This window comes from Anopheles coustani, chromosome 2 (assembly GCF_943734705.1).
Source record: "Anopheles coustani chromosome 2, idAnoCousDA_361_x.2, whole genome shotgun sequence".
In the NCBI taxonomy this organism is placed as follows: domain Eukaryota; kingdom Metazoa; phylum Arthropoda; class Insecta; order Diptera; family Culicidae; genus Anopheles; species Anopheles coustani.
In genome coordinates this window covers 81,030,214-81,094,884 of record NC_071289.1, presented here as the reverse complement: position 1 = coordinate 81,094,884, position 64,671 = coordinate 81,030,214, and the positions used below count along the sequence as shown (strand labels likewise).

The 64,671-nt window shown below is 44.5% G+C and overlaps 2 protein-coding genes across 4 annotated transcripts; both read left to right on the top strand.

Moving 5' to 3' along the window:
- The first annotated feature begins 19,025 nt into the window (after positions 1–19,025).
- Positions 19,026–21,514, top strand: LOC131265151 (lymphokine-activated killer T-cell-originated protein kinase homolog). The gene is made up of 4 exons (XM_058267412.1): positions 19,026–19,168; positions 19,912–20,365; positions 20,438–20,880; positions 21,256–21,514. The coding sequence occupies exons 1-4, from the start codon at positions 19,026–19,028 to the stop codon at positions 21,512–21,514; spliced, it is 1,299 nt and encodes a 432-aa protein (XP_058123395.1).
- A 3,042-nt stretch (positions 21,515–24,556) lies between these two features.
- Positions 24,557–31,354, top strand: LOC131267157 (gastrula zinc finger protein XlCGF49.1-like). 3 transcript variants are annotated; one of them, XM_058269941.1, is made up of 6 exons: positions 24,557–24,874; positions 25,083–25,480; positions 25,647–25,758; positions 29,510–29,593; positions 29,710–29,889; positions 30,020–31,354. In XM_058269941.1, exons 2-6 carry the CDS (start codon positions 25,283–25,285, stop codon positions 30,109–30,111), a joined length of 666 nt encoding a protein of 221 aa, XP_058125924.1. In that variant the 5' UTR covers positions 24,557–24,874; positions 25,083–25,282; the 3' UTR covers positions 30,112–31,354. The 3 variants fall into 3 exon arrangements, with proteins under 3 accessions (XP_058125924.1, XP_058125922.1, XP_058125923.1); XM_058269939.1 differs by having other exon boundaries at positions 25,083–25,496; positions 25,579–25,758; XM_058269940.1 differs by having other exon boundaries at positions 24,557–24,958; positions 25,083–25,496; positions 25,579–25,758.
- Positions 31,355–64,671: the final 33,317 nt, after the last annotated feature.

Here is a 64,671-nt window from a genome sequence, read left to right as displayed (position 1 = left end):
TCGTGTTTCGCTTAATTCAAACAAAACGAGTTATGGAAAAAATAAAATAAAAAAAAGGAATCACAAGAGTTCAAAATCCGGAGTGACAAATTTGGCTGAATCAGATGAGAAGTTATTGCAATATGCAAGCAGGATCTTTGAAAAAATACCATTTTGCACATAGTTTTGTTAACATGAATACCATTGCCTCAATTTGACGAATTTTTTTCAAACTTTCTATAAGCTATTTAAAAATGTATCTAAAAAGTATCAATTGAGAATCTCCTGATGCATGATGTATTAATGCAACATACGCTTTGATCTAAATCAAATATATTATCAGTATATTTTGGCGGTAAATCAGTATATTTTGCATGTTTTTTTGTTTAGATTTTCGAATTACTCAAAAACATTTACAATTGTCAACATGTTCTACTGAACTCGGTGTACCGAGTAATAAAGTTTTTTTTTTGTAACTCTATCAATAAAATATTGTACTGATTTAGAAAAAAAAACATTGGACCTCGTGCTTGTATGCATTTGGTTCATTTAAAAAAGGAAATCAAAAAGTGTTGTCATACTAATGCACAAGATCCTATTAGACATCCTCTTTCTTCGTTATCGTTTTTGTTACACTAAAGATAAATAAAAATTTCTTGTCGAAAGTCAATCCAACAGTTTGAGCTCACTTGAAACTGATTTGCGCACGCCATCCTTATGGTTACAAAAATCAACTTCACGATCTTATTCAGATGTTGATAGTTTGTGGAAGACAATAAAACATAAAATAATTTTTACCTTGTCTTACACTGCATTACACATTTTTGAAAGTGTAAAGTGGATTAATTACCCTCCGGTGTGGCAAGCAAAATTAAGGACCTCCGTTACCCAGAGAAAAGCCCGAATAAAATTGTCTCATCGTTTAACAAGCCCTCTAATTTGGATATCACTTCGCATACCATCTGCGGCTTCAAACACGCTCGGAACGTTGTCGAGAGTTAAAGAAAAGTGTTTGATTCGACCGAAAAAGGTTCAGACTTATGGATAGTCGCTGCCATCGCTTTAAGCACACACCTCAAGCATATGCTCGTTAAACACACCGGATCCTGATGCCGCGCCGATGTGTCCATGAAACGATCAGTGCGCCCGACTTCTCCGGTTTCTTTTTTACATTCGGCCGAACCACCAAACACACCGAAATTCAAATCATGTTTAATGAGCCTGCCTGGCTGCATTCTGAAAACTGCGTCCGAACCTATCGATTAACACTTCACGCCGTTGCCAGCGTTGGGCCTTCGTCTTCTGTACGTGTAACACCCTTCATTATGCGGGGTAAAAAATCAAATATTTTCTCATCATCAACCCGACCCAGACGGTCAGAACGCCAGGCGCATCCATCATCGTCCTCTTGTCGGGATGGTGGTGCAATGGTGATGGAAAACCATCCACAAACCTTTTTCCTGCAGGGCTCACACAGAGCAGCGGATGGGGGAAAAAGCTCATCCCGAGCGCCGTGTATGATTGTTTATTCAAATCATTATCAAAATTATTGGGTTTAGAGGGCGCGCAAGGTGCGAGACCCATCGCCTGATGAGGTGTTTGCTTTCGCACGCCAGGGACGCGTCGTCCTTCCAGGGTCGGTCAAATCACTGAAGGTTTGAAGATTTCCGTGAGGGTGAAACGAACTGTTTCCCTTAGTTTGGAAAATAAATGAACCTTTTCCGAAGGTGTCCAGTGAAGAACTACCTCAGATTTTGAACGCATTTATATCAAGTTGAGCTGGCCACCCCTACAAGAGGTGAATTTTAGTAAACAATTTTCGACAACATATAACATTGAAAAGGGGAAACCACATTTAACCACAATGCATGCTGAAATATACCCTTCCCTCTTATCTCAATCGCCCCAGGATCGTAATCTCGGTGTAAAAAGCTTGCTGCTTATTATGTGTTTATTTGAAACCATTCCAAAAATCAGCTCACCACGCATACGGTCACGACGAGCCCTCGCATGGGTTATTTGTGGCTAACGAAGGGCTTCTGCCGGCAAATGAAGGGGGAAAAAAAATAAAGATCCCGGGATGCCCGTTTTCCTTGGAAGACCGACTCCGGCCACTGGGTCCCGATAATTTGATTAAAAAGCAAAAGTGAGAATCTTCGCACGTCGTGGTGCGCTTCGGTGGCCACACGATTAGGGCCGGGAGTTTGGCCCCAAGGGCCAAAGCGTGTGCACCTTGATGTGGTTTTTGCCATGAGGCCGCCTGGTTGCGAGACCTTCCCGTTCGCTGGGGGTACAACATAATCAACACTAGTTGCAGCCACCGATCGCCACTTTGGTGTGGTTTTGTGGTGGAAGTCACGGAAGGTACGCAGAACTCTCCGACACGCACCGTTCGGGCTTGTCATTTTCATAATCATAAAGTACATGGTGGCAAAATTCCTCATTAAAGTCTTTGATCGCCGAACGTCCGTGTGGAGCGGTAGACTCCACGTTCCAGACGATCATTTTCTGAGGTGTTTTTACTTCCTTTCGATGAACCGGGGCCGAATAAATGGAATGGCCGAATATGGCGGTTAGAAGTCCACGATAAGGCCGGTGACTGATAAATTTAAATGCACTCTCAATCGCACCATCAATCCGTTGCCGCCACCTTCCAAACTTTTGGGCGTGTGTGTGTTTGTTGCCGTGGTCCAAAGTTTAGACGTTTGACCAAATAAATGACACCGCTGGCAGGGACAGGTGCGAACGCGTCCGTTTTCGAAAACTCCGCACAACAAATCTTCCGATACGGCAAGGCGTTTGGCGGGCAATAAAAGCTTACGACCACGTGTAAATCACTGGAAACGGAAAATGGCATTGCAATCGTGGCCGGAAAGGCTGCATTCCGCACCAATTAGATGTAATTGTTATCGATTTTTCTCACTTTCCGTCGCAAGAAGGACTGCTCTTCGGGGTCCGTAGGATAATTTGTTAGATTATGTGTGTTCGATACGCGATTGGCGCGGCGTTTGTTTGCGTATTTTAATTAGCCACCTTTTCCCACAACCTCGGGGAACACATTTGTTCTTGCCGAGCTCGCCACGTTCCTAAGTGTGTGCCAATCAAACACCTTTTTACTAAGTGAGACTTTTGACCTTTTCCGAATTCCGGCGGTGAGTGTTAAACGATAAAAAGAGTAAAATAAACAGGAAGGATATCGGCGGACGGAATGAGACTGCGAAAATCTGTTTTTAATAACCCAAAACCGGGGCTGTGTTGGCCTGTTCGGTCGGTGGGTTTGGCTTCGATACATTCTTCGCTGTCCTGTCTGTCTGCTCGTGAACATTGATGTCCTGCAAAACGGGCGTACGTTAAAGCGAATGATGCTGACATGCATCGGTCGCGTTAGAGACAGAACGAACACGGGAACATCTATCGTCCGTTGAATGGTAATTGGAAACGGGTTAAAATCTTTTTTTGTGATGCATTTTTTGTAGACGAAAATCTTCAAGAGGAGGCGAAACACTCCTGGAAGATGAATGAATTTAGATGGGTTTGTTTTTGCCAGCGTTCTGGAATGTAAGAGGTCATAAAAATGAATTGAAAGTTGGATTGCAAATTTGGTTATTTAATTTTAATATCTAACCAATTTGTGCTGACGGTTTGTATTGCAGAATGGTTCCTTAACCGAATGAACTTTATTAGCAGATGCACTGCTTATATATAGTATTATCGTTGCCATAGTAATCGTGAATTACTTATTCCTATGTCTACTATAACACTCCTCCCTAATTCACGATTCCTATACTATTACAAAACCTAGCCTGGTTCATCCGTTGCAAAGGCTTAGTGAATCCATCGGCCAGTTGTAATTTACTCGATACATATTCGAGTTTCACCACTTGATTTTCTAAGCTTTCATTCACAAAATGGTAGCGTATGCTTATATGCTTCGTCCGAGGGTTATACGATCCGTTTTTAGCGATGATGATTGCAGACTGATTGTCGCAATAAATCAGAACTGTTCCTACATCGCTGAATTCCGAACAAAGGTTTTTCCACCATATTGCCTCTTGAATGCTTCGAGAGAGAGCCATGTATTCTGCTTCGCAAGATGAAAGAGCTACTGTTGGTTGCTTCTTTACGCCCCATGCTATTGCTGCACCTTGCAACATAAACACGTATCCACTCATTGATCTGCGACTGTCAGGATCTCCTCCCCAATCAGCATCGGTATATCCTGCCAATTCTCCGCTTTCATCCTTTCTGTACTGCAATTTCCTGCTCGCTGTACCTTTCAGATATCTTATTATATTCTTCACAGCCTCCCAATGTTGTCTTCCGGGATTTGAAGAAAATTGGCTAACAGTATTCACAGCAAAGGCAATATCAGGTCGAGTTATTTGCGCTACAAAGGATAAACATCCAATTGCTTCTTTAAACGGTACACTTCTCATTTCCTCAACTTCAGCGTCATTCTTTGGTGACATTGACTTTTCCAATTTAAGATCAGGATTCATGGGAGTTGTTGCAGGTTTTGCGTCGACCATTCTAAATCGCCTAACAATCTCTTCGATATATAACTGTTGATCTAGTGATAATATTCCTGCACTTCGATCTCTCTTGATTCGAATGCCAAGACAATGTGATGCTGTGCCTAAATCCTTCATTTTGAATTTCTGCATTAGAAATTGTTTTAGTCTTTTCTTCAAAGGATTATCATTCGTGAAAATTAACAGATCGTCAACATATATTGTTACGAACAGCATTTTATCTTCATTCATCTTCCAATATAAACAAGTATCAACTTTCGATCGTTGTAGGCCAAATTCTAGCAGTACTTCATTCAACTTTGCATTCCATACCCGGCTCGATTGCTTCAAACCGTATAACGCTTTCTTCAGTTTACATACTTTTCCATTTGGAATTGCAAACCCCTCGGGTTGCTCCATGAAAATTTGCTCATCACCTAGTTCTCCATGCAAAAATGCGGTAACCACATCCATCTGGTCCACATCCATATCAAACTTCGTAGCAAGTGCCATCAGGTATCGGACAGTTGAATATCGCACTACAGGAGCATACACTTCTTCATAGTCGATTCCCGGTTTCTGCGAACATCCTTTAACAACTAGTCTCGCCTTGTACCGGTCCACATTTCCATCAGATCCTCGCTTGATGGAGAAAACCCACTTGTTTCGAATGGTTTTTCGACCCTTTGGTAAATCGGTGATCATCCACGTCTGGTTCTCATTCAGGGATACCATCTCCTGCTTCATTGCCTCGATCCATTTTTCACGATCAGGTCTCCTCATAGCTTCATCGTAACTCTGCGGAATATCTTCTTCCGGTGGATGGTTTGAAATGGTGTTGTAACTTACAAACTCATTGTATCTATTTGGACAATTACGCTGGCGATTACTTCGTCTCAAAACTGGCTGAGTTTCTTCGCTTTGTCCTGTAGCATGCGGTGTTCCGGTCTGTTTCGGTTGTAGCAATCTATAAAGGCCTTTTTCTTCTTTCCCAGATACAATAACTTTTCCATTTGTATCTATAACCTTACATTTGTCTGCTGTAAAAATCACAGTGTGCCCTTTTTTACATATTGCACTCACAGACAATAGATTCGTAACCAAATTAGGTACCTTCAGAACTTCATATACGTTAGCGTTATTCTCTTCTAATTTTACTGTACCTCGTGCTATAGCCATCATGCTGCCATTATTCGCTGTCCATATCGCTTGCTGCAACGTTGTCTCATCACTAAAATGTTGATTCGGTTTTGCCATGTGACAAGTTGCTCCGGAATCAAAATACCAAGATTCACTGTTTGCATCGCCACTAGCAAACGAACTCCATAGTGAACTTGATTTTCCTTTTTCTCCAGACATTGGACACTTGGCTGCAAAATGTCCAGGCTTTTTACAATTATAGCACGTCTTTTCGCTCCTTTTCTTATACTGCGCCTTTGGTTTATACTCTCTTCTTATGTACAATGCTTCGTTATTCATGCTGCCATCAAGATTCCTATCACACTTCACGTCCTGCAGAATTTTTGCCTTTACCGCATCCGACGTAAGTTTCGCTCCTGATGCTTCCAGCCCCATGATCATTGGTTCGTAATGATCCGGTAATCCCATTAAAAGCAATGCTACCATCCAGGAATCGTCTACTTGAAATCCGATCGCAGCAAGCTTGTGGCTAGTCGACATCAGCTCGTTAACATACTCTTCTACGCTCATGCTAGAGGTTAACCTTATGTTCGTCAACTTCCGAAGCAAGCCGATCTTCCTGGTCAATCCGGTGTCTTGAAATGCTGCGGCCAATTTCTTCCATGCTGAAGCTGCATCCGTTGCGTCCTGAACCAGACTGTAGTTGTAACTCTCCAGACTCAGACAGATTGTTGCCAATGCACGCAATTTTGTCTCTTTGTCCACTACTTCGCCTTCATCAGGTTCCACGGCACTCCAAGTTCCTTCGCGGATCAAGATCATCCGCATTGCAAACGCCCATGTTGAGTAATTTTCACGTCCACGTAACCTTTCTACCATGGGAAGATTGATTCCGTTGAGCCGTCCTACGCCAGCCGTCGGCAATCCTGCTCCTCTTCCCTCCGTAGCGTTTTGTTCAACGGAACTTCCAGTACTCATTTTCGACTTTTGCTTTTACTCTTCTGGGCCCATAACCTATTGCAGAATGGTTCCTTAACCGAATGAACTTTATTAGCAGATGCACTGCTTATATATAGTATTATCGTTGCCATAGTAATCGTGAATTACTTATTCCTATGTCTACTATAACAGTTTGTTCACTCAATTTACCGGACATATTTTGCTTAGTTTGAGTTGTTTTGATATTCATTTCACCTGATAAAGAAACAGTAAATTAAAAGCGTTTGAATGAGCCATTTTCCATATCAAATAAAAGCCGTTACCATAAGACGATGATTGAAAACGAATTTTGATAGTTTAAGTAAAAGATTACTCTTGTTTTACGGTCGATGAAGGATGGCCCATGGTCTAAATTTCTATTTCTTATTTTCACTTTTGGCGCTTGTTGCATCGACAGCTGAGCCGACTTTAAAACAAATGCACCTTTGGCCGCCTTAAGTACAGCCTGGGCCTTTGAGCTGTGTGTTTGCACAAAAAAATCCCCAACGTCATTAATCAACGAGCTGAGAAAATAAACAAACTTTTTGCCTCCTAAATCACAGACCACAGGTTCGGCCCTCTGAAAAGGCCCGTTTCCCGACAGGAAATGAAGGAGGCTCCAGGAACAGGTAGGTGCGATTAGCTGCGAAATGGTCAATACGCAGCATTACCGAGCTCGACTCCACTCGACTGAAGGGGCGGAAGGAAGTGAGGGCGGGTTCATCAGGGACCCATGGGCCGCCAATTTCCAGGATGCAGCTTTAAACAGCACTTTTATTTACCGACCTAATTTATGATCTTTGCACACACACATATCCTCCGCGCGGCAACACTCTGGCGCTCCGGAGCTCTTAAGCAAACAGCTTTAATCGAGGCGCCCGGCACTTCCAGACGGTGTTTGAGTTAGAAAAATTGCGCTGAAGCCAGCAATCCGATGCTGAGGGAAGCGAGCGGCCAGTGGTGAACTTGTTTGTTTTTGTACGTGTCTAGATGCTGTGAGGATGCAGTTTTTCATCAGATGATTTGTAATCGAGACGCTGGTAGGGTAGAAATGAAAGATAGGCACGCAAATTTAATCACCAACTCTGTTTATTCGGTAGGATTTGTATCGATACCAACCGATCGATAATTAATTTTTAGGATTTTTGAATGTCTGTTGCAGGTTTCGAATGAGCTTGACTTTTAACTGTTTCGTAGAAATTTCATTTAAATTTCGAGTTAACGTTGTACGTTATTTTTTAGTTTAATGACAATATTCGATTTGTGTACTTAAAGTACTGTAAATCAATTTTTCTCAAAGCTAGCCAAAAAACTTAACGATTTGGTAAAAATTATAATGTGGTTTTGAACAAATCATATCAAAAAAGCACGTTCACTAAAGTTGAATGGAATTGTGGTTTTCGTTTTATTGAACTCGTTTAATTACTAAATCGGTAATTTATCTCGTCACCGAAACAAAACAATCGAAAAAACAGGTATGTCAAAAAACAGAAGTTTTAGACTGATCATGGTAAAAAAGGATAATAATTGATTGAATTGAAGAGATAAGATAAAACAACATCCTTTTCTCCAAAAGCCAAAAACCTTAAAGATTTGCTAAAAATAATAATGTTGTGTGGAACAAATCATAACAAAGAAGCACGTTCAGTGAATGAAATTGTGGTTTTATTGAATTCGTTTCTTTACTAGGTCGGTAATTTATCTTGTCATCGAATCAAAACAATCGAAAAAGGACAAATATGGCCAAAAAACAAAGTGTTGGACTGATCATGATAAAAAAAGAATAATAATTGAACAAGAGATAAGAAAAAAACAACTTCCTTTCCTTACTTTTCCAAACCATCGTGTGCTGGTGCTCAAACACATGAATCGGCTTCTAACACCTCATCCCGAAAACAACCAGCTTTGCGTAGAAATTGCTACCCACCAAAATTCACACCTAATTCATTTGCGAACGCAAAGTTTACATACTGGTTAATGCACTCTCGCCCCTGTACTTAGCCCACACACTAGCATGTTTGCGTGATACCGATAATCGATCGGTGGAAAATTGAATAAGAAAAAATAACAAAACGAAGCTAAATCTACGAGCCGACCCCACAATTTCGATCCCGAAGATATGATTTTCATGTCTCGCTGATCCTTGACATGGAAGCAAGCATTTGTTTAAGGCAGCGAAGCCACGCGGATAATCGTAAGGCCGGAATTGAACCCTGAAACGGTCAAAAAAAAAAACAACGCCCATGTAATACAAGTTGCTCTTATTGCTAGCCACGACAAGTGCAGGCCTTTCGGTAATCCACACTCTTTGTGGGTTTGGGGTTCCCAGCGTTTTTGTAAATTCGCGAACATCGAAGACGTATCATTACCCCGGCACGGCGCAGTTCGGCTAATTGTGCTTTTTGGCGAGCAGCAACTGACACGCCGAGGTCCGGCACGTCTCCTTCGTGGCGTGGATTGTACGCCTGCTTTTATTCGGTAGCTTTAGAAACCTTGTAAAATACTTGCAAGATGCAGATCCTTGAATGGAAGACCCACCCGTGGTTCGTTTTCCAAAGGGAGGCCAGTGCGCGGGACGTCCGACGGGTGATGGGAAAATTGCGCACGCCAATCGCGATGGCCATTACTGCACATGTGGCCGATAGGGCTCACGTTGGTTCCGAGCCACGGCATAATTAGGCATCGCACAACGGTGGAAAGTGGCGGCTTTCGGTAGCCCCAAAAAACCGGATGAGAATTCATGGAGCGAGTTTAAATGTGTGCAAAAAGCAATAACAGATCACTGGGAGGAAACATCCAAAGCAAGGATCATCCAAAGTGGGATACAAACCGCTCGAGACGGTAACAACAGGCTGTGCTTCCGCGTTACGATCACGAGCGTTGCGTGGAGTGGTTTTTGTAGTGGGAAAAGTCCTCACTTGAAAAGTGCGCCATCGGGCAGCAGGGTACTTCTTTCGTTGCCCTCAAACCCCAACTGTCCGTTCGTTCCTTCTCTTCCGCCTTGGCTAACGCGAAAATAACGCGAAAAACTCTTTGTGCCCGATGGCCGACGAGCCATTTAGGTTTGCAATTACGGTAGCTGAAGAGCAATAATTTTACTTTTCCAAAGGGCCACCTTCTCCGATGTCCGGGACCGTCTGTTATTTGTTTCTGTCAATGGCATGCTTTAAAAAAACACACACACACCATATACAAGAGTATTTTAACGAGATGGTGCAAAATTCTAACCAAGTTTCAAACAAAAAGTTCAATTCACATTATTCAAACCCTCCCTCAATTTTCCACGTCCTTCGGCGGGGAACAAAAACAAAAACAAATAAACCAACATCTCAAAGAACACAATGGCGTTCCACGATCATCGGCGCGCGGGTTATTAATTTCGGTTGCGCTGCGAGTTGCGGGCGCCGCGCTTTTGCACCATTTACGCGATGCTTATGAATTCAAATATGAAAATTACACGCCTCCGGCCTCGGTCGGTGTGCACGACAAGTGTCCGGCCGGTTTCGGCACACAAATGCAAATAATGGCCGACACCATAGGGAAACAGGGCACCCGGAGGGCACGCTCGGGTGATTCCTTCGGCAGGTTCGGCAGTCATTTCAAACACTCTAATACCTCTTCCACCACAGGAGGAGGTGTGGTAGTGGTGTCTGGTCGGTGACTTTGTTTGTTTTGGTCCGAACCAATTTTGCATCGAAATTATAGGTTTCGCGGGACGACACACTTGCTGCTGGTGTTGCACCACGTTGAGGTTGCATTAGATGCACCGAGAGCCCGCGGTGCAACGTGGAAAGGGCCAAGCCGGGGACGCCGAGGAAGGGCGGCAGTTTCCGGGCACACGAAACCTGACAAAATTCGCGCTTGGTGAAGTGATTTAATGTGTTCCAGGAGGTTGGCAGCTTTCGATCTCTTTTTGGAATGTCGCTGGTCACCAAAAAAAAAAACGAGATGAGATGCATCGATGCACCGGCCATCGATCGCAAGCGTTTGTGTGTGTGTGTGTACGTTTCAAGTGTGACACGGTGTCTCGCTTGGCGAAGTTCAGTTTTCTGATAACTGGAGGCCTCCCTAAATTATAGCCTCACGCTGCTTCGCGGGACAAACACAAAAAAAGACACCGAGCTGAAAAAAATCGCATATTTACCGCAAACGCTTCCACGCGTGGTGATTATTTGGTGGTTATTTATTTTTGTGTAATAATTGCATTCCATCAACAACGTGCGCACATGTAATTTTCGACGGTAACATTTTCGAGCGAGTGGTGGCAGTTTTCAAATTTTTGGACTACGCAAACAATGTGCTCGACATAAAGAAGTCCTGCCGGTTTTTTCTTTAGTTACAAACGAGGATTTTTCTGCGCAGATTTATGTCGGTGGCAAAAAACATTATAGAGTCTTCTAACTTTAAGCATAACCCTAACAAAATTAATCCAGAACGCTTTTAAAACATAACAAAATAATATTAATAATAACTAATTTTAAATGACGCTCGATTTTAAATGAAAATTTTAGCCACATTAGTTTTCTTAAATTCTTTGCCATGAATCTGAGTCGGTTTCAGGTGTTTCTAGTGAACGGCCACAACAAGCATCTTCTAGCGGTTCGCCGAAAGGTGTTGCCACACTTCATTTTTCATAGAATTAATGTTTTGTTTGTAGAAATTATTTTCATCGGCACTATAATTAGACCAGAGAAGGGAAGGAATGGGAAAAAAGAAACCTGCCGGCGGCGATGATTAATGTGCGCAACCGGCAGACTCAGGGGCTAAAGTATCGCAAATGACCCTCGAAAGATCCTCCCGTGTGTGTCTGCGATTGTACGGCCCTTCGGTGTTGGCCTTCGAGGGGGAGGGATCGTGAGGGACTGACAAAACCTGGCGTGAGTGTGCACACGGAATCATCATTCATAGAAACTAGGTCTTTTTCTCGACGTCCGAGGTCCACTGGGTCCTTGCGGTGCAAGTTCGGTGCAAGATGGCGCATCGGCGATAAGATTTGTCGATGTTTAAGTAACTAATTAGCACCAGCACCAGCAAGGATGCTGACGAGGACCCTAACCAGAGACCCGATCGTGCGCCCTTCGCTGTCGGCGTCGACCTCTAGGCAGACTCTTTCTCTCTCTCTCGCGGGACAGAAAGATCAAACACAGAAATGTGTTAAATTATAGGTTTGCGAATGGGCAACAGGACGGCCTCAAAAAAAAGCCGTCCGTACCGAAACCGACCCACGCCGATCGGACTTTGCGTTCGAGATTCTTAGATTTTGACACCTGCTTACGGCTAATGATACGGATTTTCGCCTGCTTGGAAGACGCGTCGGAGATCGGAGATGATCTTCTACCCCCAGGACCGATCGAGAAGTTCACCTGACCTGAAGCATGATGAGTACTTCCAGGGCTGAGGAGGGCGCAGGGGCAGGTAGGGCACGGAGCATGAGCAATCCTCGAAGCCATTTGCAAAGCCATTTTTGCGGACCATTGCGGTCGTTTGATGTTATTGATCGGGTCCGATCGCGGGGCGTTTTGTGGCAGGTTTCAATCCACCGACCGGTAAGAGGAGACCATTTCGTGGAATACTTTGTTGCAACGTCCGGCAGAAGTCTTCGGGGATGCTTTTAAGATCCTTTGGACTTAAATAAATTCTTCACTCGACGATGGAAGATGGTGATCGTTCTGCCTTCAACACTACGAATGTCTGTCTGAGGAGCTCGTTCTTTCCGATCCGATAGCGATCAATGCTTACCAGACTAATGACAACTTCACGCCTTGGCAGTTGCTACTTTACGCTAAGTGGATTTGAATGTTAATTTTTTATTAGTTATGTATGTTTTTTCATTTGTGTTTTAAACCAAGCGGCGTTCTGTTTTTTTGAAGATTTTTTTTAAATAATTTAGTTTTTAGTTTCTTTTAAATGTCATACTTGTTTTAGTTGACTAATAAATTGGTCAACCCCATTTTCATTTTCTAAGTTAATAACAAGGAATACTTCTATTACGTGAAATATACAAATACATCATAGCCTCGAGCTACCGTAAGCTGAATGCATTTTGAAGCTTCTCTTTACATTTTCACAAAGCATAAATTGAACAACCAGCTGTTTCGTTAATTGCCACCCTTAGCGTGTGTTTAAAAAGAACTAACCACGTCACCTCATTCAACCGTGCTTGGCATGTCATGCCGGTGGCTTAACTCTTCCTAACATGTTTATTCAAATGACAACAATTATGATGGCTTACTGCGACTTAAACAAACAGTCTGCTCATTTAATTTCCGCACACTGGTCATAAATCCACCATCCATCCACGCGCTATGCTCTACTCTTCCCGTGGCAAAGGACGCCGACGGTAGCCTAAACACGTGACGTTTTCGTAGGGAAAAATTATCGTTCCGTTAAGCAAACAAATGGAAGCGAGAGAATCGAACAGGGCCGCTCGTCTTCGATGTTGTCAGCCTCTTTATGTGCACCCTTGCATGTCCAGCAGCACCAGCAGCATGCAAAATGTGATGCAAATATGATCTTCATTTTTTTTCCCCTTGTGTCTTTGTGACCGCCCTAAGGCAAACTTGTCTCAAACGGCGCGAAGTGGAGGTGATTCCGGTCTCGATTTCATGCTCAAAGACAATTTGCGCCAGGGGGAAGAACAAGGATAAAATATGCTCGGAACAAGCAAGTAAGAAAGAATCCAACAAACACAGTGTTGGCACGCAGCGCGAAACGTGGCACGTTTTGTCCGGGTGGGAAGACAAATCATCCCGATGGCAGCATGACCAACACCGGCCCCCTTGGTCCCCCACTCTTCTCGGCCGTCGGGTTCCAAGAAGTCGGCGCGTCGCATCGATGAAATATCGCGCCGCTATCGCCACCGATGACAAAATCTGTTGTGCAAATAAAGGCCCCAAGGATGGAAGGCGGTAGAGGATGGTTCCAAAAAACTTCTACCGGCACCCAAATATGCATGCAAGATGGGAGACAACCGCAGGGAGGCCACCCTTCTATCAGCGGGAGGAAAACAAGTGAAAAACAAACTTAAAATTAACAAACGGCCCAAAAGGTCTTCCCGGAACGGGTGAGCAAACATTTGTCGCCCAGAACCAACGTAAAGGACGCTTCACTCTGTTTTTTTTTTTTTTGGTTTAGACACAAGCGAAGGAAACCGGAACGCAGCCCACAAAACGCCAGCCAAAGTGCTGCAAAACGTGTCGCCGTTTGCATCTTGCGATCTCACGCCGTCAACACTCCATTTCGCGAGGCGCGTCCAGCTCGCGCCTCGGCGTTCGGCCATCTCGTGCCCGAATGCTAATGCCAGCGTTTTGTCTCCATCCACCACGGGGTCGGTTTTGGGCGGCCCGGTTGCATCGTGTTTGCAAATTTGATTTTATATGCATTCTTGCGCAACATCCGTGCATCGTTCGGGTGATGGTCTTCCCGATTTTCCCTACTGTTGTGTGTTTTTTTATTTGCGTACCTTGCGATGGAGAGGACAATAAAAATGAAGTCAGGTTTTTTTTTTCATGACCGTACGTCCCATGACAAAAATCATTCCCGGGCAGAGACCGGATCCAGTGCACACAGCTTAAGGGTGAAAAGGTAAAGAAAATACAAGGGAACCAGCAAGAATAATGAAAAGTTATGTTGATGCATAATTGGTCTTCCGTCCTCGGTTGGGCGAGTGTTCCCAAAAAATCCAAAAAAGAAAGACAGCATGATTTGATCCGCCTTCAGTGAATTCTGGAGCAACTTTTTTTTCCAAATCATTTCCTCCCTTTATGTTACGGAGCGCCTGTCGGACGCATGAAATCTCACGCTTCAAGACGACGACGTGTCGGGATTGCGATCGCCACCAAATTCTGTGCCCCATTCTTGTGCCATGTGAGATCGCGTCGATCGCATGACATTCGCGTGGAATCTCCGAGGAGGCGTCGTTCGTATCGCAGCATGACGGGACGCGCTGCTGTGCGCAAATATTTGATTAATATCGTCCCATTTTTGGGCAGCAAGGTGAGGTTACTCTTCTTGCTTTGCCGGTTTTCCGCTTCCCTCCCAAATTTACCCAAAAACCAGTGAATCTGTCCGTTACCCAAGACAGTGGAAGTGGAGCTGCAGCAAATAATATGCGTAAAAAAAAACAAAACAGAAAAACTACTCCGATGCAATTTGCAAACAGAAAATCAACTGCCGCCAATTCTAACGCGATCGTACGATTAGATTCCCATTATGCTAAGGGTAAGGGAAGAGGAAAATATTTAAATTGCAATCCACTTTCGGTGCTTAGAAGTAGCACATAGTAATTCTTTCGCAATAAATCATCCTCGTGTAGAACGGAAATGATTGATCGAACAGGTCCTACAAACGGCCAGCTGTATGATATCAGCAGTTTATTTGAACAACTGGGCTTAGATGTTGAAGAGATCGGGAATTTTAAATTGTTTGCGAATTTTTAAAAAGTGCAAATAAGAGCTGGCTGAGCTTGATCGATTATATTTTTTAGCGATAAGGTTCGGTTAAAGTATTATGTTAGTAGTATTATTAGAGGATCCCTAGAGGGTGTCATTTCAAAATATTTTGATCGATTAATCCAATAGTAATTTCTTTCAATTTAGTATTAGCAGATTCCACATATTATATTTCTAAAGCTCTTAATAGGAATTGTTTTAATCTTTTGCTTTTCACTACACAGTTCATGTCACCTTCTTATGGAAACCGCAAATCAATTGCTTATGTTGCTTATTTTGCTTATTTTCTTTAATTTCTCCTTCTCTGGGGGGATTTAATAAAACTTTTGATTGGTTTTTAGTTTGGCCACGGCTTTCAAACGGTTGTATTGAGGACGTCCATTGTTGTGCGAGTGCTCGGCAGCTTCTGGCCGCGGCGTCGAGTGCAGCAACGGTAGGAATATTAAATTTATTTACTCAACTAACTCAATCCCGTCCGTCCGTGGATGGCCCGTGGCCAAAAACTGGGCCTCTCTCAACCTTCTTCAACTGCTTATCAGAGGTAGAAGATTTATAAAAAATGGCGCTCAGGTGGAAGGAATCGGTTAGGTGGCCGGTAAGATAGACAGTGGTAAGCATTTGCATAATAACATGATACGAACGGCACCGGTGATGCCCTTTTACGGTGTAGCAGAGCGATCGTTTGCTGCGATCAGCGTCAAGGTGCAGCATTCTTCTGCCTCCGAAATGGGCAGCTCGAATGTGCAGCTTCCGTTTGCTGACGGGCGGCTTTGTTGGGTTCCTTTGCTTTCCGAAAAGAAAAACCAAACCACAACCCCTACCAAAAAGGGACAAGAACTAAATTGCATCGCCAAGTCTTTTCAAACTCTTTCCAAAGACGCACACGGTGGTGTCAGTTGGCGAAATTTGGTTCAACATTTCGCAAATGCGCATCCCGCGCACGTTTAAACGCGGATTAATTGGGTATTTGATAGAATGCTACGAGTTTTATTACAGCTGTGCGATCGCGAACCGAGCAATTAACGGGTGAAAAACGCTCCAAAGACCACGTGCAAACGCATGGGGTGTGCACGTTCGACTGCACAAATATCCTGCGGCCCCAGACGGTCCTTGGGCCAGCAACCAACACCGTTATTATGCAAACGGATTTAATGTCACCTTCGCGCGCCGATCGTAATGGTTATGATGTCCTTTTCGTTAACGGTCGGCCAGACTAGCTTTAGCTTCTTTTTTCGAAAACAAAAGGATGGCATTCAACTGTAAGAATAAAAAAAGAAGGTGTCGGCAATCGATGACCGTCAGACACGGTAGGTGTGATCAGCGATCGGTGGGTTCGATCCTTGGAAAAAGGGATGGCCCAAGGATGGCCGGCAACCTGCCATTTAGTTGTGTGGCTTCTCCGTTGCGCTTGCCGGAAAGATTTATAATCAATTGGATGAGTTTTCATTTCTGAACGGCGTCTCTGTGTGTGTGTGTGTGATGTTTTGTTGTTGATCTTGATTTATTTTTTCCTTTTTCTTTGTTTCGGTTCGTGGTGGATCATAATTCATCAACTTGTTACTGGCTTGCACCTGACCGGTGTGCCATGCTGGCGTGAGCAGGCGATCACGCTGTGGTTCCAATGGGAATTTTCTATTCTGCTTTTAAAGGTCAGCTGCCATGTTTTTTCCTCTTTCTGTTTTAAGATGGTTTATGCTGTTTCATTCTATGTTATCATTGATTTTTATGGTACAATATCTCAAGAAAACGTGTTGCATGGTAATGTAAATCATGGATCGATCAATCGTCCACTATTAATTGATTTTAAGGATTTTTGCTTTTGCATTTTGAAGTTTGTTTTTTCGATTTAATTCACAATCACAATTAAATAAAAATATTATTCATATGTATTTATAGACTTTTGATTAAACGCAGAGTTTATTTTTTCGACACGTGTGGTGAGTGTAACTGGCTTGACACGACTGGACAGGATCAGTAGTAGTAGTATATATTTATTATAGAGGCTTTGAGCCGGGTGGCTTCTTTCACCTCTTTGGACAGGATCAGCTTATATCAAACAACATAGTTCTTAAGTTTATATCATCCGGGCTGGATGTTCCATAATTCTCAATACCCCCTCTCAGTTAACGACCCCAATCATACTTCTAAGCCATTGAAACCGCATGACATCCAATGCTTTTGTAAATATATCGGCTTGTTTGTTCTCTTTGAAACCCTCATTGCGCCTGTGCAATCATTGATCGCCTCCTAGAAGTGACTGTTTTCAAAGCAAACTCCGGCCGGCTCGGAGCAGCACTGTGAAAGACCCTCGTACGCCCCTTCACCCTGCTCCTCAAAAATCCCCACTGCCAGTTCCAGAATTTCCCACGCGACCTGTAGACCTCCTGCTGCGTCTTCCACCTCTTCCTGCCCGGCCTAGCTGGCCCCATTCGAAGTGGACGGTCCAGGCTGTGGGTCATCATTCTTGGCATCCCTTGCACAATGGATGGACCCTCGGTTGCAGTTTCCTCCCTTTGCTGATCTGGAACCCACGCGAATGCTAGACAGCCGAAGACACGTATCTTTTCCAGACTTAGCTTTCTACCGCACCATATTTCTGCAGGTGTAGTGTTCCTTGATATGGCCGAAGTCGGACAACGATTGATGATATACACGGCTGCTAGCGCTGCTTCACTCCACAATGACTTGGGTGCGTTGGATCCAATTAGCATGGTACGTACTTTTTCTATAAGGGTACGATTATACCTTTCCGCTACCCCGTTTTGTTGGGGTGAGTGTGCCACTGTTGGCTCTACCTGGATACCCATCGATTTGTAGTATCTTTTCTGATTATTTGAGAAATACTCCCGTCCCTGATCGACAGTGAGTTCAGAAATTCTCGTACCACATGCTGCAGTCGCCATTGCCGAATATTCTTGAAACTTGTCGAACACCTCAGATTTCTTTCGGAGCGGATCGATGAAAGAAACTAAATAACGGTGGCCTTTCCACGACGGAGGGCCGATAGGTCCACATACGTCGGAGTGAATACGTTCCAACGGTCGGGATGCTCTGTCTCTCGTACCATTGAACGGCTCACGGCAATGTGTACCAAGAACACATACGTCACTAAACTTAAGCTTCTTAGGTTTGAATTTCACACCACGGGCCAGATTCTCACGCACCAGAGTGGTCATGCCACTTTCACTGATGTGACCAAGTCGACGATGCCTGAGATCAGCACACTCTACTTCAGCTGTGTTTGCATTGGCATGCTGCATCTCCATCTCTAAAACATAGAGGCTTCCTCGCTGATACGCTATGGCGATCGTTTCTCCATTTAGCTTTAAGGTAACTCGCTTTTCTTTGAAATGCACATCTACGCCTGCCTTAGTTAACTTCTTCACAGACATTAGATTTTTCCTTAAAGATGGAACATACAGGACATCTGTTGCGCTCATCATTGTTCCATGATTGCTCATTCCATTGATGACTCCTGCTTCCTTTGCCACGAGGGTTTCTTCATTCTTCACTACGTTGATGTACACCGGTTGCTGCAGTGGTTCCACAGATGCAAAATATTGCTTCGAATTTACCATGTGATCACTGGCTCTTGAGTCAAGAATAAACTCGAGCTTTTCCGATCCTCCATCTGATAGCTTCTTACATCTGACATCATCCGCCACGAACACGACCGATCTTGATCCATTTGCAATGGCGGCATTCGTCTTGTTTCGACAGTCTTTCTTCATGTGACCACGTTTGCCACAGCCATGACATTTTCCTCAACTTTCGCTTCAGACGCCGAACTGAAAGGAAGTGTTCTAGCTAGGTTTGTCCGTGCCTTATGGGCCAAATCGTCAATTTCAGTACAGTAAATTCCAGTGTAGGTGCCTCAGGCAAGCATTTTTCGTCGAAGCTACAAGCTTGCTAGCTACTAGCCGTACAAAGTTAGAATAAACGTCGATAAAGAACGAGTTATTGGAAGATGAACAAAAATGAAACACCGTGGAAGCTGTCGATGCTGGAGATGCTTAACAAGCACAAGAGCGTCGAGTTGATGCCGTCGGAGAAAAATCCGGCCAACTGCGACTTGGAGGCGAGTGTCATGGAATTGCCGCTGAACAGAAAGTCGAGCGGCCAGGCAGAATGGCTCCTAACGACTTTCACTCTAACTTCGCGAAAACTTAAAGGATTGCAACTAGCGGACTTAAAAGACCTGAAATTAAACGCGACACACGGATTACCTTAACCCTGGCACCTCCAGGTCAAAATTGCGAACCTTTATTCAACAGTTGATTGTTCTTATATACTAAAGCCATCCCTGTTGTCCCCTCAGCTCTCCGCCCCCTCCCCCTGGTCATGATGTTTCTGTGATGTTTTGTCATCAGCTGTGCTTGGGTTGAACAACATCTTAACTTCCGCGATCAACAATTCTTCTTCCGTTGTACTCAATACGTAATCAGGTCAACTCGTAACCAGGCCGAGCCGGTTGTCATTGTTATGCGATCCTACCGATCGATGCTTGCGTGTCGTAGGTGCGACGCTGCATTCTGCTGACAATGCGGGTTCCGACCCTGGCTGTGTTCTGCTGACGTGATGTTTGCGCTTTCGCCGCGCGCGTTCGCGATGTGTCATGCCCAGCGAGCTTCCGTGGTTGCGGAGTGTTCTCTCTGCTGACGTCGATGTTTGTTGGCGCTCTTGGCTGGCGGTTGGTGGCTTGAGGTGGGAGACGGTTGGAGTTGGCTAGCTGTTGGGCCAGCTGGGTCGCTTCATCCCCCCACACTTATTCGAGCTCAAAGATCTATCTAGAAGAGAGAGATCTGAGCTAGCTGCACGGTGGTGCCTGGCGACACGGCTGGTTCTAACTGTAGTCCGGTCCTGTGGGTCGCTGCACCGCCAACACCGTTAGTGAAGACGCTAGGTTATGGCACCGGTGTGCAAGTTTATGTCGTGAAGCGCAATCTAACCACCGAGGAACGCTCACCGTGGGCGATCAAGATGCTCAGTGCACGGGATCCGAGTAATAGAGCCATGTTTGACAAGCGTCTGTCGCAGGAAGCAGTTATAGTGGAAAATCTCAAACATCCTAACATAGTAGGTTTCAGAGGCACAATACAATACAATACAATAGGTGTTGGCCGTAGTTTTCTCGCACTAGAGTACTGCAACTCATCGCTCGGGGACATTCTGGAAAAACGATACGAAAAGAACGCGGGTCCGTTGGAGGCCGACAAGGCCAAAAGAATGGCCATCGATGTGCTAAGTGGGCTAGTGTACCTCCATGAAGACGCACACATCCTCCGCGGGGACTTGAAGTCCTTTAATGTGCTGATTAACGAGGATTTTGAAAATGCCAAGATTTGCGACTTCGACGTAAGCGTTCCGAACGCTACATAGGGACGACGCTGTGGTAGAGCCATGTTTGACAAGCGTCTGTCGCAGGAAGCAGTTATAGTGGAAAATCTCAAACATCCTAACATAGTAGGTTTCAGAGGCACAATACAATACAATACAATAGGTGTTGGCCGTAGTTTTCTCGCACTAGAGTACTGCAACTCATCGCTCGGGGACATTCTGGAAAAACGATACGTAAAGAACGCGGGTCCGTTGGAGGCCGACAAGGCCAAAAGAATGGCCATCGATGTGCTAAGTGGGCTAGTGTACCTCCATGAAGACGCACACATTCTCCACGGTGACTTGAAGTCCTTTAATGTGCTGATTAACCAGAATTTTGAAAATGCCAAGATTTGCGACTTCGACGTAAGCGTTCCGTTAAACAACAAAGGCTACCTGGACCGCGTAAAGGCTCCGAACGCACGCTACATAGGGACGACGCTGTGGTAGAGCCATGTTTGACAAGCGTCTGTCGGAGGAAGCAGTTATAGTGGAAAATCTCAAACATCCTAACATAGTAGGTTTCAGAGGCACAATACAATACAATACAATAGGTGTTGGCCGTAGTTTTCTCGCGCTAGAGTACTGCAACTCATCGCTCGTGGACATTCTGGAAAAACGATACGAAAAGAACGCGGGTCCGTTGGAGGCCGACAAGGCCAATAGAATGGCCATCGATGTGCTAAGCGGGCTAGTGTACCTCCATGAAGACGCACACATCCTCCACGGTGACTTGAAGTCCTTTAATGTGCTGATTAACGAGGATTTTGAAAATGCCAAGATTTGCGACTTCGGCGTAAGCGTTCCGTTAAACAACAAAGGCTACCTGGACCGCGTAAAGGCTCCGAACGCACGCTACATAGGGACGACCCCGCGCTTATTAGTGTAAAGGCGGATATTTTCGTCTTTGGATTGACAATTTATGAAACGCTAGCACTGACACCGCCACAAACCTTTGCGGGCATTATGGATGAGGTAATTACACACCCTGCAAGTGTTGCCAAACGTCGGTTGGACATGTCCGCCGATGGTGAAGCTGACGAAGCAGAGTGGCGCAGTGGAAGCGTGCTGGGCCCGTAACCTATGGACTGGACTTTTGATTAAACGTGGTGTTCGACACGTGTGGTGAGTGTAACTGGCTTGACACGACTGGACAGGATCAGCTTATGTCAAACAACATAGTTCTTACGTTTATATCATCCGGGTTGGATGTTCCATAATTCTCAACAGTATTGAATACATACATTTAAAAATTGTAACATCTCAGCTATGAGAAGTATGCTAAACACTTTAACTAGCATATAAAAGTCCTTCTGATTCTTAAAGCTAGATCAAAAATTTTAATGATAGCTTATTGTACCTCCTTGAGTGTAAAATAATCGATCTCGCGCTAGGGAGGACTATATTGGCAATGAACTCTCAAATGTAACCTTCCAAGCGATTATGATGTTATAAAATTTACCAAGCTGATAAGCGGCTACCGAAGAGCGGCTATGAACAGGAATTAATGGAATTTGAAGGAAGGAAGGAAAAGGATCATTTAGAGCAGAAAAGCACTGAGCTTGATAAAAAAATAGAGCAAGGCGAATGAAACATGGCAGCAATTGATAACAAAGGATGAATATTTGGCCAATATTGGCAGAACCAATTAAGTCTCTTACTAAACCTTTATTGTTCAGTGAAATAAACTAGGTAAAATATTTTTTAAAGTCATCCACAATCCTTGAAATAATAGAGAACTCATGATATGCGTGTCTGTTATGTTATAATATTGTTATTAAGTCGTTTAAAAAAAGTACCATTCATGTTCGGCCTTATGCACCATACATTTATTACTGCCAGATACTTTCACCTCACTTTTAAATTAAACTCACCTTCTTGGACACTTTGAAGTGGCTCGCATGGCACCGGAAATGGTGAAATAATTATGCTCGATTTGCGCGAAATTCAACAAGGTCATCAACAAATCTGGACACCACCAAAAAAAATCCTTCTCCTGGCGCATTACAACGTTTCATCTGAGGGATTGCTTTTTCTTTTCTCCCACCACCCGCAGGCTAACTGTAAAAAGTGAATAACCTTTCAATTTTTATGTGGTGCAACGTGATGCTCGTGCGATGCATTCCTGATGGCACACGATTAAGGTTAAAATTACACGTCGCAGAAGAGAGTTAAGTTTGCTGATGAGCTCTGGACTGTGACACCGACCAGGATACATTACCCCGAGTCAGTTCTGGCGAAATTTTTTGCCAACACGAGCGCAGAAAGGGACGCTGGAAGGTCCGTCGTTTGATTGCTTTTATTTTCGGGCGATTAAACAATTACTCTGTCGAACTCGTCGTCCACAAGGTCCACACGGTTGTGGGATACGCTCCGGCACGAAAACAACATAAACCGCGGCCGGGAGCGATTGTGGCAGCGCAAGTGAATCATAATTACATAAGCCTCCCTGTTGGCTCCATTCTACCTTCGAGGGCTTTCCCCGGCCGGCATCCGGTCCGGTGGCGGGCGACCTGGAATCGTGCAATCGTCGTCGTCAATCTATCGGCCGGTGAAAGTGCCTTAAGTATTGTTCTTCAAGTGGCGCGTTTTATTTTTTACTTCCTTGTGCTTCGCTTGGGAAGAATTGTTGCCCCGCAGGATCAACTTTGGATGAATCAGTGGCCAACGAACTTTCGGTGCGTACAACAAGTGCACCTCAGTGCAGAACGGCCGAAGGGAACGTTCGCCCTTCTTGGATTGGTGCAAAGTGCAAAACTTTTCAATTTCCCACTGCAAATTCGTAGATTCGGGCGAATTCCTCCGCTTTGCAGGTGCGCGCCATCCTTTATTTGGCAAGACGATTTGAACGGGCATTACGAAGGTGGTGGAACGTGGCGAAGAAGAAAAAGCGTTTCGGGGCAGTGGAGCACTTGGTTGTTTTTCATTTTTTTTGGCCAACCACAAACCTGTTGATCTTTCCCGGGTGCATGCACTTGATCGTTAAGTTGACTTTCATTGGGTTCGAAATCTTGATATGTTTATCGTGCATTCTTCGTCCACGAGGGGTTTCCCACGGATTTTGTTTGAACACTTTTACCGCTCGTACCGAAGCGAGGTGAATGGTTTCGGTTTCAAACGCTTTCGGGGCTTAACGTGGTGCCCCCTCGAAGCCTCGTGGCCGGCGACTTAAAAATTCTAACCACCAAAAAACCTTCTAAAGATCTACAGGAAACAGGTGGACTTGGTTCGGAGCCATCCGAAACCGGAAAGTGGCCGTGCGCCACCAAGCAAAGGGTAGGTTAGAGCGGTCGGCGATGGAGCAGGTTGCAAAATCATAACCTACATGGCTAGAAATTACACGCGTAATGACCAATCATTAAGTCACGGGCCGGATCGGGTGTCGGGCGGATGTCCCGAAGTTTTCGTTGATCTTGATCTCGTCATCCGACAAAACAAAAAACGCCTCTCGAAGCAAATGATCCCGAATCTTCGGAAAGACCATTTGAAGGAGGGAAAAGTAAGCAACATAATCAAACATTCTGCCCCTCATGACACATGCCAATTGTTCGTACCTGGCATGGTTATCCAGCGTGACCTTAATGAGATTTGAGTTGTTGCTCAAATTTCATCCTCGGCATCGGATGTCCTTTCCTTTTACTCGCTTGGTATGTAATTTTGGTTCACAGGTCTCTGAATGTGTCGAAGTTTGATTCAAGCATTAATAACATCAAATCGTGAAGAGGTGAATTCGAAATTGGGCCTTTTAATGAGTTAATTTTTCAAAATTGCAATAGCATTTGGTTTGGACGAATTGCTGTCGGATGGAAGCATTATTTTCAAATTGAACCCTTCGCCTAAAGCAATAGAAATCTTTGTACAATATTTTCGTTAGATCAATGCATCGAGAATAAAAATAATAGCTAAAGTAGGCTGAATTTGATAACAGAAAATAATAAAAGCAATAAAGAAAAACCCTTTTTGAAAAAAATATACCACCGTTCCAACCGGTTCAATTTGCTTCAAACTGTACTGACCAAGGTACTTAATTCAAAGCTAACAAGAACCGGTTCCCGGTACCCAAGATTCTCAGCTGTTCAGCTGTCAACTGTCAAAGAGCACGAAAAAATTGGAATCGCCCAATTCGGCGTGTTGTTTTTTCGCGTGTTTCGGGCTCACGGAAGATTTTCGGTCGCCGGATGTCCGTTCGGTTGCTAATGCCCGGTGCTGGCAGTAAAAATGTGGTAAATCGAACGTGCAGTTAAAGACAGGAGCCATCCTATGTGCCCTACATGTGGAACTCGTCGCGGAATTCGCACCAACGAATCAGCCCGTCGTGTGTGCGATTACGGCATCCGGCAATACTGCGAATGGTTTCACAGGTGTAATTTCCGTGTGTTCCCGTACCGGTGTTCGTCGTTCGATGTCCTAAGGATTGTTCCGATCTCCGGTATGCGCCAGGTACGGTCAAGTGTTCACCGCTGAAGGTCACATTTTGGTTTTTCCTCTTGGATTGCACTTGGGCAATCGGAACGAATGAATGAGGTTAGTCGTGCCTGCGCTGGTTCCCTGTGTCATGTATCACTTTTCATAACAACCAGCCGCAAGTTTCGCTGACGATTGTTCCATAATGTTACTTTCTTTTGATGCATTTGTTCCACAAACATAGCATGAACTCTCGATGAAATGATAACATCCGAATAGACCCGATGGCTGTGATAGTACATTAAACGACGCGAAAGAAACCACACGTGGACACAGAGTAGCCACTGCATTCTACTGCTCCTAGATTGCATTTTCCCACGACCCCGCGGAAGACTGAATCGGTGGACATTGGCAGCGCAGAAACCAGAAACGTATCGCAGCTCAATGTCACAACAGGCGGTGGAAAGTGCTGGCATGAAAATTCCTAACTGCTCGAAACCGTTCGAGTGTTCAGAATGCAACAAACTGTTCCGTCAGCTGAGCACACTGACCAACCACATGAAAATACACACCGGGGAAAAACCGTACAAGTGTACCATTTGCCAGAAGGAATTCCGCCAAACGACCACACTATCGAATCATCTGAAAATTCACACCGGTAAGGCGGAGCCCACGCTTTTGTATTCTTCAAGCGGCTTCCGAGACTAACAAGTGTGTTGATTTGTTTTCCAAATTCGCAGGCGAAAAGCCCTTTAACTGCAACTTTTGCAATAAACAGTTCCGTCAGCTAAGCACCCTTTCGAACCACCAGAAAATACACACCGGCGAAAAGCCGTTCGAATGTTCCGTATGCGGCAAACAGTTCCGGCAGTCCAGCACGCTCAACAGCCACATCAGGATTCATTCGGACGATAAATTTTGTAAGTTCCCCAAACATTCAATTTTATTTCGCAAGAGCACTAGTCCATGATTTTGGAAATTTATTCATAACTTCATTTTTATCATTTCTTATTTTTATTTCGCTGTTATAATTTTTATTATTATTATATTTTAACATTCCATTTTTATTATTATTTTTTATTTATTTTTATTTTAATACTTTAGCAACTAACATAGAGGGCCATCATACCTTGTTATATCACCGTTCTTTAGCGAATCAAAATTGTTGCTGCTGTCTGATCTAAGTTCTCATTTATTTCCAGACTTTTTGGACCTAATTGTTTTTTTCTGAGTTCATTCCACATTCTTCTATATACAGTTACTCCCAAATATGAAGGTACAATGTCAATTTGGTCCTTTAACCCCGATTCTCTTGGTCAATTCTCATCGTAACCGTAAAATTCTAAAAGAATATGATAGAGGAACTTGTAATGCTTCAAATAAGCCTCGAACGAGATTTTTATTGGCCAAATTGGCTTAGTTTTAGGCCATTAACTGAAAAAACACCATGTGGAGATCTCACAAAAGTCATGGTACACGATGTGAACTATGATTAAAAAGGATATATTGACCGCCTTTTAATACTTCGTTTGGCCTCCTTTGGCATCAATAACAGCATTCAAGCGACGAGGCATCGAAGCAACTAACTTGGTGGGGAATTCAGGTTCGATATTTTCCAAAACTCTAGCTATTTTTCATTTAAGATCCCTCTTACCCGTCGGGTGACTTTTTTGGACCCAGATTTTTACTTCACGCCACAAATGTTCCATAGCATTTAGAACCGGTGACTGTGAGGACGTTTTCAGCTGTTTGGGGACATTATACAGCAGCCATTCCCGCACCAAACCCGCAGTATGTTTGGGATCGTTATCCTGCTGATAAAAGTAAACTGCTGGATGTCGCAGTTTTGCCGCACTTTCTTTGACGTTGTTTTTCAAGATGTTTAAATACACCACTTTGTACATCGTGGTTTCGATGAATTCCATTTTTCCTACTCCGTTTGAGGACATAGAGCTCCATAAGATAACGTTTACACCATTATGCTTGACGGTTGGTATTACATGCTTCACATCTCGCTCCGTATTTTTCGTTCTCCACACAATTTTTCGCCCATCGCTACCAAAAAGATTTATTTTGGTTTCATCAGTAAACAATACGTCCGACCAAAATTCTATGGGCTGATGAACATATTTTTTTCAGCAAATTCCAATCTTTTTGTCTATTGGTAGCAGATATGAAAGGTTTCTATCGTGCTATCGTACCATTTAAACCATGTTTTCTTAACACTTTTCGGATAGTTTCAGCAGAAATCGACCTAGAAATAGTGTCCTGCTAGTCTTCGGCTAATTTTGGAGTACTGGCGGTTGGTTCTTGCCGTACTTTTCGAACAATTATTCTTTCATCGTTTGCTGTTAATATTCTTTTTCTCCATTCGAGGACCATTCTTCACTCTTCCTTCTTATCGCCATCTGTCGATGACATGCTGGCCTGTAGAATGTGTCCGTTCAACTATATCACCAACTTTTCGCATCGAATATCCTTTGCAATATAGGGAATGAATTCGTTTCATCAATTCAACGCCAGTTTCCTTTCTTGACCCGTCCATTTCGCAACAAAATTGAGAACTCCAAGGAAGTTACGTGTGAAACAAGTTTGCAAGCTGTCCTGAACCCTATATGACATAATTACCTATGCTTAATTGACAAGTTTCAAGAAACTCCCAGAGGAACTAAACGGTGTACCATGACTTTTGTGAGATCTCCACATGGTGTTTTTTCAGTTAATGGCCTAAAACTAAGCCAATTTGGCCAATAAAAATCTCGTTCGAGGCTTATTTGAAGCATTACAAGTTCCTCTATCATATGCTTTTAGAATTTTACGGCTACGATGAGAATTGACCAAGAGAATCGGGGTTAAACGAACAAATCGACACTGTACCATCATATTTGGTAGTAACTGTATATTTTTTTTTATTTTAATGCTTCAGCAACTAACATAGAGAGCCTCATACCTTGCTACATCACCGTTCTTTATTGAACCAAAGGCAAGATTGTTGCCTCCGTCTGATATAAGTTCTAATTAATTTCCATACTTTTTGGACCCAATTGTTTTTTTCTGAGTTTATTCGTCGTGGAATAGTTGAGATAGTTGACTTATTTCATTTTATAAGAAGGTGAAGAGAAAGTATTTTACTCATACTTTCTCTGTAATTTTTACGAAAAAAAGGTTGGAAAAATAATTCATGTGAACTGAGATGATTTCATCATGCGATCGTAAAATACTGGCGAATTTTCTTCTCAGTAGGGCTTTCGATCCATGGACCTTGGACAATGTTTTCGCCGGTGTTACAGCAAGCAACTCCTGCGGCTAAGTGACATTTTTCGCACGACCTCTGCGCCAAAAATACTGCACTTTTTTGGTTTGATGTTTTCGTGGATATAGCGGTGTATTATTAGCATATATTTTTGCGCAAATCGTTTTAAGCAGATATCACAATTGAACGATTTTCTGTAGTGTGCTGCCTGGTGCCGACCAAGGTTGCCTTTGTAGGTGACCTCTTTTTGTAGCACTCGTCGCAGTGAAACTATGGCCGATTAGAATGGCTAGAGCATCGATCGTTGTTTGCTTGCCCTCGTAGTCCGAGCACAGTTCCTTAGTAGCTTGCACCTTCGAATTGTCTTCTGTAGGCAGCATGACCACTGTTTCCAATTCCGAAGAGCCAACAAACAGTTCATCGTTCACGGACACATTGTCAACTGCTTGTTGGTGGACTGCCAGCTCGTATAGCAGATCCATGGCTGGTTCTTCCTCACATTCTCGATTTGTATAACTAGGCCATTCCTTTTTAAGCCTACGCATATGTTATTCAGTGCTATTACAACTGACTTTAAAGTCGTACCATATCGTTAGGTGGTTTACGCACTTTTCACAAAGCTTGTCCGGCAGGTCATCTGAAGGAGAAACAATAATTCCTGTACATATCTCATATGCGCCATTGTATGCTTCTATTGGTGTGTTCGCTTTTTTACCACCGCATCCACGGTACACTTATAAAGATAATTGGAATGAGTGAGTAAAAGAGTTGCTAGTCGTCATAGACATTCGGAGAGTAGTAGTAGTAAATATGTTTTATAGAGGCTTTGAACCGGGTGGCCTCTTTCACCTCTAGACATTCGGAGAGATTTGAAGTCCCATAGAGGGATTCGAATCTCAAATAAGGAATCGAATGCCAAGAGTGGGTAAAAGAATTGCTAGTCGCCATAGCGAGTCGAATCTCAAACTCCCTATTAGAGATTCGAATCCCAGTTTGGGATTAAATTTCGGGAGAGTGACTTAAAGAATCGAATCATTGTGATGAACAATCGAATCATTGTGATGAACAAGTAAATGAACACTATTTTTTTTGCCTCGGACCACACAACGGTTCCTAATCATTTTTTTTTGTCTCTGTCATTGCACATGTTAGAACGGTTAAAAAATAGCTTCTTTAGTTTTTTGCTAACAAAGAATATTATCTTGAAGGTGTGATATGTTATTTTCAAACGTCCCTAATAATAAAAACCGTATTTTTGCCCTATTTAAATTATATTCGGTTACATTATTTATGCAACTGACCGCATTCTAATGATCATCTTCAAGTAACGTTCCCTGTCTTGTGACCACAGCTTCTCTCTACCCTCCTTCCCCTCTAGACAATATTGACCTGATAGGTTCCTAACCTCTGTCTTTAAGGCATAAAACCCTTCAAATGCAGCATTTGTCCAAAGGAATTCCGCCAGACGACGACACTAGCGAATCATATAAAAATCCACACAGGTAAGTCAATGGTTACACCTCTCCCGCCCACTTCCGATTTTCCCATGACCTGTTGACTGGTGGATTACATCGTGTTTCGATTTTCCAAACAATGTTTCTATCCGATCCGGTACCAGGTGAAAAGCCATACGCTTGCACGTACTGCAGCAAAACGTTCCGTCAAACTGGGACACTTTCGAACCATCTGAAAATTCATACCGGCGAAAAACCGTTCGAGTGTGCGGTGTGCGGCAAACAGTTCCGTCAGTCCAGCACGCTGAACAGTCACATTCGTATTCATGCTGATGACAAGTATTGTGAGTAGATTTTTAACTGTCGGTTGAACATTCGATTGCATCGCTACAAAGCTTTAATGTGGTTAGGACAGTTCTAAAGTTATCTAAAAATGTAATTTATTATCTTCTTGCAAATAATTTTCCATCAAAGGCAAACCGAGCACAGCAACCATGAGCACAACGGTCAACGGTGGACTTAATTTGAAACTAGAAGACATCAAACCATTTTACACGCCAATGTAAATGATTTCGAAGTAAGGAAGGTCGATACAAAACGTCAAAAACTACTTCGTTTTCTGCGCTGGCCGTACCAGCGATGTGCAATGGGTTTCCTGCAGCCGAATTTTCCTTCGTTTCTTAAGACCTACGCGTGTTGCCGGAGACACAGTCCTCGAGGCTAGCAGGGACGCAGGAGCTTACCGTTAATAAATTGTTGCAATTTAAGTTATAATAACTTTATCGATGAACCACCACCCTTAAAATCGAGACGATACTTTGGTAGCTCACATGATCGGGATACGCCTGTGTCCTTTCTGCGCTGGCCTGCTGCGGTTGCACCTAATTTGAGGCATTCTCCGATTCGTTTATTTGTTTTGGATGGTTGAAAGGCAATTTCATAATTTATTACCGTTAATATCCGTACCCGATAATAATCTTCGTTATTCCTTTCCCGCACCTTCGTACCCGTTTTAATGTTGTTATTTATTCTCTGATCAACCAAATGAGGAGCTTCATTGCTGATTTGCCGAATAAAACCGAGGGGAGTTCTGCGTCACACCAAAACCCGGTGTCGAGCTTAGCAAGTGTACGTGGTTGCACTATAAATACAGACGCACATACGGGAGCTAAAAAACTGGCGAACCCCGTGCGTGCGAGTGAACGCGTTTATACGAGTGACTGTGTAACAAATTGCACTTATTACATTGCATTCATTTTTCCCTTTCGCACGACCTTATCGTTTTCCGTGTGTATTCGATTGTTAGGGTATTGATCGTAGCACAGGAAAGCAAAGGGAAGGACAGGTCCCGATACACTACTGTAACCGCAAGAACTGGGTGTGATTGTTGAACCTCAACATAGAGAGAATGAGAATGAAGGCACGTGGAACATTATCCACGTCTCAATAGAGGTACTAAGTATTTGAAATAAAATATAAAACAATTATAAAATAACAGTAAGATCCTCAAGATGCAGCGACGTTTCATCAAACGTCCCTTACAGTCAGCGGAAAGGTAATGAGATAATGTTAAAAAGTCTTTAAAGTAAAATAGTAAGCAAATATCTATACACCGAAGATAATGCATCGTTACAGGGCCATAAACATAAATGTGGGACTATTACAATCTGTATAAAATGTGGCAAATGCAGGAAGAGAGAAAAAAGGGATCGTCAAAGAAACTTATCGAACGCAGTGTTTAGTGAACCTGATGTGATGGAACGAATCATTATGTAATAAAATGTAACAGAAGAAACCATCTGTTTTAAACAGTAAATCAAAAGAAATTATTTCCTTAACATATGTTGTACTCCGAAACGGTTTGGTTTGGTTGGGATGCTTTTCACAAAAAGGCTTTTTTTTAGTTTCATTGGATTTTAACTTAAAGTAAGTTATGTTCAACAATACACTAATTGAATCTGTGAAAAAATGTACCTCGGGTTTATTAGGTGATAGCTATCGAAGCATAAGTGTGTTAAACTCAAATTTCTCTATTTAACTTGCTCTTTTTCACTTATTTTTTTGCGTCTATCTCCATTCAAACGATCTGTATGATCTGCTCAATTGAACTAACTGATCGGTCATGATCGGTTACGTCCGATAGTCGTACATGTGTGTAGTTTCATACATGAAACTCACTGGCTATCGATGTGCGATCAGTTCGCAAATCTACTTACTTTCGTTTTATAAACTGTACCATATAACGAAAATAGATCAGTTCATCTAGATGGTATAACCACTGTAAGTGCTTCGAGAAACGAAAGATGTAAACCCGCTGACGGGTATCTTTCGAGGAAACAAGAATCCAGCGTCTCAGTGTCTATTGTTTGCGACAGCTAAGCTCCGGGAATTTGAGCCTCCCGCCGGAGGGACACTGGCAGCTGTCAGCGAACCGCCACAAGGACCACCAGCCACAGTGTCGTCCTTGCGAAACGTGTGGCCAAACAAAAACAAACGACAGTGCATTAGCTCGATGCTCGTGATCGTAAAACAAAAGCCCTTCGATTTCACGTGCTGTGCGACAGGAGACGTGGACAAGGGAGGAACCAGGAATAAAGAGCTCTAACACACAACAAAGCAACGGGGTTCGTCGCTTATCTTAATCCTTCATCGGCCACTCCCTGGGAGAAGGACACGTACGTACATTACCGGACCGGGATGGCGTTCGGTTTTTTTTTAATGTTTGTTTGCCAGCTACGCGATGTCACCCGGGCGCTTTTCTTCGATCTCTACTTTTTTGGAACTTTGGGAGCATTTTTTCGTTTCTGTTTTCGCATTCAACAATTTCGCCATACCGTGCCAAAGGATTTGATGATGGTGCTGATAACGATCGATCCAGGGAAACGAGTCCACAGGGATCATGTCTTTGGCATGCTTAAGACATCCTTAGAAACCCCCGCACACTGAAGTCCCACAAACACGTCAGCTCAGCCATTCCTCTGCGTGTTTGTGTTGCTCCTTTGGCTCAGGGGTAAGTGGAAACATTTCCAAATATTTAATAAATATCTTCATTACAATGGCACAGGCCGGGTGACAGCACAGTGTGATCCCTGCTTGCCCGACCTGCACCGCAACGCCGTGTCTTCATTGGGCTTTTATCTTTGCAGATTCTCTCCTTCGCCCTTCGACAGTGAGACATCTTGTGCTTCATGGAATTTTCGTTTGGTCCCAAAGGACAAGGATGCACACGTCCGATGACTTCCTTTAGCACCTATTCGCGATCATGTAATGGTTTTGATGACCTGGGGACAAATCGAATCGATTCACCAAGTGGAAACGCCGTAAGGAAAAGAAGGACGATATCTATTTCACCAAAGAAACAAACTGCTGCAATACATCAACTGCATCAGGATGGTAAAGGGACGTGTAATTGTATTTATTAGATTGCCCTTTGTTGGGTCTACTACCAGGGACGAGGACACCACTCCCTACCGAAGGATAATCCAACCGGCCGATGCATGTCACGCACGGGGGATGGCTTTTCGAGCCTCCTGGCGTGCCGTGGTTCACCGGTGGGTTCTCTCTGCTGTCTTGTGGTACGACACAAATCGACCAAACAATAGCGGACCTCCTTGCCGGCCGGGTGACGATCCTGTCCCGTTCCCCGAACTCTGCTGCTCGTAGCTCCGTCGAGTGGTGGTGAAGTCATGTGTGAAACGAAGAAATTAGCTTGCCCCGGATGCGTTCCGGCCGTGTGTTCTCCCACGCCACATTTTCCCCCGGGGACTCGGGGATCGTACGTCTTTGTTTGGCTGTTCAAGGTCCTGGGTGTCGCATTATTAGCCTAACCTTCTGGTGGCGTGCCTGTGGAGGTGTTTGTTTTTTTATGTCCGCTGCCAGCGGTAACGATTTTTGGCCGATATGGTTAACCCAATGGATTGTGTGTTTGTTGCCATTTGGGCCACGGCGACGGGAGGGTGCACCTTTTGCGGCAATTGTTTTCCCCCTGCGCCCTCCCGTGCAGCGAGAGATCTCCTGTGGTGGTGCTGTTGCAATTGTTGGTGTTTTCTTTCCCAGTGTCTTAAGACAGCACCCCTGACACCCGTGGGCGATTGTTGGATTTTGTTCGAGCGTACTACCACCGCCGGCAGAAACAACGCCGGCACACCGTTCCGGGGGACGAAGGATAACATAATTCGGAGAGCGTTTTCAATTCACGATCGCGTCTCACGGATGTCTTTTGCTTCGTGCAGTGCACTCCGTTCCAGCGTTATGCCTTGTTAGCCCCCGGGATAATGCTGGCTTCGCTTCGGTTCGGTGAGGATTCGTTCGAAAGTGCATTACGGTGGCAGCTGGTTGGCTAATAATCGCAGCTCAGCTTCATGTCGCATTACTTGACATGCTTTTGCGGACGCTTCAGTTGCTCTGTAAGCAAGCTGCCAGTCGGGCTGATTACTTGATTATGAGAAATTGGTTGAAGAATGCTTGAAAAAGTGGTCGGTATCTTAAAAAGACTATTTTTTAATTCTATTTAAAAAAACACATGTAAGTTTTGTTCGATGAGTGTACATTCTTTCAGTTGAGAGAGTTGGGTCATTGTTTATAATGGATGGTTTACATCAAATGAAAGATAAATGATAATTTCGTACATGCAGTTGTTTGTGATTTCAAATGCTCAATATTGTTTGTGCCAGCCTTCGTAAGCACTTGTCTTTATTTGTTCAATTTAATGTAAGCTCTAAACTTCCTACATTTTACACTTGTGTTTCACTGTTCATTCGAATCTAACCAAGCTCTTCCTCTATGAATATTTTTATTTTCAAAGGTTAAATGACTCCAACATATCCAATTGATTCTCGTCCAGGGTTAATAGTTTTATACTGGTTTAAACCCGTTATTCTTCCTTAATATCCTTTCAGAACCGCAGAACAGCTGCTGCAATTCCTGGGCGCATAAAATGAAATAGCAAAATTGTTATTTTTCTCCACATAACGATCGAGATTACACGTGTATCATTACCATCAAAAGGCCCATCCCGGCTGCTGCGGGTCATTGCGATCACGTGCGTTCGAGTGTGGATTAAGCGAGTACATCAAATAACTTGAACCCCTGATGGCGTGAAGCCTTTTCGGCCCTTTCGGAAAACTACACCGTTTGTCCAACGTTCTCGTATGCGATCGTGTAATGTACGTCCCGCACTTTCACCGCATGAAACGGGATATTTCGTAAACAACTACCGCAGCAACGGACTGCGGGCATTTAAATTAGGTCAAAAATGGTTACCATCATCAACCCATATCGCTTACGCCGAAAACTGCATCCCCTTCCATGCCTTCCGGGTTTCGGGCAAAAGGGGTCGAATTACAAAAGCAGAACTAATGGAGAAAGCTCTCGTTGGAGCTCCAGTGGATTCCAAAGCAGTGCAGATCCTTCGCAGGGCTGGAGGGTTTGTTTGGAGCCTTTTCTGATGGATTTTCGGAACGCTGGCCAGCATATTAAGACGCCACCGAAGGGTAACAAAATGCCAAAGAATCGAAAAGCCTCGCAAAAATTGCCCAATCATGTCAAACTGCTTCGGGTGGATGAGGCAAACGACGGCGGGGACCGAAATCAGGGATCAACGGATTCACGAATTCAGACTCATCGGAGTTAATGAACGGTGTCGGCCTGCAGATGGTCAAATTCGTGCGCTCCGGCAGAGCCACGAATGCCAACCTCATTCCCGGGCGGATTAAGGACGATTCCTTGCGCCAGCGTACGGTTCCGATAGGCAGGTTGACCTCGGGAAGAGAGGGATCGCTTTTGGCGCTGCCAGGATTCGATCGATTTAATGGGTGGTTGCGTAATACGACCGAAGAGAGTCCCGTTAGTCCGAAGGCGCACGCTTGCTTGCGGCCTGCACCGAATTGAGCCAGTTCGTGATTTCCGAAAACTGTTCACCGCAACATAATGCACTGGCTATAACGCATCGATTCGTGGGGAAGATCGCCCGCGGGATCAACGGCCCATTCGCCTTCCGAATCACCGTTCGATAAAAAAAAATACGACGAACCGCGCTTGCCGGATGAGAATTTTCGGCGATAGGAGAGTGCAATATTTTACCCAACCATTCCCGGTTTGGCCAGTTGCATTTTGGAGGATCGATTCAGTTTCTTGCGTCTTTCCTCTTCTTTACACGATTCGTTTTTCCTTACGCCCTTCATCCCTACGTAGATACGCACATCGATCGTTGGATCGACATTATTACGTTAATCATGAAAGCAAACACACCCGAACGTAACAAACACGTCGTCGTCGACAGGAATCCTTTTAAGACCCGGACCCGGGCTGATTGGAAGCAGCGCGAAATGCCAGCCGATCAGGAGTGATCGTTTAATTGGGGGGGAAGCCGAACGGCGGAGTCGGGCATGAAGATGTTGATCCTTTTTTTTCTCGATTTTGTTTAATGAAATATTTAGCCGGCCGGCGTACCATCTGGCTCGCGGTGGTCGTCGTGTACGAACGCGTTCCCCGACGGGTCGATAATTGCCTTAACAGGTATAACAGTTTCCCACCGGGCGAGCACTTTTCCCTGTTTCTTACGTTTGAAGGCTCGTCAATTGTGTATTACGATATTGATGGTGGTTTGTAAGCTGTTCTTTTTGTATATTTGAAGGTAGGCCTTCTTGGATTCGTGGGAAATTGATATTTTTAATCAAATTGCAAGGTGTTTTACGGGATTTTCGATTTTTTCCCGTTACAACGAATTCCACTTGACTGGTTTTAGCTTGTATGTAAGGTTTTTTTGTTTACAAATTAAAATGTTATCCAAAGAACCTTATTCTTATAATTCTTTACCATAAACCATGAAGTTTCTGTAATGAAACTTCTTTACGAAATATTTGCGACATTTCTGTATCCTTTTTACCTTCTCCCTTACCTTTGTTCGCGCTTTTGCAAAATTCTTTTCTGCCTTTGGCTGTGATTTATGTGCTTCAAAGAAAGTCATCCAAGCCCTTCGAATCCGTCGCTTCTGGTAGAATTGACCCATTGTCCACAGTTGTACACAGAAACGAAGCGCGCTTGAAAAGATTTTCTACTGTCGTGTCGGAGAGAAAACATAAAACATCCTGCTTCCTGCCAGTGCATCCCCGCATTGGAGGTTCGGAATTGTTATGTTTCAATTTATGCCCAATAATAAACACACACAAACCCTTGCCATTGTCGTTACGGACACGTAGACCCGAGTACGTGACTTGTCATCGGTCAGGACAGGCGAGCATGTTTCCCTACATCGCACGCCATCAATTTCGATGCTTCCGGTGTCGGAGGGAATGATTTCGGGACGGGCACGATCACGGAGAAGATTGGCCAATTTTTCTCAATTTCCTGGCTTTTGAATGTTTTTATTTTCTTATTTTTGCTTCGCTTAAAGGCGACAGTTTTTTTGATTTCTCGAGGTGCCACAAAGGACTCAAAGACGCAAACGTTTGCGAGAGGCAAAAGTTTGTTTAGGATGCGGGCTTGTTTTGGCCTCCGGGGAGGTCTTCAATTTCCGGTTGAGTGGAATATGGGATTAAGGAACTGATTGGTAAATAGTTCAGCAAGAGTTTAGAATGATTTTGAAGATCATGCTCTCAAAGGGAAAATTAAGAACGATCTCTGTGATGTGAATTGATCCTTCTTTAGGTTTTGTGCTTGCGCAAATATAAATTGATGTATTGTTAAGCAGTTGTTAGTTTTTTAGTTGTTTTTAAATATTTTGAATCAATAAAACATTTTCAGTAGAAATTAGATCCATCAAAACAGATCATCAAAATAATGAGTGTTAAAATGTTTTTTTTTTACATTTTCTTCTCCTTCGCGTAACGATTTATTGCGATGGCCATAAACTGATCGGGCCACCGGGATTGAACGAATCCTTTTTACGTGTGCGGTGCAGAGTGAAAGTTTTCTCAGCCAAAGAACGGCCTTTTCAAGCGGTTCCGTTCTAGTTAGCACAGGTGTAACCCGATACAATCATCCTTTCACTGGTGGGCAGAAGTCGAAACGTTTCGTTCGGTTCACTTCACCATATGCCACTCGAAAGCGAACCGAAATTGTTTACCTTCCGCTGAGCCATGCAAACCTCCGGCAAACATCCAGGACCTTTGCGGATCCGCGCAGAAACAACCGATTAGCCGAGCAGTTGCCTACTGAAGTAGCACTGGCTGCATTGGCCACTTACAAATTGATGAGCCTGAAAAACACATGTCTAGTTTACGATCGTCGTGTTTTCAACAGGCTAGGTTCCTGTTTGCCGTTTTTTTGTGTTTTGTCTTAAATATTAAGTCCTGCGAAAATTCAGCTGCTTTCTTGAAGTGTGAGTTTTCTTTGTTTTTCTTCAAAACCTGCCGGGATGATCGTGAACGGAGAGGCGGCCTTTGAAATCTTATCCAGTTGGGAAGTCGATCCTCAAATTCGTATAAGGACACACAGCTCCTTTTCCTCGTTGTAATCCTTTCGCGTTGCCCTTCGGAAGCACCCCTTTTTGGAGGAAGCCGCCTTTAAAGAAGTTCGTGGGCAAGCGCAAGCAAAGACAAAGAGCACAGTCCGACGACGAACAGATAAAAACGTGCCAGTGGCATTCCAGCAGGGGACTTAAGTCAACAAGAGTCCCCGGAACAAACCTACGGACGGCGGCGGCGGCGGCGGCACTTCAACGCACCAGGGAAAACATTCCCGTCGGGTGGTTTTAGGGTTGTTTTCGTTTCCCGCGCGTCCAGATTTTTGCTTCTTGGTCAGCATTTTTTTCCCCCGCTCACTGTCATATCAAATAATATTTATTTATTCAATTTAGAATTCCGCTTCCATGGGTGCCTGCTGGTTTTTTTGTCCGGGACACTTTTTTTCCCCATACTTTTCGGCATTTGGTTCTTCTAGCTTCGTAGCTGCCGAGGCTGGGCACGGGATGGTTTTAGAACGTTGGGAATGTCCAGGGTCATGCTGCGTTACTTCGCGCCGCACCGAGAACGAGGTTGTTGGTTTTTTCTTCAACTATTTCCGCCGCAAACTTTGTACCATCCGCTTTTCGGGAGTTGAAACAACAAACAGATTCCGAAGGTGGTGGTTTAGTGGTTGGTTCGTTTTCTTTTAAAAGTGGCCGCCTTTATTTGTTTTTATGCAACTGATTTGTTAGATGTTTAGCTATGATAGATTTACCTGTGAACGGATGTTCGAATTTGTATTGAGTGTTACATGCTATTCTTTCCAAAAGTTCAAGATTTGCAAGCAAAGAATTGCTTTAAACAAGTTTAAAATTTAGCTGACTTTTTTGTAACTCTTTGCGCAGCCCTAACGTAATACAAAGGATTGGCAAACAAAAATACCGTTGAACTGAAACAATGACCAAAAAAATTTACTTCATTTTAAATTCTAAACACTTTCAGGCATTTTTTCTCTCTCCTGTGGATGGAACCCGACTCAAGCACTTCCATAAATTTGTGAAACCGTTATTTATTGAGTTTATCATAGAATAAGGAGAAAGCTCTGATCGTTCGGATGCATTTTTATTTATTGAATAATTCGTTTTTATGGCACTAGCCCACGGAGCGCTTTTCACCTGCGGTAAATTTATACAGGAACCGTTTCTGTTCATAATTCATAATCGGCGCTATGGAAAGGATTCGAAGCGGCAAAGGCTTGAGTTTGGGCCAGTGTGGGACAGTTATATTTATTCGTTCCCGTTCGGTCTTCGATTGCTTCCACCAATCCGCATGTGGCGAAGTGCATAAATCGACTGAAGTGAGTCCCCAACTTTCTCTCTCTCTCTCTCTTCGGTCTTAGCCGGTGTGACACTCCAAGTAGGTGGGTATTTTATTTGTCGTGTCCAGTGTTTGCGCAGGTTGCAGCGCTTCATCGGTTTCCGATTGGATTTCGTCGTTCATTTACGAGCATAAATATTATTTTTCGTGGCAGCTGATTCTTTTTAGTCTTTCTTACCAGGAATCCCTGCCTTGAATGGTAAGTTTTTTGTCGGAGTTGATAGTGTAGAAGGGATAAAAAAGGAATCCCTCTGTTCTGCCCCCGATCGTCTTTCCCGTGTCCGTGTAGCGGATCGTAAATGAGCTCGAGACAATTATATTTACGACCGCTTAAGGTTCGATTTACCCTTATAAATTTCCAATTATGTCGGTTGATTTACAAGATCTGATCCTTTCTCCTCCGGTTTCGGGGGGCGCAAGGACTCGCTCGAGTGGTTCCTGCTGCGTTTTGTTTCGATCGATTTGATCCGTTTTTTTTGAAAATACTAACCGGCGCATGAAAGGATCACATTCATTATACGCTAGGCAAGTGTCGAAAACAGCAGTTTATCGTCCACCAGCGATCATAAAGCCGGAATGGGTTGCGCTCGCCCGATGGAGATATCCTTCTCCGTCGGCCGTTACGCGGGGGTAAACGATGATCACGCTTCCTTAACGCTGGCACCGAAAAAGGGTTTCAATTTCACGCCGAAATCGATCGCATTTTCCAATCGATGGGAAACGCACCGTTTTCCCCAATCGTTACCTGGGTGAGTGATATCCTTTTAAAAAGCGTGACCTAGTGAAATTTTTCAGGGTGATGAGAAATTTGGGCTCGATTGCTAATGCGTTCCGGTGCCCAGGGATGGCTGGCGATGAGGTTAAATATCCTTTCTTTTATGGTGGAGAAATATTTATAAAATATTTTGAACCGCGGAAGGCAGCTGTGAACAATGCTTTGAGGAAGGTTTTTGAAACATTTGATTGGAAACCGGGATTTTCGACACGGTCTTTATTTTGGAAAATGCTGCAGTGTTATTGGAAGTCTATAATTGAACCTATATTTAGGCTTTTAGAACATTTTATTATTATTTAGTTTTTCAACCTTAAACACCTTTGATTGAGAAAATTGTTTTGTTGAAATTAAATGATCATAAATTTATCAAAATCTTGAACCGAATATATATCGGAATTTTGACCCGTGCAAATATACCGCAACTATTCAACCGTTTGGTTATTTGTGTAGAATTTCGATGAGCTGGTTTCGGTTTTAATGTTGTATAGGAATTTTGTTTTTGTGTGATTCGACATTCGTAACCCCAAGGAAAAGTCTCATGTTTCATCAAAATCGTACATCAAAAACCGAACAAACTCAATGACCATACCACAGCGGAAGAAAACTACCAAGATCCAGTAACTCTATTCCTTTAAAACGGATGCTTTTCATTTCCGTCCACGAAAAGTTTAGCGCTTCTCACCTTCTTAGATCCTAGTCTTACGCCCCAAAAATACGTCGCTGATAACGATCGATCCCTCCGTGTGCCGGTAAGCCTCACCAAAACTTCCTTCTTGCAGTGGTGGTCACGGAACAGGAAGACGCCATTCTGCGGAATCTGCGCACACTTTCACCCCTGTTCGATTTTCCTAAGCCAACCGCCGACCGAAACCATCGACGTTGCGGCGAGCGTGTGGCTGGCGGTTAGTATTGTCCTTTTTTTCCAGAGGCCCAAGGTCCAGGCGGACGGTCCCGAATGGAAGCCAAGACCGGTACATCGTAGGGAAAAAAATGACAGCCTTAAAAAATACAATCGTAAGAAGCCTCACCCGAAAGCAGAAACCTTTGGAAATCCATCAGTCATCGGGAAGCGGGATAAAGGATCCGTGGACGAGTTTTTTATCCACTCTCCCACGGAACAATGCCCGGGTCCATCCCGGGTTTCGGTCAGGAGCTGCTCGTGTGCGTGACTGTGTGTGTGTGTGTTTTTTTTTCTGTTTCGAGCCCCTGATTGCCGTGCCGTTTGACCGTATTCTCGGATTTCTTTCCTCGCTCGCTTCACTTTCGTGCTGGCGGGCACGATGCTGCTTAGAGTAGGAGATCGCTCGTTCCGCCCCCAGGCCGATGCGGCCACCTTATCCCGGGCCCTGGATCAACGGTTCCCCGCCGCAGATGCACCGGCTTTTGTTTTCCTTAGCTCCTTCCCAGGACCTAGGGCTTCGGTGAGACAACAGGGCACGAAAAAGAAGAGCAGGGACAAGAAAGGGATCCGCAAGGGATGGGATTTTCCAAGCCTATTTTCCTGCCCATTTTGTCGTCCGACAACACTTGCGCACCGGCTATTCAACCCGATATGGTTATTGTGTAAATATTTCGATGTTGTTTGCGATCTGCTTTAATTGAGAGATGAAATTGTTAATAAAACCAGATAAAAGCGAGGGGCGAAACCCGGCAAACAAGCCGGGGACGTTGGTGTTGGTGTAAGGGGGCGAAGGATTGACAGAAAGGATGTGTGTAAAACAGAGAAAGAGAGAGAGGCAGGGAGCAAACGACCCAGAATGGATGGATAAATTGTTCTACAAAGCTTCAAGTTTGAGGATTTAAGACCGAGAAGTTTGAGGCGAAACAATAAATAAAAAATGTGCAAGATGCGCAATGCGCAATGCGAAGGAGGAGCGGGCTTGAAATATGAAACGTTTGTTGCCTTCAACGGGGGCGACGGGCCACATTGAAACAATCCATTTCGAACGCCGAACATCAAGCCGGAGAGCGTGTGGCCAGTGTGTGCCGCATCGGATCAGAGCGGGGAAACGGGCTGAGGCAAGGAGACCCAAAGACGGATTGGTTCGATGCAATGCACAATGTCTTGTCGAGTTTGGGTTCTTTTTTTACTGTCGCTGCTGGGCCGGTTGGTATTACTCCAAACGAGTACACGAGCCGGGTTCGGTTGCCGTTATGGTTTTGATTGAAGTAGAAAATAATTTATCTTGCCGTCCCGCTACCGATTGGCCGCATTGAAAAATGCGTACTCTTAGCTTTTGAGGCAAGGAAGAGTGAGAGAAAAAAAAACGTAACGTGTACAAATAAAACAAAATAAAACTCCCGACAGTGCGATCTCTGCGCCTCGAGGCTCGGAGGCGCACTATTGACAACTTAAAAGGCGTACCGAAAAAGGGAGCCACAAACAGGGCCCGGTAAATTGATATACCGATGCGGCCGACGCGGGACCGTTTGTGGGCCGCGTTTGCCATTGAATTGGTTTCGAAACTGTCGAAATGTTCTCGGGGATTTTCTCGTTCGCCGAAAATGTGACCGACACCTCGGTAAAAAAACGATATTCAACACCCTTTGCTGAAGCAGGAGCACAATATTGGCGGAATGGTCTTGATTGGCTTACCGGATTGGAGCCTTTTGTTCGAGCGTATCCTTGCTTCTGCCGGCAGACACCCGTTTTGTTGCGAAACTACGGACAACAGAACCACAATCACCCGGCGGTGACCCCCGTTTCGGGCCGGATCCATGGCGAAAAAGCGAGCTAATTTATTACCTGACCCTTGGTGTGGCAAACAACCTTCATAACCCAGTCGTTGGTAAGTCCTTGCATGATCCACGCGCAGCTGTTACACCTCGGTATTGATCAATTGTTGCTGGTGCTAGATAAACGTTCACCGCCTGCTCGTCACGGCATGTTTTGCACCCGGTTGCTAGATCTGATTCCCGAGGTGGGTAAACAATTGATGAGCTGAGCCCAAACGCCGATGCGTATCTAGAGCTCTCGGTACGGAAGGGAGACAAGTTAATTATCCTTGGATGATGATATGTACACTTCGATATGCGTAAACAAGTGCACGCGTTCTGGCGCTGAGAACATGTGGTTGGGGTTTCGACGCTATCGTGTGTGGTAGATCTTAAGCTTGCCACTCAACAAGGGCGAGAGAGAGAAGATTATTCAAATCCCATTCCCGGGGGTTTTGTTTCCACATATGAACCAATATGGAAAGATTTTTATCAATCTAAGAGGATATTTATTTCTTTTAGGAAACGTTCAAAGACATGTTGTCTTTTGTTTACGTTATCAGACGAAAGTAACAAAAGCCAGCTCTAGTTTATTTTGCCTTTTTATCTTGAGGTTCGTCGCTTGAACTCCATACCTCGGCCGTTGTAGTCTTTCGATTTGTATGAAATTAAATTTCGTTCAAAACGATTTCAATTTTTTGTAATAATTGTATAATTTAGAACCTTTTTTAAATATCTTGCACATATACAAATCTTTCCTCAATTACCAATAAACTAATGAGATATATTTGATATCATCAGTATCATTATCTTCGTGGGTAATCAATTGTACTTGAAGAAACAATGTTGAAGAAGGTGTATTGTGCTGTCACAAAATAAACTGTATGTCGAGTGCCATAATGATAGCAATTTCGTAAAATGATATCATATATTCATATCTCTGCCCTTCCGTGAAACAAATTGGATTTTAAAATTTTAATGAACCCGACACAACATTTTAAACATTCTCTCTTGAATGGCTCATATTGTAATAGCTTTTTTTGCGTCCGAGCACAATAAAAACAATATCAATCGCCCGAAGGCTACACGTGTAATGAAACAATACGGCAGCATCACCATCATCACCGTCATCATCATCATCATAAGCGTCGTACGATATGGTTCGTGCCGTCGGGTGCCTCGGAGGCTCCATCCTTGTGGCGTAACGCCAGCCCGATGTCGGCGCAGCGATAAGCGCTCCGTACGGACGCCTCTCGATTTCACACCCATAAAAGTCAGAAAACTCCCGCGGACACGCTGGCCCAACGCGAAGGTTCGCGTTGCCGGGCCGGACAACTTCATCGAGTCCAATCTTGATTGAGTTCGGGCTGGTCAGTCGCGGGTTTTATGGGTCTGTTTTCACCTCCCTTCGTCTAGGATCAGGCTGAGCTGAGTGTCGCGAAGTCTATGGGTGTGTTGAGAGCGGGCCTGGTCGATTCCATTTATGGTCGAATGCGGAGCCTACGCACCAAGCCTTGCTCCGAGTTTATACCGCCGTGTACTTTGTTTCGTTTCGAGCGCGACTTTACGAGCCATCTCGAAGGTGCGCCAACGTGGGGCTCGAGGATTCAAGGGCTTCGGCCGTTCTGTTTGTTTCTCTCTCTGTCCCTCGTAAGGTGTCGGTCACTGTCACCGGCCATCATGTTATGCTTTAGTATGTAAATTTTTAATTACTACCTCATAAATCCAACCGAGTCAGTTCGCGTTCGCGTGATGAGCCTTTCAAACCCATCCGAAGAATTTTACGCTCCAACAGTGCGATGTAGAATGCAAAAGAGCGATGATGCCCCACGTGCCGATGCTCTTGGAGCATCGGTTAAACGCCGACACGATCGCAGACCCCATCCGTCAGTGAAAAAGTGCCGTAAATTGAGCCATTGTCCGTTTCGTTTCCTCCACCTCGTCGGCGCAATCAATATGCCTCGCTCCAGGATGCGTGCCATGGCACACGCCGTAAGGCCAATCTGTTTTCATTTGTATCCGTTGTTCTACCGATGATATCCAAGCCATCGGTACGACCCTGTGATCGACTAATTCGTTGTTTTACGTTGGACTAAAATAGGTATGTGAATTATAATCTTTGGAAGGCTTAGTTAATGATTACATTATGAAAAGAAATATTTATTAGGATCTATCATTTGTTGGCGAAGGATCTTAAAAGTTATTTTCTAAAGTTGGGTGAATTTTTGTTGGTGAGATGAAATAATTTTACCATTCAATCGGTAGCTAGTCAACTTTAATTTAATTGTTTCATCTAGGGGACATTAGTTAATAAGGTAAATTTATAGTTCATTGCCTAGAAAATGTTTCTAGTCCACTCATTAGGGAGATCTTTTCTCATTTTATCACTCCGTTTAAGGCAAGACCAAATCGGACATCATAACTGTTCCCGGCCTTGCCGAGTGGATAGCTTTTATAGCGTGTGGAATAAAGTCGTCTGCCAACGTTTCCTCTATAAAACACACACATAAACACGGTATCATAAGAGTGGCTCCAAGGAGCGGTTCCTTCCACGCGCGACACATTAAAGACCTGTTTTATTTCGATTACATCCACGTTACCAATTTCCTCGATCGGCGGGGGGTCGCATCGAAACGCGTCCGTTCGGTGTTGGGTTTTCATTTTATTTGTACTGTTTTGTTTGCTGCCCCTCTCGGGTTTTGAGCCGTACCCGAGCTTGGCTATCTTCATCGCACATGGTGGCTCGTAGGCCTGCGTGGTGTATGTTTACAAATCCTCACCCGATCCCGCGGACGCGCACGGGTTTATCCTCCTCAAAGGAAAATTGACAGCCCGATCCGTCGCACTTGGGTCGTTTGTGGCCTCGAACATAAATCCTTCCGTGCGGCGTCGGTTGGCGATCGCCCATTCTTTCGGCCACTCGGAGACTCCCCGTCGGGCCGGACGGACCGAAGCGATGCATCCTGCAGTCGTCGGGTGCGCACGATGCGTGGACGGACGGAGGATCGATTGAAATGTGGTAAGGGAGTTCGGATTAATCTGCGATCAATCGGATCCCGTCGGGGCGGGGTGAGGTGGTGCCGGCGCAGGTTGGATCGGGGTGTGGACGAAGGATTATTGTTATGGTTATTATCATTTTTATTGCTATTACCACGCAGCAGCAGCAGCAGCAGCAGCCAAGCATGTGCCAAGCAAAGTCAATCCCATCGATGGAAGAAGTGGACGGTTTTGTTCGGACGTAGTTGACGGAGGCAGTTCTTGTTCTGAAGATCCTATGTTGGATAGTTTACAAAATGGTGTGGGATTGCAGGTGAAATGTTATGTTTGATCATGTATTGTGTGATACAGGAAAGATAGCATCGTATGTAATGATCAAGCTAATATTTGATAATCTTATTGAAAATATTAAAAGGAAAGATTAATCGTTTCAAAAGTAAGCGAATGAGAAAACTACGCACGTTTTATTTTGCCAGGATTCAATACCAAATCTTATACGACTTTCCAAGCAGTATTATTTTTCCAATAAGAATACATCCTCTTCCCTTGACAGCAAGGAATTTGTCCCTGTTCCGACAGCTAGGAATTCTTCGCACTTAGCGTCGTGTCAAAAGCGTCACCTCATTCGTTAGCTTCGGCATTCATTCACCAACTGTACAAGACAGACACGAAGGACATTTGGAAGGAAAAAAAAAAACGCTGAAATCCTCCGCTTCCGGCATGCGAAAACTGCGGCATTGAAACCACAAATCAAAGGTAACCGATGGCGGCAGAAGGCGACAGTACCCCGAACGCGTAATCCTTCCAATTGCGCCCGTTAATGAGGCATTATAAATTGCATCACAGCTGGGTGCTTTTGCTTACTTTGTGTCGTCGGTACTTCTTGCCAAGTGCAATGATCGCTCAATCTTGAAGAAGAGAGAGAGAGAGTGAGAGAAGGTCAAGTGAGAGTGTGAGAAAGTTGCCGATTTCATGCCAAATGGTTTTTTTTTGTTTCGGGCATGTATAACCACACCGTCTGTTTTGCGGAAAAAGATTGCCCGAACTTTCTATCATAAATCTGTTCTGCTTGTCCACAGCCCGCAGGATGTCAAACCACGAACGATCGAACTGGTGGCGTGCGAACGGTTGAGACACGGAGTGTTTATAGGAGGACTTGCTTGATGTTGCTCTCATGATCATGAGTATATTTTTTTGTTTTGCATTTACATATTGCGTTTCGAGGAAAAGATTGCAGTTGGAAGATGATGAAGGCTGGTGAAAATACCAGAAAGGAAGAAATGGGCACGACATTTGGCAATTTCTCGCCACGTGTGAGCCACAATTCCCAAACCGAAAAAAATGGTAATTTTTTAAATGGAAGAATCTGTTCCATTCCTCAAGAAGCTGTTGGTGCCATGGAGCCTTTTCTTAACAATTTCTTTTTCATGCTATAATTATTGCCAGTTGATGCGAATCTAAAATGCACATGTTCGATGTGCATTTTGGCAACCAGATGACATTGATTTCTGCTGAACGATAGCCGAACACAACGATATACGAAACACAAAACCTGTCGATATTATAATACCAGCGGGGAAAAAGGTAAACAATCCCACAGTCTTCGTCTCCAATCCAGTCTTCGTCTTTCGAAAATTGGCTGGCCATATGTAAATGTTCCTTCGTTACGGGATTTAGAAAAAAGAAGTAGAAAAAAACAGCTTCCCAGCAGATAAAAAGGAAAATCCCACCATAAGGTTCGCACCCGTGGAGTCATTAGTTAATTGCGTTATTCACAATTGGTTTCTTCGGTTCGTTCCAAAAGTCTTGTTAAGCCTCCGTTAATTTTCTCAAACACAATAAATAATGATGCACGGTAAGCTAACAATATTGAACATGATTTTGGGGTGAAAAGAGTGAGCTGCAAATCATTGTGTAGATCTTTTAGCATTTGGCGAGGCTCTTGTTAATATCATTTGGAGGGTACTGATCTTCAAAATGAGGTAGAAATTATTTTTGGTTTAACTGAACTCTAATTGAAATGGTTTATTGAAATTTTTGGCAAAGTTATAATCTTACAGTTTTGACATAAAATGAAACAACCAATCTGTTTTTTGATGGTATATTTTATAATGTTTTATGAGGGTTTGAAAACTATAATTCGTTGATATAGCTTTAGTTAAACTACAACAATCATCCTTCTGTGGGAAAAAACACTGAAAAAAAGGATATTTTGGCAAACCAATCTTCCTCACGTACACTTAATCGTTCCTTTTAGGATAAAAACGATCACTTATCTCACCTTTTATCGCATTAAGGCTACAACTTACTTTTGCTCGCAGACAAAATTGCACGGCTCAACGCGATGGATAAAATCGCTGTCCGATGTAAAATCATCCTTTTTTAACGAAATGGATCCCTTAAGTGGTCTTTTGGGTGGCCGTTACCAGATCGTCCGATGGGCTGGTGGCTGATTATGATCCGACGTTTATCCCCGGTTCCATCCGACATCCGGACCGCATAATCCTTCATCACGAATGGATGGTTAGAGGGCTAGAGCGTCCGGGAGGGGGAAATCAAATTTATCCGTTCCCCCTTTTTACTCTAAACGTTGTTGAGGCAAATCCATTCGATCGTAGCTGTGGTTTTGCGTGAGGTTTTTGTTTTCCCCCTCGATCAATCCCTCCTATCGGTGGGCCTTCGAGTTGCATCTGCATCTTCCGAGCGAAAACATCATCAGGGAAAAAAATATTCTCAATCAACGAAACTGCAAGTGTGAAAGGATAATGTTGGGGCCACTATCGATAATTAGAAGATCACACGGCCCGAGCGGACACGGAATGGGGCGGCCACTTAAAGCCAGACCCCGGCACGAGGCACTTGCTTTCGATTTCATCCAACCTCCCCCTCCCCATCTTTGCTCCCGGCAGAGATCCGTTCGAGCTGATGTTGGGCCAATAAATTTTCTTCCCTTTTATCGGAATGGTTCCACTGATGGGTTTCCATCAGAGGCGGCTTTATGTTTCCCTCTGTTTTCCCTTTCATCAAGTGCGTCCTAATAAATATTGCCGACGAGCGGTTTGCAGTGTTGCATCTTGTTTTCTGTTTCTGTCCCTCCGTTCGCGGAGTCTAATTTGCCTCGAAGTGCCTTTTAGCCGTTGAGCGATACATATTTTTTAAACTTCCAAACCGTTTAGTGCTGATGAATGCAACATACTTGTTGGAGGGCAGACAGTTTTTGGGGAGATGAAATGGATGAAAAACGTAAACGTGTCGGCAGGTGAAGGTTTCGGAATGGGGATATATTGTCCAGTAATACGTTAAAATAACCGGGCAACTCTTTTCGAAGCCGGTAAAACAAAGCTGCCCCTTGGGAGGAGGGGGGAAAAACCCCATTCTTTTCGAACTGGCCATCCGTCGAAACGCCTAGAAGTCTGCTGCTCCTGGACGGGAAGGTTTGGAGGTGCGAAAACAGTAATCAGCCCCGCGGGACGGTGGCGTTTCGTCGTCGGTCGAGAGGTGATGCGCTCGTTAGCTTGCTCTCCATGACCGATTCCGGCCGATTTCCATTTTTCATCAACTCGACCGGGAGGAGTTCATCCCCTCGCGTAAATTAGTTTCGTTCGGTTTCCCGGTTCCCTGACGAAATCCCCTCCCCAAACTTCGGCTTAGAACCGTATTCCTTTGCCTACATTATTAGCCTCGTCTAATGCGCACAACGTCTTAGTCACCTTAGGGCGCGAAGGATAACATGTTGTGCGCGGCAAAGTCAACGCGGTTTAATATTAATTTCCCGCACCCGATGGGCCAGTGTGATGTATTCCACCCCGGAGGCGTCAGGCCGTTCTGGACCTTCTCGACGAAGGGTTTGCTGCTGGCTCGAGCCGTAACGATCACGGATTTCCGATGCGCGGAAAGAATGGGAGTGATTTTTTCAAGCCGTTTTCGAGCGGGAGCGCTGAATTATTCAAGTGCCTACTGGATCGTTAGCATGAATTGCTGATGGATTGATACAGCGATTCCATAAGGTTTGATGTGTTTTTTTTTGACTAACTTCTATTGGATATTTAGTGCCGAAAAAAATTGAACAGCATACAAAGAACATCTTGAAGGGGTTAGAACTATCGGTATAGAATATGTTGTAGCTAAGTCACATTGAAACAGGTATTTACAGTACATGTTTTATTTTATAAATTTTTTAATTAAATAAATGAAAATGTTTGCTAAAGTGATAATTTTTTCGGTTTTTTTGCTGCCTATTTGGATTCAACGATAAATAATTCTGCAAGCTGAAGGGAAACTGTTTTATGATTTGTTACAAAAATTACGCCATGCGTGACTAACTCGTTTTACCCGGTACTTTTATGAATCCAATCCATTATTTATGGGAATTCCCTACAAAAGCTACCTATTTCTAAGGGAATGATCATTTTTCTCCGCACTTTTAGAACTCTGCGAGTAAAAGTAAACATCCGATCAAACGCGAAACGGCGCACTAATGGACGGACGGTCATTTGACGATATGCTTGATCAAGCATCATCTGCCATTCGATGCCATTCCCACAGGCCCTTCTTCTGCGGGCAAGAATAAAATGTAAAGAAAAACGGGGTCACCCACTGGCCAAGCCACCGTCCCCGGCATCTCCCACCAAGGGCTTCGTTTCGGCGGCCCATCGCGCCTGCACCTTGTGCCCGTGATTGACATCCGATTTTCACGGCGAATTAGTTCCACCGTGGAACGGGTGTGTGTGTCGTTTGCAAGCGGTGGCCGGTAAGGAAACAACTCCGATCCTGCCCGAACCTTTTTTTTCCTCCTGCGCCCGACTCAAAAGACGCAAGCGCGTTGGTCTCGAATTTCGTGCGCTTCCTTTCAGCGTATCACCGGACCGTGGATAATCGGCTGAACCGAACTCACGGGGGCAACGAAAAAAAAAAAATAACTAAAGTAGAAAAACGTGAAAAGACTGCCCGAGGCACGGCTCACCGCTAGGAAGCCGACCCGAGCCGCACGGAAAAAGAAAGGATTTGATCGAGGAAGGAGCGTTCATTTTTTCGTCCTTCGTTTTCCTTCGCTCCAAAGAGACACACAGCGTTGTCAAAGTAAAAAAGAAACATAACTCTGGGGAGGAAAAAAGGACACCAACGGGTCCGTGGCGAATCTGCCCGGGACCCATTCTTGTTCGGGAAGATTTTGTCCTCCTACATGCAAGGATAACACCACGACGCCTTTTAACAATTGCGAACACCACGAAGGAGCAGGGAAAAAGGGAACTTTGTCACAGAATTTGCACATGGCTTCACGCTTATTAGAGCCTGCGGCGTTCGTATTCAACTCACCTTCCACATTAAACTGTTATCCGGCTGAAGTCACGGTTCATTATCGTGTTCCTTTTTTTCAAAAATGTGTCACCAACAAGAATAACTCCGCCAAGGATGTCTCCGGTGCATTGTAATCGAGCTCCGAAAACGGCCTGTCGAATCGGACACCAACGTGACAACAATCAAAAGCAAGATGTTCTCAAAGGAGCCGAGAAAATCGATTTCAGGACGTGTGGCTTACCACGGATTTCCACAGCGTGTGTATATGTCGTTGATGGGCCGATTTTTCGCGCTCAATTTCATGGCCCCTCGAGCGAGCGTCGTCCTCGTCGTTCGCTAGTTTCGGGAGTCAATTTGGAGGGAACATTTCCATGGCAAATCAATTTACAACCAGCGCGAATAATGTTTTGATTACCTTAAGGGGAGTTTAGCGAGTGTCGAATCGGGGATCTTCACGGGGGTGCGTGTGAATGACGATCAAATAAACATAGGATTAGAGCTAATTCAGCATGAACGATGGCAGAAAAGCGCCGAATCGATACAGGTTCGGAAGGGACGGTTGGAAAAGACTTTGACGATCACAATCTTACACAAGCAGGCAGTATAATGTTTCGCCATGTTATTGAAACCCCGGCGATCGGTAAATCAAATCGAGTGAAATTGAATAGTCAATCGAAACGGCTTGAAGGTGGCAGCCTCGGTTTCACCTTTCGTTTTCGTGTGTTGCCGGGGTTTGTTACCTTGCTTGAATAGTAATTTTCACGCCACGCCACGATCGTCCTTATTGCCGCATTCTTAATTCTGTCTGGCCTGCTCCTCCGAACCTTCACCTCCACCTCCTTCGGCCAACGATGTTACGTGAACATTGGAACCAACATGTGGTCTTGTTGTGGTCGCGCTAATGGATTAAAATAATTTCCACCAAACACATTGGAGACCGCGTGCACTTTCGGGACCGAACCTTTCCCAGCATTCGAAAGCATGTCGCATGCGTGTGCGAGCGCATGATGAATAACATTTTCATAACTCCGTGGTCCCGGGGTAACGGACCTACGTTCGCATAGTAATTTGCAGCTTGACAACCACGTGGTGTGCCCGTTGACAGACGGAGTTCAAAACTCGATACATAAAACATTCCCATGTCAAGCACAGAGGTCAGAAAGGAAGGAACTGTTTGTTGCATGTCTTTGCTTTAATATTTCACGTCACCAAAAACCCAATAAGATAAAGAATGAAGCTTCCTGCATTCACATCGATCAAGTGCAAAGTCTTATACTTATAAGACCTTGGTTAAACTAAGTGAAAAGTCGTCAAATAAGTTTAATCACGGTTATAAAATTCCACAACCAGCACCCATTTTGTAAAATGAATTAAATTGATTACATATACATTATGGGAATATTCTTTCATACGTTTAATGTCTTCCCGAAAATACCCCATATGCCACGACGGAGTGTCATAATTGTTCCCCGGAAAAACCTGTTCTCCGTCACTTGTAACCTTTTGCAAGCGAATAAACTACCACCGGTTCATCATAAATATTGAGTGTGAAATGTATTCCGAACCATTCCGAAAGCTCGTTTCGATGCCGGCACGGGTTTTGGGTACATTACAGTCAATCGCTCAATTAAAATACCTATCCAATTGATCCGGGAGAATAATTTAATGTGATAAGAAAATATTTTTTAAAAAATCGCTAGCCCCATGCGCGTCCCGGACGGTGCTCGGTCTGTGTTGATACTTCCGAAACACGATATTCGCACCTTAAAAGTAAAACCCCCATTTTTACGACACAACCCCGACCAAGTTATGACTTCATTTTTGGCATCCAATCAACGGGGGATATCTCCGGAGACGGTGCGACGAGTCGAGTTTGTTTTGTGCACATTGCCATGTCGCCGAACGATGCCTTTTAATGGCGGTCCGTTTTTTAACGATTATATCAATAGGGAGGGGATTCAATAATTTTTAAGTAGCCCCAAATCGCCGAGGACATAATCGTGACGATCGTTTGCAAGTGCGTGATCCGCCCCTAGGGCCAGTGGGAGGAGGTTTGCCTACGTTGCTCACTTCATTTTCGGTTGTGTCTGGTGGGACAAAGATGGATATTTTTGTGGTAGACAAGAAGAAGCATCGGAATCGTTCGGTAAGATTGTTCGAGGAAAGACGTATTTCGGCCCGATGAAACGAACCTTCGTTCCGAAAAATGAGCCATAAAATACGGCATTCCGTCGTTGGACGATCGTCGCCTTTGTCCGCCGCACAAACCCATTCGAGATGAGATCACGGGTATATGGCCGGGCGTTAGCATAAGAAAAGGACGTCCCCTAGTTTAAATTGGGGGGAAAAGCTGATGAAATATTCTCTCAACGGACAGATGTCAACCGACGGGGCGGGGACGCAGTCATCTGAAGAAGTCAACGAGAAGCGATTGAAGAGAAGGCGAGTCGTCGCCAAAACAACCAAACCTTAACGCCGTAGGAAGCGGGAGGACGCGGTCCGTGATTGATGACAAATGATGGGCGCGTTGAAACGCGCGAAAGGGCGAGGGGGAGAGGGGGAGGGGGCGAATAATTTTTCAATAATCGTAAAATAAAGGCTGATGATAAATGTTTTATTGATTGGGTCAAGCGCAATGCGCGGGATCAGCGTGATCTTCTTCTGCAGCGCGTGTGGTCTCTCGAAGCCGAAGCCGGTCGTGACGACAGATGGTCGTGTCGCGACATTGCGCACATAACCGATCCCCGGTCCGCCCCCGCCAAAAGGGGGTGGGGTGCGCTCCAAGAAAGGAGGAGAATGTTATGCCAACGAATGGAGATCCCGAATCGGGTATGAATAATGTAATTGCCTTCCCTGGTGTGTTTGTCGCCTGGTGTTAGTTGGGTGAATAATTATGACAGACGAACGGGCGGGTGCGGTCCCAACCCCGGGAAGGACGGGCAGGGCGAACAGCTTCGTTGGCCAATGGGCCAGCGGCCACAGTTACATCACTGGCAGCGTGCAAATTTGACTGTCAAAACTCGATCCTCGGTAACGATCCTCGTGGAACCAATCGCTGACCCGAAAGCGCGCAATTGCACACCGCAGACGCTCGAGCACCGGATGGCCGTTTTGCACAGACTGGTCGGAAAACATCAGCATTCTATTTGCCATTCGAATGTTTGTTTGTTTTGCTAGGATCGAAGCCTCGCTGCGGAAGCGATCGTCGCGTCGCGGGGAAGGATTAATAATTCATCGCTGGAGCCATGGTTTTGCATACGGCATGCGAACGATTCCTATTCGGGAAGCGAATGTTTTGGCCGCTGGATCGTTAGATATTTTCATTTTCCTTCCAAGGACTTCGAGAAGCGTTCGATAACAGCTGAAAATTCCAAGTAAAAAATGATTAAACTACCTTTCTAGCGGTACTTCTGCCCCAAAACCGAGCCTTTTTTCACAAACCCCGTTAGTCGTGCCTTTTGTTTGTGGAGCAGATTTCTCATATCCTTGTTGTTCGTTCGTCGTCCTAATCAACCACTCGCATCTCCGGGCTCTTGCTTTTCAAACCGCGTACCGCATTCCACTTCCGTACACCTTGCAGGACGAAAACGATTAAATTACCTTTCAGGTCGTTACGCAAGCAGCAGAAAGAACAATCACGTCGCGTCCTTACAAGTGGCTTCTCGTGGCACTGTTTTTTCTTCCGAACGCCATCCCGCGGAAACACTTTTTGATCCTTCCAGCAAAGGCACAATTGAATAAGGGGTAGTTCACATTACGCTTGCATGTATTTCTCGAGCTTTTTTATCAAAGTGTTGTTTTGTTGTGGCTTTGTTTTGCCCGAGAGGTGGTAGTTTTTTGCACAGAATAAATTGCGGTTTTCCGGGTTGAATGCGCGCTTCGGTGAACGGTGGTTTACTCTAAATGAACAGTTGTTTGAGTGGCGCCGAAGTATGGAAGAACGGCAGCTGGTTTTCTTTGTCCCAATGAACAGACATGCTAACGGTACATAACGTGTCCTTTCAAGTAACGATCAATTTTGATCGCGAACAGGAACAAGAAATTTATTTTAAATTTCAATAAAACTGTTCCTAGATAACGTGTGAATGATTAGTACTCGATAAGCAAAAAGGATAAGACGTACAATCAATTGCACATTCTTGTGAATGGTTCACTTTATCTCGAAACGACCCGTTTCCGTTTACTTCGACTTCTATCAAACGGCGTGTTTATATAGTGGTTCATTCATTGCTACAATCCTCCCAATCGGCATGTCACACATTAAGATAAACCATGTCTAGGACTGCCCGGGAAATCAGTCCCTTGCGAGCCGCGGGCTCTTATTCGAAACACTTTGGGTTTGGGTTTCTCCGAATGCTTCCGAGAATAAATTCGCGCTGCCGCCGATAATCATCTCCGGCCGCCGCGGCGTGACCAAAATGTCCGTGGACGTGGACGCGGTTCCGTGTGTTTCGGCTCGGTGGCCATCATTAATCTTCGATGTGGTAGGTGAGCGCGGGTTTCATCGAACCCCAGTGCGCGTGTCTTACGACGAAGGCAAAGGAAAAGGCGAAGGGGGAGGCAATCCGAGAAGCAGTCAAAAAGATACGGTCAATCGTCGTTTCGTCGTCGTCGTCGTCGTCGTCGGCCCTCATCGATTGAATACTCTCCTGCCTTCCACTTCCACCTCCTCACGCTGCCCCCAGCCTGGCCGATATCAATCATTCCCGACAGACGTCTCGCGGGTTTTGACTTGTGGCGCAGTACCGTCCGAGTTTCCGGCAGCGACCACTCCAGCAGGGCCCGACCACCGGGAAGGCTTGGACACGGTCCGACGCGGCATAAAATGCGAACCCCGACAGGGAGCCTCCTCGATGCCGATGATTCAAAAGTCATTTAATTTTATTAACGTTCATAAAAGAAATAATTCAAGCCGCACGGAGCGCGCGCGGGCACGCTCTCTCGTATCCTTCCGATGCGTGGTGGCCGGTTCGTCCGCTCACCGTTTTCCGAGATCTATGATGGCTGTATGAGGCTGTTTTTTTTCGATCCCCCAGTATTTTACTCCCCAGCCGATGCATGATTAATGGAACGATGATGGACCGGGGGAAAGGTTATGAAGTTGTCTGGCATCGAGGCGATCGTAAAGTTTTCCCCGTCGGGGAGCCATTAAAAGGAGTTCTTTCCGAAGCGAAAGGCCATCGTTTGGGCTGATGGTTTGCCTTTGACAATGGATAGTTTTATTCAGATTAGGTGTAATTGATTCTTATGAAGCTTTTGGGGTGGCTTGGGTATTTTTGTTCATTTTCCCAACGCTATTCAATAATATATTTTAACAGTAAGTATTCTTTCACATAAGATCGGTTTTCGAAGGAAGAAATAATTTAAATATACTTAAATAATAAATTATATAAAACCTAGATCACCCCAAATTACCATCCCAAAGAGAGTTTTGCTTTTGAACAACGTAAAACGAAAAAAAATCTATGAAAAAAATCTAGGAAAAAATCTACGAAGATTCATTTGGTAATGATTGTATTTATTTTCTTCCGAAACAGAAAAACCATAACACAAAAAACCCTATCATGAGTAATAAAATTTATTATTCATCTCTTCGTCAATACACCTTGAAAAAATATTCCCGTGCAAAGGCACCGTCTACGGTCTCCTACCTTATTGCGGCCTGTAAATTAAGAAGTTATCATTAGGGCGAAACAAATTGCACTCTAAAAGCATCGTTTGCAAAGTCATTGAAATATATTTTAATTACTTTTTCACTGCGCGGCGGCTTTCCTCCCAGCGCATCAATTTCCCCGTAAACGGTTCGCTCCGAAACGCAATAAAGCCTCTATGGCGGTATGATTTAAACCGACCCCATTGGTTGGTTCAAAGGCATTGAATTAATTGCATTTTTCAGCAACCCTCGACAGTGGGCAGTGTCTTCCGTCGGTCGCAGCCGAAAGATTTTGGCAATTAATTTCCCACCAACTCCTCCGGCGAGGCTTTGGTTTCGTTCCCTGCCCCAAAAGGTCGCGCGGTTAAGATCTGCGAAAGGCTTCACTCCACTGCTGCACTTGCAACACCTGCTGCAAACCCCCAACCTCACTGCTCCGTTTGCCTTCCCGCACCAAAAACACAATCGAAAATCCATTAAAGTCCACCTCACGATTCTGTCAAACAGCTAGCATAAGAAATATGATAACAAAACCAATAATACACCCCTTTGCGGGAGGACGAGAGTTTCAAGAGAGAGAGAGATAGGAAGGAGGAAATATTGTGCAAATACATCCAATCCCGGGACCCGCATCCGTTCCGGTCCGGGGTTCGAGTCGAGCAGGGAAAAAACAGTGAAAAAATAATTAATCCATAAATAATACCGCTTCCTAAATACCACCTCTCGCAATCGAAGTATTAATTTTTCGGGCTCGGGCGCACGTTTCGTGCGTTAACGTCTGCAAGACCCTTCCGTATGCGTTTGTGTGTATGGTTTGAAGGACTTCCGATTATTATCCTTCCCCCCCACCCCCTTTTTGTACCATGCCGGGACAATTCCACGGACCCGCAGCGTGCCCGATTAAGTGTGCAACATTATGGCAAAATCTTGCGCTTTGCGCTGCCTGCGCCGTGACACCTCGGAGCAAATAATTCCTCCTACGCCGAAAAAACTCGGGGTCGTGGCCCAAACGAAGGCTTGGCTGGACCGTTTCCCCACCTTTAGCGGGACAAGGCTCGTAATTTGCTGAATTAATGTTGGTTCGCGCGTTATACCTACATTGCGCGCCGCACGCACGCAATCCTTTTCGTGGCGTGGAGAGACCGGACCCTGCAGTCCTAAATCGCACGTCTCGATACCGAAACGTCGAACGTTCGATTCGGGCCCCCTGAACCCCGCCGGATCCCGATGCGGATGCTGTATAAATTATGATGGTTTAATTGGAGTTCGGTCGGCACGAACTCGTGCGTGACTGCACATTACCGTGAATGGATGGTCCTTGGCCGGATGGCCCGTACCACTGGCCTTCTGTTGTCTTTCTGGCCAGCGCGGGGTGTGGGATACAATGTTGGCCATCCGGAGGGATACGGTTTTACGCAAAGCTACCCGATGGTTAGTTAGCTTTACGATTGCAGTATCGGTTGGGTCAAATTGTGATTTCGTAAAATTTGTTATTTTGGTACGGATTAATAATTTTCAGGGAGCTCAATGGCCGTACTTTGGAGCTACTTGGAAAAATGAAGTTAAGAAATTGAAAAGAGTAATGTATGACAAAAACAACTTCACTATTTGAACGGTTAATTTAACTACAGTAAATATTTAAAATGTTTAATATGATTGAATTCAACTAAGTGAAAATTCAATTTTGCATCGATCATCCTTCAAAAAGTTCATTCAACAAAGTATAGCATACTTTCAGGCGTTAAGTGTAAGCTAGTGTTCTCTCACAACACAAACCGTGGTAGGAAAACAAATTGGAAGTGTTAATTTAAATCCACTCATTGGATTATAAGTTGTTGGATATCCTTGTCAGATAACAGACTGTTGAATGTCGGCCTCCAAAACCCATCGTAAAATCCACCCTATTAAACGTACACCGAACCAATTTCAACCCCGTCATGAACTTAACCCGGGTGTGATAAAAATCAGCGGCAGGTGAGAACGTTTTCCGCCGAACCACACGACCATCGGCAAGAGGAATGCAACGAGTGCGGAGCTTCACAAAGTTCGTTGGATTGGCCGACCGAAAACTTGCATACCGTTTTATGAGTTAATTTTATCTTCGGTTCCAACGAAAAAAAAGGAAAAGGTTTGGGCTTGTAACCGGGAAATGGCTCGGGTTACAAACCAAACACGCAGCCACGCGAAGAGCCTTCGGAACGGAATGGAGGTTCCTCCTGCCATACAGCACATCGCTGGCACATGTGGGAAACGTGAACACAGAAAACAACAACATATGAGAGGATCACGGATTTGAAAACGGGCAACAAAACAACGATGTTGAACGATGATGATCCGAACCGTTTGGTGGTAGACGGTGGTGCACGTCGGTCTCGTTTTTCCAGCGTGTTGCACCGACCCGGAGGGAAACGTTTTTGTCAAAATATCATCTAACAAGTTGTCGGGTTGGCGTGTCTTCCCCGGAACCTTCCGACATTAGCCCCCGGGCCCAGATGTCGGTAGATGCCGATCGGTGTCAATGTCGTAAACTGTTCACGAGGATTTGGGAACTATTTTAGCCTGTGGATGAGCTGCTTAAAAATAAATAAATCTCACTCATTGAGGGAAACTTTCTCCAATGCTCGTGAGAATTCGATGTAATTCGTTTGGAAATGGATTCCATGTTCATTGGGGTAATTTTTAGTTGATTAGGGATTAGTTTTTCTTTACCAACATAAGGATAATAAGATGATTACTTGTCAATGTACAGTGCGTCATATCGCTCTGTATTTTCATAGGCGTATTTCTTCAGAGATTTGTGTGTAGCTAAACAAAGTGTAGCTCACTTTCTCTGGAATCCATTAAACAAATCACAGCATAGATATTTATTGTATCATAACACAAGTCTCTTCTTCCGTTTGTTAATATTTGTGCAGCCAAGAACAACAATCAATCACTCCTTTGTAAGCAAACTGATCCGTCCCTCTGCTTACAAAACGAACACCAGTGTTAGCGATTATTATTATTTCAACATGTAACATTTTTGTTTCCTCATTTCCCGAGCGGAAGGACAATTGACACCACCGAGGAAGGGGGTCGGGTGGAGGGAAACACAGTCACTTATTTTATCTTCCCGGAAACGGGCCGTCCTTCCGTCCACGCTAGACACACTGTCGTCACAACACTTGCCACTTTTCCAAAAACGGTTTGGTCCCTGAGGAGATTTATGCTTTCCTCGTTTTGAACGGTTAGCGTAAGTACATATGCTAAAGAGTCGTTAGGATCGGGTTCGATTGAATGCGATCGTGGTCCCCGCGGGAGATCGATCCTGTTACCACGCAAGACACACTTGCTGTTTAGGGAATGGCCATCGCCATGACGTCATGTGGTGCGGCAAGAGCAACAGAAACGAAACCGAGGCAAATCGACGCCAGCTTTAACGAGAGTCCAGGCCGGTTCAGAACGCATCTCGCCTTCGCCTGTCAAAACGGCAGCTGTTTTTCATGCGCTGATGAGCCTTTTCCAAGCACGTTTCGCACCGAACATGAAAGCGCGTTCGGCGTACATAAAGGCGGCCGGAGAAAATCTGCATCTTTGCAGCGCTTTTTTGTGCCCAACCGGTGAACCGTCAAATCGACTAATCATCGTGCCCTTTTGTCTGCGAAACTCCGGGAAATCTCGGGCGCTCGGGCGTAGATCTGCAGCGTAATGTATCGAAAACGGTGATGATCTCGATTGCCGGACGAAGGGTGCAGCGGTAAACGCCGGCAGCCAAAAACTTCAACCATCCAAACGGTCGGTTCCAACGGAGTAGGCCTCGTGGTCGAAAACGGAAAACCGTCCACAAACAATAGCCCGATTAGCGTCGCTTGCTTGAAGATCCCACTCTTCAGACGCAGGGCCATCGTTTCGTGTTTTGAATTATTCGCATCAGGTGGCTGCTTGCGCTGCATTGTCTTTTGACGAACGATAAATATTACCCCGGGGTCGTTTCGTAGGTTGTGAAGTTCCTTACGAAGTGAAACGAGTTCCTCGGGTCGGGTCTTTAAGATCTCTCGCATCGATATCGGTCACTGTCGATCGACGGTCTAATCACGAGCCTCGGCTACGCGCACGCTTCAGAACGAATTGATTTTGAAATGGGAAATTGTTTGCAAAACAAAACGCATCGTTTGGCGGAATAATGAGATGGAAACGATGTTTTGAGCACCGACCGGCAGGTGGCGCCTCTGACAAAGGGATCTGTTTGGGTTCGATTTGTTCTTGGTTCGGAAAGAAAAGAATTCACTTTTGAACGATTTAGGAACAATCGTTGATTATTTTACTTTTTATTTGATCTCTTTCATTCGGTAACTAGAATTCCTTTTCCTTTGAAATTCTTAACGCTTCAGTTTATCGCGGAATAAATAGCCTCACTTTAACCTTCACGAAGGCCACCGGAGGCAAATAAATTCATCCGGATTACGGAACCAGTGTTGCGTCCAATCAGCCCGCCGGCCCGCGTAGCTTCCGCCCGCCGCCTAAACAGGTTCCCCTTCTCACGTGGCCCAACATGGGGCGCGCGCGACACGTGGCTTTCTAATCGAACCGACAGCCGTGGTTGGAAACCGTTTTTATCGCGCGCTGACATCGTTCACGGGAGCTTATCGACGGCATAGCTAATGATGTTTGTGCCAGAAGCGACCAGCTCGGTCTCGTCTCGGTCCGCCAGTGGGGTTGCCTATCTTCGGCGTAAAGAAAAAAGGTATCGAAATAAAATAAAATAAAAGAATCCACCCTAAGTGGACGACTGTCGAATAAATTCGGCCCACATTCGGTCTCGAGCCGTTCGCTGCCGGCTCCGCTGCATCCACTTGCGAGCGTGTTTTATTCAAATGAGCTGCTATCAAACGGGCGCGATATCGTGAAATAATTTGTTATCTGAAAACATAAACATTAAAACCCGGGCCGACACCGGGAAGGCTCCAGCGGCGGATGGGGGGACGAAAACGGTTTTCCAACGCCGGGATCGTGGGATTTTCGGAGACATTTGCTGACCGTGCTTTTCTTCCAGTTAGTTTGTTCTCTTTTCGTGCCTTTTTAGTTATCACGTTTAGTGTTGAACTAACGACGCCTCAAACGGTTGGCTCCTCACTTGCCCTTTCCTGGACGGGGATCCTCCCGTTTTGACTTTGAACCGTTTCGATCCCGCTGACTTGCAACACCTTGTGAGCGAAAGAATAAAACGCTCGTAAAGTACGTCGTCTTGGAGCGAGCGGTGGTGGCGGTCGAGATCATAATCGATCGCATATTAAAAAATGAGTCCCCTCGCACCGGAATCGTTCATCCCGTCCTCCCTCCGGGATGGACTCGGGCATCCTTTAAGGCGGAGTGCTTTAATGCGTCGCAAGGTGTTCGAAATGACACTTATTTTACGACCCCGTGCGGTGTGCGAACGGACCGGCACGGCTTAAAAGGTGTGCCAGCGTCGACGGGGACCCCGGTCCGCATAGCACACCAGTTATTTTAAATACAAAAACAAAGCTTTCCAGCAGCAACAAAATCCCTTCGATCGATATCCCGATCGCGGCCTTTACGAACGGGGTTGGCTAAAAATTTGTCAAAGTAAATTTGTTGCTCGGAGCGTTTATGTTTATTTTCATTGCCGTCGAAAACTACTGCTGCCCCCTCGTTTTTTTTCTCACCGGCAGCAAACCAGTCCGGTGCAAGATTGTTGTTTGTCGCTTCGTTTATCGCGCCGGGATGAAATCCAATCAAAACTGTTCAAGGCCCGGGATGAGCAGTAAAACCTTGAGGAGAAATTTGCTTCATCAAGTGGAACATAAAATAGGTGCTAAGTGGGAGTTAAACGACCAGCAAATGGTTCACGATATCCCGGAATATTAAAGCAAACTCGTGATATGGATTTTTTTTTAGAGCGAGTAGATTCACAGGTTTGAATTGTTAATTTTCCCCTGATTTAAAAGTTTAAGGAATGGGATATCCGCAGTGTTTTTTTCAATCCTGTACATTTCAAAAGAATATATTTTGTAGTTCGCAAAAAATCTTTCCATTGCATTGTATTCGTTTTAGAGTGTGCCTTACTTAGCCTTTAAAGTGAATCAATGAAATGTAAACCTTTGGAAAAGTGATGAAACAATTTTTTTCTTAACGACGCCCTATTTTATCTTCTCTAGGAACGATCTTTACCATCGTGTTATAATCGCTTTATCTGGTGGCGTATGCAAAGGGCTCGAACCAGTTTGGGAAACAACCAAATCCCATCGACTCACACGCCCACTTTTCATGCTTGAACCCTTTTTCTTGAATTTCCTCTCAACAACAACACATTCCCTTGTTTCGGTTAAACTTGACCATGAGCGAATGTGTTTCTTCCTCGAAAAAATCCATTCCCATTTTTTGCCAACTTCTTTTGGCATTTTTTCTGCCTTCTGTTTTTTTTTGGAGGCGTTGGTGAACCGAAAAAAGGGTTATGTGTTAGGCCGAGACCTTGCCCCTGTTTCGGCCCTTTTTTCGAAGCGGTCCTGTGTACGAAAATTGGACCGGAAATGCATTGTCCGAAGGTCGAAAAGTATATCAATACTAGCAGAAAAGGTCTGCGTTTCGATTGCACATTCCTCCGGCGAAGGGATTCGAGAGTCGATTGCACATTTGGATGTATTGCTTGTGGAAAATTGTGTTTTTCGTTTGGCCATTCAACGGCTTTACCATTGTATTGCTTTTATTTTTGTAATTCCACTGGAAATGGTGCTGCAAGTAATGGGCGCATCGGGTAAAACAGCTTATCCTCTTCTGTTTTTGTGTTGAATTTTTGTGTAAAAAAGAGTTAACCAGAAAGCGACCAGATTTAATAGTGATAAAATGATGTCGTGTGGTGTTTTTAATGTTACTCTAAAGAAACCTATACTCATGCTTAGAATTTTGGAAAAAAATGAACTTTGTTTTTTGATCTGTTTATTGTTGTTTTCCCTGCATGTTGATGCTGATCTCAGCAGTGTTCGAGAAAAGAGAATCCTGTTGAAAGCACCTTTGGAAAAAAGGAATTGGGTTAAGCGTTAATTACGAAATTTTCAACGCTGTTTTTCAGAAGAACCTTGAAGGACTTAAAATCCTACAACTTTTAACGGCAACGTGCTTCAGGAAAATGACACATGAGAGGAAAATATTCTTTTAGATAGAGTAGTACAAATGGTCAATTTTTGTAGGCAAATTCGGCACCTCGGGTTTTTTCTACCTACTTTTATGGATATACATTTTCGAAAAAAACTAGATGCATTACTGACTCAGTTTTTTGTCCACAAGGTCGCTCGAGTTTTTTAAACGGCAGGCCCGGCTGATCTTTGCCTGGGCCTTATCGTCGTCCGTCTTTAGGTAAATGTTTTTGGGACTGAAGGAACATTTGGTTCCGTCTATGGGCGGGCATTAAAAAATATAAAAATTCTCCCTCCAGCTGCAGGTCAGTTTGCCTTAGTTTTTTAGTGACTTTTGGTTTTTATGGAACGCTGACACTTTTATGGTGTCACACACGGGATGCGCTATTTTTTTTTCTTTCCTTCCTGTGCATTGTTTTATGGCGCTGCACCGATATTCTCAATATTTTGCCTAATTTGACAAAAAAGCAGACTACAATAAGCATAAAAAAATGGTTCAATGGTGGTACCGGGATACGTGCATACGCTTATGCGACGATCACACGAGCCCCGTGATAAAAAATTGATCTCCTTTTTTTCCTCTCTCGACGTGTTTTTTTGGGTGACTCGGGATCGTTTCCTTTTTTTCCGGTCGTCATTTGAGGAGTATATATTTCTGCTACGTTTCTACTTTCACGATCGTATGTGTTCTGCCAGCTTTCGCCCAGCGAAACCCTCGGCCGTGTGTGATTTATTGCTCGAGGGCGAGGATCGTGCTGGATCGTTTTTAGGATAATTTTCCGAAGCATTTAATGTGT

What these genes read in the sequence shown, in the direction of transcription:
- LOC131267157 (XM_058269939.1), top strand. Translation starts at nt 25,283, where the DNA reads ATGTCACAACAGGCGGTGGAAAGTGCTGGCATGAAAATTCCTAACTGC. An exon ending in TCATTCGGACGATAAATTTT is followed by an intron (nt 25,759 to 29,509) that starts GTAAGTTCCCCA and finishes TCTGTCTTTAAG; the next exon opens with GCATAAAACCCTTCAAATGC. An exon ending in TCATGCTGATGACAAGTATT is followed by an intron (nt 29,890 to 30,019) that starts GTGAGTAGATTT and finishes TTTCCATCAAAG; the next exon opens with GCAAACCGAGCACAGCAACC.
- LOC131265151 (XM_058267412.1), top strand. Translation starts at nt 19,026, where the DNA reads ATGAACAAAAATGAAACACCGTGGAAGCTGTCGATGCTGGAGATGCTT. An exon ending in GAATTGCCGCTGAACAGAAA is followed by an intron (nt 19,169 to 19,911) that starts GTCGAGCGGCCA and finishes TTCTAACTGTAG; the next exon opens with TCCGGTCCTGTGGGTCGCTG. An exon ending in GGGACTTGAAGTCCTTTAAT is followed by an intron (nt 20,366 to 20,437) that starts GTGCTGATTAAC and finishes AACGCTACATAG; the next exon opens with GGACGACGCTGTGGTAGAGC.